General features: G+C 37.9%; 1 protein-coding gene and 1 long non-coding RNA gene across 4 annotated transcripts; one reads left to right on the top strand and one right to left on the bottom strand.

The window, feature by feature from the left end:
- Positions 1-15271: 15271 nt before the first annotated feature.
- Positions 15272-57074, top strand: LOC128625890 (uncharacterized). 3 transcript variants are annotated; one of them, XR_008389756.1, is made up of 5 exons: positions 15272-15353; positions 17229-17311; positions 40056-40225; positions 45173-45443; positions 53408-57073. It is a non-coding gene; the product is annotated as an uncharacterized LOC128625890 (long non-coding RNA). The 3 variants fall into 3 exon arrangements; XR_008389757.1 differs by lacking the exon at positions 15272-15353 and adding an exon at positions 25556-25660 and having other exon boundaries at positions 17156-17311; positions 53408-57074; XR_008389755.1 differs by lacking the exon at positions 15272-15353 and having other exon boundaries at positions 17156-17311.
- Positions 57075-59736: 2662 nt separating this feature from the next.
- LOC119052819 (C-X-C motif chemokine 15-like) lies at positions 59737-70305 on the bottom strand. The gene is made up of 4 exons (XM_037150218.2): positions 70237-70305; positions 69451-69580; positions 61733-61816; positions 59737-60187 (listed from the first exon to the last, which is right to left on the bottom strand). Exons 1-4 carry the CDS (start codon positions 70295-70297, stop codon positions 60175-60177), a joined length of 288 nt encoding a protein of 95 aa, XP_037006113.2. The 5' UTR covers positions 70298-70305; the 3' UTR covers positions 59737-60174.
- Positions 70306-72089: the final 1784 nt, after the last annotated feature.

The following is a 72089-nucleotide window of genomic DNA, read 5'->3' as shown; positions in this document are numbered from 1 at the left end:
CAGTTGGGTCTTTACCATCATGATATTTTTTAGTTTTTTTCATCTGTTCTCTTTCCTTTTTAGGTCTTTTTGTGCTTGCTATCTTTTGCATTGTGTATTATTTTATTAATCTTCTATTGTGCCTTACTGACTATACCTATTTTTATTGTTCTAGGATTTATCAGTGTCTGCCTTAATAGAAGACAACTTCATGTACAGTGTAATAACCTTACAACAGCATAGTGCCATCTTCCCCTCCCAGTCTCTGTGCTGTTGCTGATATATTTTTTACTTCATCTTATGTTGAAAACTCCACAATACATTGCTGCTGTTGTACTACACTCATGTACATATTTTCTATTCTAGATGTCTTTACTCTTTTTACAGATCCAAATTTTCATCTGTTATCATTTTACTTCTTCCTGGAAGACATATTATTTTTTCAACTTTGCTGGTCTGCTGATGACTAATTTATTTTTATTTTCTGTATGTCTGAAAAAAACATTTTTCAGCACGAAATTTTTTTTGAATTTAGAATTCTAGGTTAAGGACCTTTCAGAATTTTATTTATTTATTTATACTATATTTTTAAGGTTTTATTTATTTATTTTCAGAGAGAGGGGAATGGAGGGAAAAAAAGAGAGAGAAACACCTATGTGTGATTGTCTCTCACTCGGCCCCCACTGGAGACCTGGCCTGCCACCTGGACATGTACCCTGACTGGGAATCAAACCAGCGACCCTTTGGTTGATAGCCGGTGCTCAATCCACTGAGCTATGCTAGCCAGGGCTCAGAATTGTAAATATGCTATATTATTGTCTGAAAAGAAACCTGTTGGCATATTAACTTCGTTCTTGTGTTCAAAGCTTGACTTTTCCCCTCTGGCGTCTTTAATTTCATTCTTTTGTCACTGTTTTTTAAAAACTATTGTTTGTTTTGGTTTTTTTGGTGCAATTTCATTACAATATGTCTTGGTTTGATTTTATCCATTGTTTTCTACAAGGGGTTATTGTGCTTTTTGATAATAATTTTCATCTGATTTGGTCAATTCCTGGCTACTATTTCTCAACATATTTTTTTCCTGGCTCCCTCTTGCCCCCACCACTTTCTTGCCCCCACCAATCTATGTATGTTAGGCTAGTTGATGTTGTTTCATAGCTCATGGATGATCTGTTCCTTATTTAAAGTTTTTCTCTTCAAGGATTCATTTTGGACAGTTTCTATTTCTGTGTCTTCCAGTTCATTATTTTTTTCCTGCAATGTCTAATATAATTCATTCAGTGTATTTTTCATTTCAGCTATTGTATTTTAAATCTCCAAATGTTTGTTTTATATATCTTTTAATTCTTCAATTTCTTTCCTCATCATGCTCTTTCCCACTGTTTTCTTGAACACATGGATTATAGTAATAATAACAGCTTTCACATCCTTGTCTAGTATTATCTGTGCTATTCCTGTGTTTGCTTCCCCTCTTAGTTATGGTGATATTTTTCTGCTGTTCTTTATACTTAGCGATTTTTGGTTGGATGGAAAATATTGTAAATTTTATTGGGTAAGGTTTTTAAATTATATGTTTTATATTATTTTTAATATATTTATACTTTATTCTGGGATGTGGTTAGGTTACCTAGGATCAGTTTGACACTTTCAAGGGATCACAATACTCTTTAGGCAAGGATTAATTTGACCTCACCGCTGAGGTAATACTATTCTGACAACTCTACCTTTGAACCTGAAGTGAGCTTTGATTCCTTCAAGACAAATTTTAATGCTATAAGATATCAGAGATGATGTATTCTGTTTCTGACATAGCATTTTATTAATTTTATTAAATTCAATATAAGCATACATAAGATAGGCATAGAAAACAAATTAAAAATCTTTGGATTACAGAGAAATTTCTGTAATGATATGTTTACCTAAGGTTTAATCTTTGTCCCCAGATCTTTCCAATCATTTTTCTCTCTCAAATAAACATTTATCATAAAAGTGGATAAAAAGTAGGCAAAAGTTTATGATACAAGAGTTAGTTTTGTATCAGTTAGTTTTGTTGTAGTCTATGACAATGAAGGCAAAATCAATGGTTATATTTTAAATTCTGAGTTTTCAATTTGCCCTTATTGAAATTGAATCTCTATTGTCCTTCAAGTCACCTTCTTGAGTCTTCAAATTTTGGGTGATGAGTCTGAATTCTGCTGCATCAGAGTACAGAAAAATTTAAATGTCTTTGTTTTATATAAGGAGATTAATCTGACCCTATGCCTTCATTCCATCATAGTGAAAACTATTCAATCTCAGTCATTATTGTGGCTCACTCACCACACCTCTTGGTAATGCAAACGTTCCTAGAGGTTTCTGCTGAACCAAACATAAAGAAGTGTCCCTCTGGATTTTGACTTAAACTTACTTTCTCTGAAAGGACAAACATCATCATGCTCATTTGATGTGTAACATCCTGTAGTTTTTTTCTATTTGGTAACACAGAAATTGTTGCTAAGGTTGGTAATTCCAGTGCTTACTACTACTCTTCTGTAGAGCCATTCTTCCCTGGTCCTGTTATCTCCCTAGAAAGAGAGAGCTGGGAAAATTACAAAATTGTTAACCAGGACAGGGTGTAAAACACTTGACAGCCCATTTTTCCCTTCCTATGTCTCCATCTCTGGTACCCAGGAAGAAACTAGGTATAGATGAAAGGTTTTGATCTCGAGTTCAAAAAGAAGGAGACTCCCTGAGAGTAGTGAGAAAAAGGGAATAAGAGATTAGTTACTTTGAAACAGACAATGAAAGTAGGGGTAGCCAAATGGTAGGATAGAGACTGGGAGCCACTTCTGTGTTCTAATTTCTTTCTTGTTCTATATTTCTCCTCGCCTCTATTGTAGGACATGGACCATACAGTCTCCTATCCTCCACATTAGGGCTGCAGTTCTAATGTTGTATATACATTAACCAATGCACTCATTATTATGCAGTGATCATGTTTACAAGATTGGGTAAGGCACTGCTATCAAGATCAGCATATCTTTACCTTTCTTCATAAGAGCTACAATCTGGTGGAGCAGACATAGATATCAACGGGCAAGAGTAATACAGTGTTTGCCAGACATTATGTACGTGAGGAACTAGAGATAAAAAGAGTAAAATCCTATCACTTACCTAGAGACTTTAAATAAAAAAAAATTAGATTAGATAGAGAAAAAAATTGTGTTATGCCCAATTCTGCATGGGGTCCAGCACTGCCTTTACACTTTAGCCAAAGAAAGAAGGGGCCCCATCTTTAGCTGAAGCTTCAGAAGGCCTCCCTTCACACACACACACACAAACAAATGTCCCAGAGAACATGGGCACCTCTGTCACATGAAGAACCAGAGCCCAGGGTAGACATCAAATCAACTTTAACATTAAAAAAATCCTTAACCCTCAGTTTCCACTCTCTTGACAACTAGAGTTTACTCTTAATGCTGAGTGTCCTGGGGTAACACTGGAGAAGCTAATGAGGGATAAAGGTGGCAGTTGGACTCCCTTCTATTCTCTAGTAGGAGCTGGAGGTATGTTAAAAACAAAAGATAACAAATAAACAAACAAAATATAAAAACAAAACAAAAAAACCCCAGAATTTTTATAGGAGACTTGATCTAAAGAGCTTGGAAAAAATCAAGGGCCATGTGCCCTTGTGACCAACAATTTTCCAGTCTTCTTTTTCAGAAATCAGTTAATAAACACAACTCCAAGGAATCTCCTCATCCTATGTTTTCTTATTTATTTTGAAAGCTCAGTGTCTAGACAATTTATCACAGGCAACTTATTATGATGTATAAGCATAATGTAAAATTCATGGTTCATTTCATGTAAATAATGCTTTAGAAAATTTATTGATAATTCAAACTATTACAGTAGCAGAATGAAACCCCCAAATTAAGTTAATAATAAAACTATCTAAGGATTTATAATTCAAGCAAATTTAATTTGACATGACTGTTTGAAGAACCCAAATTATGTGAAAATTTCAGTTATAGAAACTTAAAAATTGATTTTGCTGAAATGAAGCCAGTAAAAATAAATGTATATCATAAGTATAACATAAATCATGTAATGTATGTTTTATTTTGTTTGCATCTAAAAATGGCCTGTATAATAATAGGAGGTCACCCAGATATGTGGAATAATTAATATTAGTTATCTTTGATATTTTGCTGACTTTATCATGTAAAATCCATTGCTTTATGTATTTTAAATATTTCTAAAATGTCATTAATATTTATTTGTCAAGGTGTATTTGTCAAAGTAGCAGGATAAAACTATTTTTTAAACGTTTTGTTGGCTTTTTTAGAAAGTTTCAAATATTTAGACAGAGAATGTAGCTCTGTTTTTAAACTTTGCCTCAAGACCTCACAACTGCTAGAGAAGGACCTGAGTCTGTAGATATTAACAAATGCATTTGGAAAAGAATTTCTGGGCAGGCATCTTAGAACGGATGACTAAGAGGATGCATCCTGGGAAAAAAGTTGAGTATTGTAATAATGGGTTTAAATTTGTGCTCATTTTGATACCCACTGATAGGACACACTGAATTTTGGGAACAAGAATTATTTAGTTTCTATTTATGCTTTTGCCCTCACACAGGGTTCATTTTATAGAAGTTGAAATCTAGCAATGCCTAATGATTTCAAATAGAAATTTGTGGAAGAAAGAGCAATGGGGTGTAGATACAATTTCCAGTGGTTAATCGGTCAAATGAAAAGCCACATTACATGCTTTTTTCTTTTATGCTTTCAAGCATAATTTCTCAGGCAATTAACAAAGTGCTATTTTAATAATACTCAGTTCTTGATAACATAATGTGATATGGCATTGTTAGGAAAAAAACAAAAACAAAGAATTATTGTCTTGCCTTCAGTAGTTCTTCAAAGTATCCTTGAAAAGCTGCTCAGTGAGAGACAGGCCTAATTTTTGGTGGTTTAAGAATCTGACTCTAGACTTCTGGCCAAGATGAAGGTGTAGGTGGAAATACTGTACCTCCTCACACAACCAAATTTAAGGACAACAAAGCTTTAGAAACAAAAACACCACCAGAACAGACAGAAAATTGAACTGTACTGAAGTCTGAAAACAACAACCATTCATCCAGACTGGTGAGAGGGGCAGAGTCCGCGGCCAGCAGAGAGGGGTCCCAGCAGGAAATGGTAGTGATTGGTGACCCGGGTGCTGGGAGGAAACTAGCAAACCCAGTGAGATGCACAAGGTGGTTGGGTGACTGTGGTCACATATTCCAGCACAGATAAATCAGGCAAAAAACAGTCAGTAAGACAAACCATGCAATCCAGGGCCCTAGTGATGGGAAATAAAGTCTAAAAGCAACAATTGAAAAAACTTTGGGGGGTTGAGGTGCCAGGAGAGGCTCCCAGCCTCACAGGAGAGTTCACTGGGGAGACCCACAGGGTCCTAGAATGTACACAAGCCCACCCACCTGGGAAACCAGCATCAGGGGGGCCTGATTTGTTTGTGGGAAGCTGCAGAGGGGACTTAAATTCGAGAGAGTGAAACAAGCGTCATTGCTCCCTCTCTGACCCAGCCCCCACAAGTAGCCTCACAACCCAAACATTGGGTTGCCCCACCTTGGTGAACACTTAAGGCTCCGCCCATCATACATAACAGGTGGGACCTGACCAAAAATGGCTCAATCAGAAGAACAAATCAAAGCCCCAGAGCCAATACTTTTAAGCAACCAAAATATAGTCAACCTATCAGATGCATGGTTCAAAGCACTGGTGATCAGGATGCTCACAGAACTGGTTGATTTTGGTCACAAATTAGATTTAAAAAAATGAAGGCTACTCTAAGTGAAATGAAGGTAAATGCACAGGGAACCAATAGTGATGGAAAGGAAACTGGGACTCGATCAATGGAGTGGACCAGAAGGAAGAAAGAAACAACCAAACAGAAAAGAATGAAGAAATGAGAATTCAGAAAAATAAGGAGAGGCTTAGGAACCTCCAGGACATCTTTAAATGTTCCAACATCCGAATTTTAGGGGTAACAGAAGGGAAAGAGGAAGAGCAACAAGTGGAAAAGTTATCTGAACAAATAATAAAGGAGAACTTCTCCAATCTGGCAAAGGCAATAGACTTCCAGGAAATCCAGGAAGCTCAGAGAGTCCCAAAGAAGTTGGACCCAAGAGGGAACACATCAAGGCACATCATAATTACATTAGCCAAGATTCAAATGAAGGAGAGAATCCTAGAAGCAGCAAGAGCTAAGGGGACAGTCACCTACAAAGGAGTTCCCATCAGACTGTCAGCTGATTTCTTAAAAGAGACCTTACAGGCAAGAAGGGGCTGGAAAGAAGTACTCCAAGTCATGAAATCCAAAGACCTACATCCAAGATTGCTCAATCCAGCAAAGCTTTCATTTAGAATGGAAGGGCAGATAAAGCACTTCTCAGATAAGGTCGAGTTCCAGGAGTTCATCATCACCAAGCCTTTATTATATGAAATGTTAAAAGGACTTACCTAAGAAAAAGAAGATAAAAAATATGAACAGTGAAAGGACAGCAAACTCAGTTATTAACAACCACACCTAAAACAAAAGCAAGCTAAGCAGACAGCTAGATTAGGAGCAGAACCATAGAAATGGAGATCACAAGGAGGGTTAGTAACAGGGGAGTGGGAGGAGGAGAAGGGGGGAGAAAGTACAGAGAATAAGTAGCATAGATGGTGGGGAGAAAATAAGGGGAAGGCAAGAATAGTGTGGGAAATGTAGAAGCTAAAGAACTTATGACACATGGACATGAACTAAAGTGGGGGAATGTGGGGGAGGGGTGTGTAGGGTGGAGGGGAATGAAGGGAGGAAATGGAACAAGTATGATGGCATAATTAATAAAATATATTTTAAAAAGAATCTGACTCTACTTGTTCAATGACCGTGAATTTGGTCTGGTTTTAAGCAAGTCTCTTTCACTATTAAAGTAAAAACCACTGGTTAGTTACTTCAGTTTATTGAAGTACTTCCAGGTATAGAAATTTCAACAGCAAGAAGTTTATTTCTCAACTTGCACTTTTTACTCAAGAGGCATCAAATTGCTCACAAATTAACAGCAGGACAATTGTCACTTCCTGTCGGGAGACTTTCGTGGCTAGATCAGACCTCTAAACTGATCACCATGTGTCTTGGGATTTGTACACAGACAGCTGAGCCTAGTGTTAAAGTCATAGGAACACTGTTACCATATTCACTACAGAGGAATGCAGACCTTAGAGCAAGAACGTAGAGTCACATGCTCTTGTCAAGGGCATCTTTGGGACTCAACCTTTGGCCGCAGCTTCTCTCTGGCACTTCCACAGGAAATGCTGCTTTGTGGTTTGAACAATTTGTGGGGTTCATGGCTCAACAGATGAAGATATCAGCAAAATGAAATTGTTGCACAATATGCATTACTTACAGTACAAAATATTGGAAAAATATTCAGTGGTACTCAGCCAGCAGCCTCAGATCTGCCAGCTGTGAGTCCACTAAGAAGAGCAGAAATAAAATGAGGTGAAACAGTCTGGCCTTGGCTGCAAAGAGCAACAGGAAGCCTGCAGACTCAGGGTCATGCTGTTTCCCTCATGCTATTGAAATGGCTGGCCTGTGACAAATTTATGCAAATATAACATGAAAAGTAATTTCTCGAAGACAACTTCTTTGTGCCAAATGTTCTCTGGTTTTCTTTGGCCCAGACTATGGATAATATTGGCTTATTTTAGAGTCTAGCTCCTCCAATTTTCCTGCAAGCTAAGGTTTGCAGGAAATGTTTATTTCACAGAAAGGAAGGCCAAAGCCCTACAAGCAGGGCTTGGAGTGAGAGGCCCCAGGGCAGGGTGAGAGCCCAAGGCTGTTTCACCGACATTCTTTCTATTCCTTTCTCTCCCTCGGCTTCCCGTCAGAGTGGCTACGGTTCACTTAAGGAATAGAAATTACATCTAAGCCTGAGAGCAGAGATGCCTGGAATTTATAGTGTATATCCACTTTATTTTATTCAGACCCCAACTCAAAACACTTCTGATGAGCAGGATATGAACACTGACTCCCTAAAGTAAGACAAAGTCATAGTTTCATTCAAAGAAAAACACAGACATAAGTCCTCTGTCATTGGATAGTTACCATCCCAAGGGTCCTATATCCAGTTATGCTACAAATCTGGGTTTGCTTTTTTTTTTGAGACAGAGAGAGGTGTAGGCAAAGCTCTTGAATGCTGGGTGAAGCCATGTGATTACAAGTGAGGGAATAGGGCTCCTCCATGGAAGAAGTCACAGAACGATATGCACCTGCCACTTAGAAAATCACACACCGATCCAGGTTGTGTAGTGCCCAAAACTCGTATAACTATGGAGCTGCTCTAAAAGAAAGAATACGAAGTACAATATGAACTTTGGTGTGAAAATGAACATTTAGATTGAATAAGGAAAGAAATCACAGCAAATTACAAATATATAAAGCCAAAAAATAGCATTTGTTTATTGAATAACTGTCTGTAACACCTGTAAAATATTTCTATTTTATATTTTGGTTACATACTTTTGATCCCTTCTTCATGCCACAATAATTTTAAAGATAATCTCTATACAAAACATGTTTATTTTTTATGTTTGGATGATTGATCCAAATTCGTTTTTATTATAGATAGCTGGATGCAGAGTGTGACTTCACATTTGGATGTACTACTGACAGGCTCCCACAGCTGCGTACTCTATAAACCCAGAAATCCCAATAGAGTGTGTGTAATATGATTCCAGTAAAATAGGGAAAAAAGCATGAAATGTTCTTAATTGTATACAGTATGTTATTCAGTATATTTCTGAAATGGGAGAGTCTCTCTTGTCTAACTTTGATATGCACATAATTCTGTGCTTATAACTTTTTATTTTAATGATTGGAAAAATTTTCCCCAGACTCACTACTCACTATGTGTATTTCAACCTTGTTTCTCCCATACCTGAATCATTTTGGTGCTGTGTACCTTAAGGCCTGTTCTGATTTTCTCATCAGAGAACTAGATGAGTAGGCACAGTGAGCAAAGGGATATTCCTAGAAGTGATTCCTTCACTGGGACGGTTAGTAAAAACGGAACCACTCAAACATGAACCAGTGAAACCTATATTTTTAAACCTGAACTACATTTAAAAATTTCAACTCACTTCCCCTTAGCCAGATTTCAAAAACACAGCTACATCTACAGATAATGTATTATAGAGTTGTATACCTGAAGCCTATACAATTTTATTAGCTAATGTCACCCCAATAAGTTCAATAAAAAAACATAGCTACATCATCCTGTAGAAGAAGAAGTGAAAAAAGGGATGTGAAAGTAAAGAAAATAAGCAATCCTATGAGTCTGGTTAAAAGATATGACTTAAGCAAATTTTATAAAAATATGACTTTTTCTAGTACCCATCCCAAAGCCCTGAAAAAGGCTGAATTATTGAAAGTCCCTGGAGCTTAACCTAATTAACTTCATGATAGATCCATCCATAGCTGTGACGAAGTTCTCATGTATCTGACTGGCTTCATTGCTTAAAGCCTATAAAAGTGTTCATCTTGTTTTTAAGTTAATAACTATGACTCTACTAACTGGCAACAGTGACAAATCAGAGGATTCTGCTTGTACTGTCAAAAGATGAATCAGATCTAGCTCACTACAATGATTTTACAAAACTACCTATTAGGGTGGGCTTCTAGAGATTTTTTTCTTGGTACTAATGTGGTATTTTTCACTAGTCACAGACATTTCTTTCTGCCTTTCCAGCTCTCCATCCACACCATTCTTGAATCTGCTAATTAAAATTTGCACATTAAATTTTAACTCATCAAATTTGTAAACTACTCTAATTTCCTTTCTTATTTGTAGCTCCTAAGCCCAAAGTTAATGAGGCAGGTTTTTAATAGGTGATTTATCCTCAGAGTAACAATGACCTATTATTCTTTTTCTCTTGAGTCATCTTTGATGGAAATGCTGGGAGAAAGGGATTTCAAAGGGAGATTCTGAAATCCTTGGGAAATTCCACTGGCAGACAAGACTCAAGGGCCATGCCGACAAATGACACTGTCCAGATTAGTGAATCATGGACCAGGCATGCAGACATTAGAATGGATCAACAGAAGGAGCTGGCCCATGACACAGCAACTTCTGACTGCTGAGCCCGAATGACTGTGAAAGTCTGCGCTTTTCAGTGAATTTTTTTTGCATGTTCACTCTGAGTGAAGTGCTAGAGATTCAAATTCAGCTCCTGTTGTCAAGGGGAAACAAACCGAGAAGTTACTTAGGAAAGGCACACTGAGCTGTAGGAGGACTCACAGACAGAAGAGGACAGACCTGGAGATCTTAACCCATATGGTGAGGTGGAGGCTGATACAATAAACTTGCGGAAAGTGCCCAAGAGGCCATGCTGCCTGCACTGAATTTTAAAGGATGTATAGGTTTTGCCATTTGAGGAAAGAGGAAAGGCACTTGAGACAGAGGGAAGAGTATGAGTAAAGACTCGGGGGCATAAGAATTTGAGAGATGGAAGCTGAGGGCAGGAGGAGAGAAAGAGCTGGAGGGGAGAGAGGGAGCCAAGCAGAGAAATCTTTTTTCAGGGTAAGAGCTTAGACAGTATCCTAAAGCCCATGGTATGGAGCTAGACATGGAATATTAAAGCCAGGAAAAAAACAGCCAGAACTATATTTTAGGAAGCTCACTTGGCAGAAGTGAGTGAACAGTAGAGGGAGAAAGCTCAAGATTAGACCAGTGAGGGGATTTCAGTGGTGATTTGGGTCAGAGAAAGGGGGACTCAGTCAAGTGCAGTGGGGCTAGGAGGAGAGAAGAAGTTCACTAAGAAGTGTTTAAAGTACTAGGCACAGTTACATGTTGGAATACTTCACAGAAGACAGTAGGAAGAGAAATAGAAATACTGCCAGAACAATCAGGAAGCACAAGTACTGACTGATGTTGAGAAATTCTTACACAATAGAAAGTGAAATAGTGAGGACATAAAATTGTAGCACACACACAACACATAAAATTGAAATGAAATGTATCAAAACCTTGACAGCCATAATTTCTAGAGAGTGACAAGACAGATTATTTTTATTTTATTTTTCATACTTTTCTATACTTTTAAGAATCCTACTTGTAATGCAGAACTATGTCAAGTCTTAAGAAAAGAAGGATGGAAGAAGGAAACAGAGGAAAGGAGGGTGGAAGAAAGAATGTAAAGAGGTTTCAAAGCTGTTGAAAAGAGATACTCAGTGGTATAAGGGCAGTAAGATGCCCAGCGACTGTCCAGCCCTAGGCTCTGCTCCCCTAACTCAGACCATGTGATGTCCTGGTTTTCATATACACTGATAATTTGAATGTTTTGAAAAGAACATTGTTGTGAATATCCAGTTGTTAACTACCTTGGCAACTGCCTATTTTTCTGAGTCCTTAGAAAATAAACAACAATAATAATAATAGTCATGATGATAACAGTAGTAACAATGATGATAAAAATGGGCAATACGATATATTCCCCGATGGACCTAAGCTTCATTGTCAAATTTTGGGATCATATTTTTCCAAGAGGAGTCAGAAAGTAGCCTGAAATTCCGTGCAGTAGCCTCCCTATCAGAGCCATCTCTCCGAGCTGGCCCAGGGCATGTGGAGTAGGAGCAGGTGGGCGCCCGTGCTCTCCCCAGGAGGCCACTTCTCTTCACGCCACCCCTGCCCTAAGGATTCTGTGCCCAAACCTGGAGCTCAGTTCATAAATTAACTTCCCCCGGATGGTGGAACTATACTGTCCGTATGCTCCTGTGGCCTCTGCACTTACTTACAACACTCCACCCACTTCATTTTACTTGCCTTTCTCTACATCAAATTTCAGGATCTATAAAGGAAGCAATTGCATCTTATTCACAGCACCTACCACAATGCCTGGCAGGTAACATGCTGAAAGTATTTACTAAATAGTTAAGAACATGAATTTTATTAAGTAACGGTATTAAATTAGTGAACAAATGATTAAGAAAAAAAGTTAAAAACATGAAGGACCAAATACTTCAATTTGCCTTGCTTCTGATATAGCATTCACTTACCCTCCCCAAACACACACACACACACACACACACACACACACACACACACACACATGCGTGCACGCACCCACACATCTTCCAAGAGCAGCTGCCTACTGTTGCATTGAGCTCTGGAAAAGAGGAAAGGTAAGAGATGAAAATAAAGTGTTTATTGATTGTGACTACTGTGAGGGCTCTTGAACAGATTTGCTGAGGTGTGAGATCCTTTGAACTATTATTTCTACATATGGAATTAGGGGCATATGCTTCTATGATGCAATGAAAAAGACCCAACACCACCCCGAGATATTGCTTCCCCAAATGAATCTAATCATAAAGAAATGTCAGACAATCCAAACTGGAGAAATTCTGTTCCAGAATAAAGAACACAAAAGACATATGACAACTAAATAGAATACATGGTCCTAGATTTGGGTCCTGGAATGGTTTTCTCTCTATATATCTCTCTCTCTCTTTAGTCATCATCTAACTAAGTATCCATGTATGTAAAAATTATTATTGGGACAATTGTCATAAACTGAATAAAACCTGTAGATTACATAGCAATTGTGTATCATCATTAGTTTCCTTGTTTTGATTATTATAAATCTGGTTATATAACAGAATTTCCTGATTCTTCCAAAATACTAGAAATCTGGATGGAGAGTATTCTACAATCGTTTAACTCTTTTTGTGACTTAAAAAAAATAAGTTTAATGAGACTTCCGCCAAGATGGAGGCGTAGGTGGAAGCACTGCACCTTCTCACACAACCAAGTTTAAAAACAACAAAGTTTTAGCAACAAAAACTCAGCCAAACCACAGAAAATTGAACTACACGGAAGTCTGACAACAACGAACCCTTCAGCCAAACCTGTAAGAGGGGCAGAGCCAGCAGCAGTGTGGGGTTGGGCAGGAAAGATCCACCTGACCGACCTGGGCTCGCGACCCAGGTGTGCCAGCAGCCGTGGGTGGATCCCAGGTGTGGAGAAGCAGGCGGACCCACTGAGGGCTGATCGTGGTCACACAGTTGCCCGCAGATAAACAGGTGAAGGAGCGAGCAGTGAGACGGACCGCATGCGCGGGCCCCAGTGGTGGAAAGCGGCAGGGGAACCACCATTGTCCCTCTCTGACCCCACCCCCACAGACAGCATCACAAACCAGCAACCTGAGTGGCCCCGCCCCGGTAAACATCTAAGGCTCTGCTCTGCATACATAATAAGCACGAACATATCAAAACATGGCTCAAGAGCCCTAGAGCCCATAAATCTAAGCAATGAAGAAATAGCCAAACTTTCAGATGCACAGTTCAAAACACTGGTGATCAGGATGCTCACAGAACTGGTTGATTTTAGTCACAAATTAGAGGAACATATGAAGGCTAAACTAATTGAAATGAATGGAAATGCACAGGAAACCAATAGTAATGGAAAGGATACTGGGACTCAAATCAAAGGAGTGAACCAGAAAGAGGAAAAAAAATGACCAAATAGAAAAGGATGAAGAAATAAGAATTCAAAAATATGAGGAGAGGCTTAGGAACCTTCAGGACATCTTTAAATGTTCCAACATCCGAATTATAGGGGTACCAGAAGGAGAAGAGTAACAGCCACAAGTGGAAAACTTATTTGAACAAATAATAAAGGAGAACTTGCCCAATCTGGCAAGGGAAATAGACTTCCAGGAAGTCCAGGAAGCTCAGAGAGTCCCAAAGAAGTTGGACCCAAGAAGGAACACACCAAGGCACATCATCATTATATTAGCCAAGATTAAAATGAAGGAGAGAATCCTAGAAGCAGCAAGAGCTAAGGGGATAGTCACCTACAAAGGAATTCCCATCAAACTGTCAGCTGATTTCTTAAAAGAGACCTTACAGGCAAGAAGGGGCTGGAAAGAAGTATTCCAAGTCATGAAATCCAAAGACCTACATCCAAGATTGCTCAATCCAGCAAAGCTTTCATTTAGAATGGAAGGGCAGATAAAGTGCTTCTCAGATAAGATCAAATTCAAGGAGTTCGTCATCACCAAGCCCTTGTTATATGAAATGTTAAAGGGACTTACCTAAGAAAAAGAAGATAACAAAGATGAACAGTGAAAGGACAGCAAACTCACAGTTGTTAAGAACCACACCTAAAACAGAAGCAAACTAAGAGGACAGTTGGATCAGGAGCAGAACCATAGAAATGAAGATCACATGGAGGGTTAGCAAGAGGGGAGTGGGAGGAGGAGGTGGGGGGGGAAGGTACAGAAAATAAGTAGCATAGATGGTAGGTAGAAAATAGATAGGGGGAGGGCAAGGATAGTAGGGGAAATATAGAATCTAAAGAATTTGAGACACGTGGTCATAAACTAAAGGGGGGAATGAGGGAGGAGGGGGTGTGTAGGGTGGAGGGGAATGAAGGGGGGAATAGAACTGTAATGGCATAATTAATAAAATATATTTAAAAATAAGTTTAAAGTTATTTCAAAATAAAATACTATAAAAATTAGGGATACAAATTTATGTAATCAAACCAAGAGACATACTCTGTTGTGGACCATATGTTTGTGTCCTTCAAAATGCATGTTAAAATCTAATCCCCAATATGATGGTGTTTTGAAGGGGGATGTTGGGGGGTGATTAAGTCAGAAGGGTGGAGCTCTCATGAGTGGAATCAGTTCTCTTATAAAAGAGGCCCCAGAGAGCTCTCTCACTCTTCCTCTGCCACCTGAAAACAGACTGAGGAGAAGGTCAGCTCTAACCAGGAAGCGGGTCCTCACCAGACAATGAGTCTGCTGGCACCTTGGACTTAGACTTCCAGCCACCAGGACTGTGACAAATATATATTGGTGTTTAAGCCACCCAGTCTATGGCATATTTATTACAGCAACCTGAACAGAATGAGACACGTACCTTGAATAAAAACAGTCATTATACTGAATCAGGTTAAATTGTAACCATGCTAAACATTTGTTAAGAGACCTAAGGGTGTTTGTTTCTCTCAGGGTTAGTTTCAAAGTGCAGTGCGGCACACTGGATCGTGTGTAATTGCCAGTAACACAGTGTAAGAATGAGGGCCGACAAACATTTAGTGTTGCAATAATATAAAAGCCTCAGGAGCACTCCAGCCAAAACAAGTCCTCAGAGACGCCTCAGCATCCCAGTGCCAACAGGCTGTAGGGAGCTGAGAAGGATCTAAAGTAGACATGAGTCTCAGGCTGACCATGGACCAGTTGATCTCTTGGCAGTTTTCTGTTTTCTGTAGCACCCAGGAAGGGAGACCCCTTCCAATTAATAGATTTTTCTTTTAACAACGACCCTCAGAAAGCAAGGTTAGTCAAAATGCTTTGTATTTGGACAAAAATATCTCTGAATTCACTTAACGTGGACAGTGCTACACACTGACTTCCATGGGCCCTAGGTCCTTTTGCTTTTGAGGGGCTCTCCATCGTAATGATATTCTTTTCTGTTTGAGGCAAAATGCAGTAAATTTTCATGGGCCCAATTTTATCTTTTTCTGTACACACACACACACACACAACACTTTCCTTCACTCTAAAGCTTTATATTTGTATTATTTAAAAATTAAATTATTTTCATGAGCTTGTAAAATAATTTATTCTAAAATCACTGTGCCTACTATGCCTAAAGCGTGTCAACCCTTATTAGAATCAGAATTTTAATTATTTGAGCTCTATCTCTATACTTGTGAAGGAAGCATATTTTAATTGATGTGGGCACTTGGTTGCTAAAAATCATATCTTGTTCCCTAACATGTACATTTACATGTCTGAATATTAGCTGCATTTCATAAGTCTATGTATCACTATTTATACTTACATCCATTTATGTGATATTACATGGGAAGCCACAGTTGAGAGTTTGTGTGTATTTACAGTTAACTTATGTAGCCCATGTATTTTCTTTCACTCAGCGTCATTTTGTTGAAGTCCCAGACGACTGCCATTTCCTTTCTGGGCCGAGGGACCCTGGGGGGATCCTAGACCCTCCCCACGACCTGCTCTTCAACCAATTGTACTTTTTAGCATCTGCTTTCTGTACTTGCTTTCTTTCTTTTTATTTGCATTAATGGGTTTATTTTTAAAATAAGACATTTCTGTGACATAGTTGTGTGTTTCTATTAATTCTTTCTGAGTGTAATTTTGTTGATGAGATCATAGCTTACCTCCTGTAAGGGGCATTGTGGTGTTGCAGAGGTTTCTGAACAATGAAATGGAAGAAAAAGTGCCACACAGGGGCACATGATTAATTAAAAAATCTACAAATATTAGTCTTCCAACTGGATGTTATGCAAACAATCAGTGAAAATCTTTTTGAAAAGACATCGATGTCCAGAGGGTGCCACACATGATCTTTTATTTGCAACAACCTGCTTCTTAACACGAAGACATTGTCCATGGTCCTCACAATCATCATATTAGAGCTGAAAGGGGATCTAGTAGAGTTGTAGCTTTTGACGAAATTAGTCTGTTTTCCATTCCTGCACCACTGTTTGCATTGTGCCAAGTGTTAGTGCAGTGCCTTAATGCCAGAGCAGGAAGACAGAGTCTACTGCTTTCCATTGCAAACTTACCAGTGAATGAAAAGTGATTCAGAAAGACCACACTGTAAATACTCAGAAATCACATAAGTGCTTTCTAAAGTGATTACTGATTTGGTTTGTGCAAAAATGAAATGTCCAGGTTCTGGATATTCACTGGTGAACAAAATGGCAAGAAACAAATTCCTGTCTTTAGGACACTTAACGTGGTACAGATGTCTGTTTAGTTTCACCCGCTCTGTCCCCTAACTTCTGAATTCCATAGCGATGGTTTCATTTATTTGATAAACTAAATTCCAAAACAATCGGGAGAGCTGGCTAACCTCTATTCTGCAGAGAGAATCGAAGAAGCAAGAGAAAGCTTCAGAAATAAGAACTAAATCTGAACTGGGTATTAGTGTGATTGAGACAACTCCAAGGGCACGTTGGCTAACCCTGGCAATCTGACCCCGGTGATTCCCTTTTTAGTGACAGCTGGGGTCAGTGGCCTTTGGCAGTGTGAGTGAGGTGCCCATAGCTTCCAGGAAACTGTGGGAGAAAAACCTGTGGGGATCATTTCAGTTCACCACTGAATCCAAAATACAATGATTTCAATGACAAAGGAGTATCTAAACCAGATAAATAATCCATCTCTTTCTTTTTTTAGCATGGAGCTCATTCATGAAGAGACCACTGCTTGGACCTGCAGCAAGAATGGGTGCAGGAGTCTGTACAGATAATTTGGTGGAGGTGAGTTGATTTTTCTCAATTAAAATTCTTCATTTATTATCCAACTGGTAAGGAAGACTTAGAAAAATCATCTTATCTGATGAGATGGCACAAACCTTTTTTTGCAGCAATGTAAGAGGTTTCTTTCATACATTTGCCTCTTTAATGATAGGGAAAAAGGACAGCAATAGCAATTTTGCTTTTTTAATAACTGAAAATGTGAAATGAAATGAAACATAAAAGAGTATTAATTTCTCCAAAAAGGCACAACAAAATTTCCTTTATTCTTTCTTAATTTGTTGCTTGTTAGTAATTGCTTTTAGGGATTTTAAAGCCTCTGGGGATTGTGTCCCCAGGAAGACACTGGTCTGCTCAGAGACTCCCAGCGAGACGGATCCAAGAGATCAAGGTGAAGCTGCAAGTCTGTCTATTCGTCTTGAAAGTCCTGCCCCATCATTGGTGCCACATCATTGGCTCCATATCCAATCTGTTAAGCAAGTCCTCAATATCAACTCAGCCTTAAGAAGAGGGGGGTTAGATTCCACCTTTCAATGGAAGGAGTAGCAAAGAATTTTCAGCCATCTTTAAGTTGCCACAAAAGAATTGAAAACCAGGGTAATAGCCTAAACTCCCCATGTTGTGGATGGAGGTGCTGTGATAGGACCTCAATTTTGAGTAAGTGCAATTAACTCTGAAACTCAATACATGATGCTTAGGACTTTGGGAAAGCTTAAAGCAAAAAAACTTTCTTAGAAACTTGCCACATTGCTTTTGGCCTCTCTCTAATAAAGAATACCTTTAGTTGTCTGCTTATAACTTCTCCTGAGAAAGCCTTTTAATTCCAATTTACTTTTTATACGAGCTAGGAAAAAAACCCAAATTTTCAAGTCGAGTGGTAGATATTAACAGATCCTGTAGAACTGAAAAGAAGGGAGAGGAAGCAGGATTGGGTAGAGGAGAACAGTGGAATTGCTTATGAAGGCTCCATGAGAGACTTAGAGAACCTGGCAGGACAAGCCCCAGAGCAAATATGGTTGTCCGGCCCAGTGACCACCTTCATACTCTCACTAAGCCTCGGGATGCAGGCTGCCTCAGGGGTGGTGTAGGCTGCCTCAGGAGGGGTGTGAGCTGCCTTGGTCCAGGCAGCTCCAACAAGTGCTTAGTTGCAGCGGGGTCTGGGCAGTGGAATGCCATTCTACTGCCATTGCTTGAGACAGAAAATACAACAACAACAACAAAATGACTGTACTTTTGCAGACATCATTAGAGATTCCTGAAGCAATGAGTCACATAATTTAATGATAATTTTAGCACACTGAAAATGGAATTGAAGAGTATTTAATATGGATTATAGCTAAAAAATATCTGCTCCCCTGTTTTTATACACACACACGCAAATCCTCATTTGACACGACAGAGTTAAAGGTAAAGAAAGTAAGTCACAGGAGTATGAGTAGGAAGAATGCAATATATTCAAGCTTTTTAAATTTCCCCACTATTAAATTTATTCATAATATCAATTCTTATGGATCCCTTCTGTTTTTTGCATTTATATTCTTTTGTGTACGTGTGTGTGCTTTTGTAAAAACAGAGCCTCTAATTCAATGTATGGTAATAAGATGAAATTTAAAGCTTAAAAATGTTACTAAAGAGAAATCGTGTTGATTCAGTTTTTAATATTTTCATGTTATTTTGCACTTTAAGATAGAACAACTTTTTCACATTTTTAACCAGAATATTTTGAGACTTCAAAGATCTCACTGGCTCTCAGCATGAACTTAAATAAATTCTTATTCTCTCTAAGCCTCGGTTGCTCAGCTATGAAATGGAGATATGATGCCATGCCCTCCATAAGATCACCGGGAACGTTAAATGATGCCCTGCCGTAGATGGCTTGTGACCGTGGCTGGCACAAAGAAACAGTCCTTATGTGTAACTGACTATTCTGTGATACTGGTAACTATCCTTTCATTAGCTAAAATCAGCCATTACCATATGCTACAGTTTTGCAAAAGATAGTTGTTGAAAAGTGATGCTTTAGTACTGGAAATCCAAAGCTCTAACCCCAGAGTTCTGTCTCCAAAAAGTTTCCAAATCTGTCACAAGGTGGCCCCAAATACATATCCTGCCTGACTCTGCACTCATGGAAAATTGATCAAGCAGAGAGAAGACACTGCAGCAAAAAATGCATGGTAATAATAACCCAAAGTATAGGTGGTCCATTTAATAATCGGCTCCATTTGGCCAGAGGAGAGAAAAGCAAGCCCTATATATTTGAAATGGGCAAGAAGGCAGTCAAATGTGTCTAGACATTTGTCTTCAAGGCTAGTTTCAGTAGAAGTTGGTAAATCAACCTATTGGTGCTGAACACTTCAAGTACATGGTCTAGCATGTCTGAGAAAAACCTCTAATCTTTTGCCTTTCCCCTACTTTATAAATTGGTTATTTTGCAACTATTTACCTTTTGGCTTTACCTGAGTACTTCTTTCCTCTTTATCCTTTCCTACTTGTAACACAGAGAAAAACAATGGATTATAAATGATGTAAGACCCTGGCAGGAAAGCCTCAGATTAAAGGTTTTATGAGATTGTGACTAATTCGTTACCTCTTCCTCTTATCTCAGAATCCTGGAAGTCTTAAAATGGAGCCCCCAAAAGTTTTTTCTGACAGTAAAAATTTTTTTCCATGCTAGGTAGTATAATACTAGAGGCAATGCTTAGCAACTGATAGATAATATTGGGGTAAATCTTAAAGAATTAATACAGAGGAACTGAGCATATAAGAACAACTGCATATAGTTAAGGGTCTTGGCACTAGAGTCAGAAATTTGGTATTCCAGTTTAACTTAATTAGAGTGTAGTTCGGATAAGTCTCTTTAAGAAAACCCTACTTAGTTCATAGAGGTCTTGTGAGAATTACCTGAGGTCGCATATAAAATGTGGAGCATTTTGTTTGGAATGTGGTGAGGACATAAAGCACATCTTATTACCATCACGGCTCTCTGTGATGGTAATAAAATTATCCCATGCTATGGTGGGATAATGAAAAGAATTGATTTAATTTCCAATGCAAAGAGCCAAGCCTATCCTTGCTGGTATTGCTCAGCTGATTCTGAACTGAGCCTCAAAACCCACCTCTAAATGATGTGATACCTTCTTTGTTTGCTCTGTGGATGGACAGGTGGTGAGCAGTGTAGGCAGACACACAAACCTCGCCTGCAAAAGCACCTGCAACCTGGAATTGAACAGGATGATCTGAATATGAACTTTAACCAAAAAACATAGAAAATTATTTTTGAGTGAGCTTATAGACTTTTTGAAGTAAATGAGAGAGACCTGATTTGATTGTGCATGCTTTATCACATATTTTATTTTTATCCCAGAAAAGAAGCAGAAATAAGATGGAATTGTTAAATTCAGTGATCAACAGAAGTCTTTCCTTTACCTGTCCTGAAAGTAAAAACATAAAATTAGACAGTCCAATTGTAGAGTAGAAAAACCACAACTCATAATCAAATGTGACTTGCCTCATACTCAGAATTGCTCACTCAATATTTTACTTGAATTGTGAAAGTTCCATTGTGGATGATTTATGGTGAGGGCTTTTGCTGTTCACCACCAGGACCAGAACCTTGAGCAGGGTTTGCAACACCAGTTGTAAGGCATCTGTTTGGTGTTCTCCTAGTGTGTTAGAGAAAGGGTTCAGTGCTTATTTTCCAAAACAAATCTGTTATTAAGGCACAGCTGATTTCATCCAGAATGTAGTTTTATGCCTAATACATTTCAAGATGGGTTCAAATGCAATATTTACATACAACCTTTTGAAGCATATCAAAAGCTAAATTACACTGTTACTGACTAAAAACCAAATTCAAAGATTTTAGCATGTTTATTTATACACATACATACTGTCTACATACATACATAGTTAATGAAATGTGTACACTCACACACCAGGTACTCTGTTGCTTATTTTTATATATTATTCCATTTAATTTTAACAACAATAAGTATTATTATCTCCATTTGACATATTAGGAAAGTAAGAGCTTAATTCATTAGATTAGTGATTTCCAAAATGTTGGCTATGTACTATTTTATGATGTAATAATTAATACACATGAAAGAAACATTTACCAAAAATGTAAAGTTTCAAGTATAATGAAAAGTATAATAAAAGTGAATGTCCCCTGGCTGGTGTAGCTCAGTGGATTGAGCGTGGGCCTGCGAACCAGACAATCGAGGTTCGATTCACAGTCAGGGCACATGCCTGGGTTGCAGACCAGTTCCCTGCAGGCCAGTTCCCAGCAGGGGAAGCACGAAAGGCAACCATACATTGATGTTTCTCTCCCTCTCTCCTTCCCTTCCCCTCTAAAGATAAATAAATAAAATATTTATTAAAAAGTGAATGTGCATGAGTGCATACTGTAAACATCAAAACTGGGACTTTATCCCTATGATCAAATCTATGGGCTCTACCAATCTTCTCTCCCTTTGCTTCCAGGGTTAATTACAACCCTGAACTTTGATTCATTCTTGCAGTTAGACATGTAGGTATTTTTCAAAATTGGCCTAGACATTAATTTATTGATAGCACTTTTTTGTATAGAACTGTATCACTAGTTTGGCAGTCGTGGTTTTAATCTGAACACTGGAAGCACAATTCTAGGATTTTATACTTTCTGCTCAGAAGTCATCAGTTTGTTCTGTGGTTTTAACTCAGTACATGTGATTTTTTGACAATCACTTACTTTGCTCTGACTCAATCAGAAAAACTGAATTTAGCATTACAGTTTAAAATAGTTTTCTTAAAACTTTCCAGCACTTGAGATTAAACAATAAGATAAAATGCATGATCTCATCATTTTTTACCAGTTTTTTATGGTGCCCATGAGCATGTGGAAAATGTAAGAAACCAAAAACTGTTTTCTGCTGCTTATTAGATCTTAGAAGCATCAGACTGCAGAAAACTCTTCAGCTTTTACTTTGGTTACTCTTGCAATATACCTGCTATTTCTTGGGCACTGGCTATAGGCTTTATGTCTATATCATTCAATAATTTCTGTCTGAATTGTTGATAAAATTGATTAGATGACCCTCTCTTCCCCTAATCAAATATTTACTAAGCACCTACTAAGTGCTAGGAACTATCAACTTCAAATCTGGGGCTTCAAATATGAGAGGCTACAATCAAGGGTGTTAGAAGATCATACAATATTAAGATAATATCAGCATACTTATTTTTAATTCATTTAAGGAAATGTTTACAAAGACGAATAAAATCCAGTTGTAGAAGAGTCCTAGAGGAGTTTGCACAGGCACTGGGGGTGTCTGGAACTCTGCGTTATGACCCTTTGTGACAGGCAGCTGTTGCCTTGAACGGGCGTCAGTGGAAGGTTGCATGTCGGGCACCTCATCTCTCCTGTGTCATCCTTTGTAGCCAACAAAATTCACACACTGAAAAATACAAGTGTCCAGCACTTTCATAAAGGTTTGGGAGCAACTAAAGAAGTATGAGATGAGCCTGGTGTAGCTTCCTATGCCAGAAAGTATGAAAGTGCTAAAAAATGGAGGGATCTGTCCAAAGAACATGGGAGCCAGCTTGAGGAGTCCTCATGGAGAAGGGGGGATGTGAGCAAAGATCTCAAGGAAGTGAGGGGTTTAACCAAAGAGATACCTGGTGGAAGAGAATTCCAGGCAGAATAAACATTCCTGAAAAATCTATTCTCAAATGGAAAGCTCTTGGCATGGTTGCTGTATGTTTAAGGAAGAGCGAGGAACCAGTGGGGCTGGAGTGAGCAAGGGGGCAATAGTCAAAACTGCCACAGCATGCAAAGCCTTGTGACTAATTTCTAAGGACTTGGGCATTAGCTCTGAGTGAGAGGCAAGCCAATGGTGGATTTTGAATAGAGTCCTGGTCTGGCTTATATTTTGAAAAGACCCCACAGGAAAGCGTTGTCAAGAATAAACATAGGTGAACATAGGCACAGAGTTACCAGTTACAAAGCTATTGCAGTCATTCCGGTGACTGAAGATGGCAACCCAAGCCAGAGGGTCAGACCAGGAGGGTACTCGTGCAAGTGGTTAAAATTTGGGAGTAGAGCCCACACGATTTCCTGTTGCATCGGACCTGGAGTATGTGAGAGAAGAGAGTTGAGGATGACTTTTAAGCTGGCTTGTAATAATATTCCAGGTGACAGATGCATGGATAGAGATGATGGAACAGGAGCGGTTGGCTTGCACTCAAGTGATATTGTAGAGTAAAACTGGTAATAATTGGTGACAAAACTGCCATTTATTTGAAATGTACATGCTTATCAGTTTAGGGCATATTTTATACTTCCTTCTACCTTTATTTCAAAAGAATTCTCGTAATTTATTCCACCCTACAGATTGCCCCGTACTAGTGGTCTTATTTCTCTTGTTCTGAACCATCAGTGTCTTCTGTGAATACTTGATGTTTTGCATAATAATTATAAAAGATAAATATTTTGGGATATAAATCCTAATGTTTTTAATGTATTGGTAATTAACAATGAGGGGAAGGGGGAAATGTGCCCACTACTTGTGTGTGTGTGTGGACAGTAGTAGTGGTGATGGTAGTGATCTACAGCTTTTTAAAGTTAACTTTTTTCTCTTTCTCTCTTTTTCAAGTTGGGGGACCAGACTTGACTGGGAAAGCTACGATCAATTAATAGGTAGTTTGTCATATATTATTGTAAAAGTTCACTAGGCAAAATTGCAAAGCCAACAATTGTGAAGCAATTTCCCTCTTTGTCACCTTTCTGCCTTTATTCCCGAGCTTTCTTGCCCTCCGCCCACCCTTTGTCCCTGTCTGCACTCCCTACTAGAGCTTTGTTTCTGTGTCCTGCCCTCTGCTAGACCAGAACCTGCCTTCCAGAGCCTCGACTTCTCCTTCCAAATAAAAATGACCTCACCCCCACATGCCCCAACTTCACCTCCACCTCAATGCTGCAGATCAGTAAGGAATTGATCTGGTTATAGTGCTTGATCCCAAGAGTAATGAATGAGCCAAGGCTTTAATCAAAGAACTTGAAAAAGAATTTGCAGAACAAAAGCCATGTATAATGAGATAATATGTGGGGGTAATATTTTATTGCAGACTACCTCTTTTTGAACAACACCCTAACAATGCACAGACACAAGCCCCACACTCCCATGCTTAAAGTACAATTGCTAAAAATGAGTTTTGTGGCCACATGCAATTCTTTGCCCCCAGCTTACATTGTCATATATAGCATTAAGCGTAGGATAGGTTTTTGTGTATGTTATGACAATTTGCTCTTAAATGCAATTCTTAGCTTCCTAGAAGGAACTGTGGGTGTGTGCATTGTTTTATCTGGAGGAATGCATTCTTACAAAAGTTGAAGGCAACAGAGTCTTAACAGGGTCAGGATGAAGGGGGTGTAGAGAACTAAGGGGCCCTTCAGTATTTTAAATGACTTTGGTTCCCTCACTCAGACATAATTTACTTTCCCTGTATCAGAATTAAATTATTACATAAAGAACAGGAAAGGTCATTCTTTCTTCTTTTGTAGTTAGAGAATATTTCCAACTATGTCAAAGTAAAATAACTAATGGAAGTGTTTTAGATTATAAACATAAGGAAGTACGGGTCTATGTATCAAGGAGGCCCTCAGTGCTATTAATTCTGTCTCTGAGAAGGTACAGATAAGCTGTGGGTGGCCCCATGAAAGATGGAGAAACTGCTTGACAGGGTAGGAGGTTTCTCAACATAATAAGTAGAATCATTGAAAGGAATCAAGAGCCTCTGACTCACAGCCTGTGTTTTGTAAAAGAAAACCACATTTAGAAGTTTAAATTCATAGCCAAATAGCTCCAAGCACAACTAATCAGAATGACTATGAGGAAATCAGCCCTCTGGGAAAAATACATAAGAACTGGAACCTCTTGCACCAAGTGTTGAACACATTCCAGAAACTGTGGTGGTGTCTTAACTTTGATTACTGTAATGTAAAGCTAAAGAAAGGAGGGGACACTATCACCATCCTGAGACTAAACAAAGATGGGTGTTGTGGGGCAACTTGATAATTCCTGAAGGCAACATAGGACCAAAAAATACAAGCCAAAGAACTTTAAATTGGGCAACTGGATATTAGAAAGCTAAAGGATTTTTACAGTCTATGGAATACCCAGAGAGAAAAGTATTTCTGTAGACAAAATATTTTTGCCATGTCCCCATTTTTAAAAAGAATTGCCATACTTTTCATTCTTTCAAAATGAGAACCTGAGACAAGGCCTTGCATGCTGGTAGTTCACTTGTGAAGGGGACCAGGACACCGGAGTGAGGAAGCAAAGTGGAACCAGGAGGGGCAGAAAGCCACCACAGGTAGGTGTACCTCGTGGATTTGTGGCAACGGGGTTTCTATTTCCCAGAAATTTCTAGAAAGCACGCAGACTGCCTCCTAGAATTGTCTGTCACAGAAGACCTGGAGTCTGGAACATATAACTGTCAATTCTCCTCATCCAGTGGTTGGTTCCCTGGGAGCATCAACTCCTACCCCTACTTGCAGCTGCTCTTCCCCACTAATCAAGCGGATGCCTATTACCTCTGGGAAAGTTGTGAAGACAGAATGTAGGGAGGCAAAGAGGGCAGCTACCAGTGCAAGGTGAATCTGAGATGGTACAAAAGTCATCTACACAATTGTGATTGAAATTAAGGTTGAGTTTAGAGTATGTGATGTGGAGAACAATAAATGAATGTCAGAGGCTGCCCCTTGTTCCACTCAGAGATTCACCAAAACACCAGAGAAATCCCCTTGGTCACTGGGTCTGAGTGGGACCAGCTACAGTCCCTACGACTGCAAGTGGTCCCAGGCCATCATGGGTATTTGTCATCTCCCTTGTCCACACTTGCTCAGATTTTTGTTACCCTTGCTGAAGAATTGGGCTGATTACATTCACTTACCTGGAGGGATAACATGGAACTCCATCCCTGAGGGAATTTAACTTTTAGTTGTCCTGCCATTATTTGGCCACAGTTTTTTAATTGCCCATTTCCTATTTTCCCATGGCATAGAAACACCACAAGTCCCCACATGCATCAGCAGTGCTCACTCCTCGTGATAATCAGGGTCAGTTATGTCAACCAGAATAGTAACTCTTTCATTTATCTGCTGGTCCATGAGCACGAGGAGTCCAAAGTGACCAGAAGGAAGTTGGAGTTTTAGGTTCAGTGGGACACTTTGGTGGGTGCTGGCACCAATGTTCTCGGAACCAAAGCTTTGATTTGTCAGACCTTAGCACTGTGAGTTTCAGAAGCTCAAAATCTGGAAGCGGGTTGCTGGGCATGGTTGCTAGAAAGCTGAGTGCTGCTTCTCCCTGGTATTTCCCCGATCCCCGTATATATTCTGCACCACACAACGACCGTTGTTTTCATACCTGTACCACACCCTGGAGAACAGCACCCTTCCCTGACGTTGAGTACCATCCCTGAGCTGGTGCATTCTAGCTAGAATTTAATGTCAGTGTTTACCTAAGTCTGTCATCGTTGTCACAGTGGGGAGTCACATGGTTTAGGTCAGAAATCCACTCCATTCTACTATCTTCCTAAAACCCTGACACTCCCTTCCCCTAAATATCTTTTCTCTGCTAATTTCCAAAAATTTATGCAAAAAACTTTAGCCATGGCTCACTTAATATTCTTCTCAATTCTTTTATCCATCTTCCTCTTCAGTCTTTAAGCTTCAGGTGGCTTTCCTTAGATGAGTTTACTGTTCTTTATAGTGAAAATGAATCCAGGTTTTAGTTGTAGCTCCTTCCAAGGCTCCCAGTATTCCCTCCTCCAAGCAAGGTAACAGAGATCCTGAAATGCACTAGCTCCATCCTTAGATAGAGGAGGAAGGGAGGGAAGAAACATGGAGAATACTTACTCTTCTCATGCCTGTTCACACTGAACGAACGTTCAAATACACAGTGTAGTTTCTCTTCCTATCCACTGAAACCATTCACCAGAGTGTCCGGGGAAGGGAGCCTCTGTGCTGGGTCTGGTCCTTTCCCGAATATTCCGTGCTGCTCTGTCCTACACTGCTTTTGCAGGAATGTCCACTTCCAGCTTGCTCTATTTCCTAGTCTATACTATTTACCCCTGATCATTATTATTCTATAGTTACATATTTGTTAATAATCAAACTTCAATTATTGAGTTGTCTTCATTATTTCACTTTTTTAGAATGTTTTGCTTTCTCTCAATATGATTTGCAAGATATTATACAATGCTTTCATCTTGGAAAAGAGTTGCGTGATTTTGCAACTCTCTGTCTCTAACCTAAACTGTGTGTTTGGAGGCGGGAGGGGCAGGAGGAGGGTTTTGCCCAGACAGGAATGTTCAGCAACCTGTGACGATGTAATGCGTGTCAGTTCCTTCACATCTTACTTGGGGTACAAGCTGGAAACACATCCTCATTTCACAGTGTTACACTCTTTCCCTGGGTCACTGTTGAACACCCCCCAAAGCATTAGTTAGAGTTGTTGCCACTTTATCTCTTCATTCCCCAAACAATGTGGGTTACACTATTGCTAAGGCCGTCTATTTTTATTCCTCAGAAATTATATCACTTTACTGAGAGTAGGTAAAAATGTATACCAGGCCTTTGACAGTATTTCCGGCCTTGTTATAACATACAGGGGACTACGTACTAATAAAGAGGGACTTATTCCTGCGATACCACATTTCTCCCAAACAAAAGCTTGGATAAGGCCACAATATGAAGAATTTTTTTGTATTTTGTTATAACAAAAAAATGAATGATACCGTGGGAAAGGGCGAAGGGAAAGGAGAGAAGTAGAGAAAACTGAAGGGCGTGTGAACTACAGCTCCCAGCTTTGGATGTTTCTTCCTCCTTTTGGCAGCTGGAATAATGGGGGAAAGGAAATGTAAACAAGATGAAGAGCATAGGACAGAGAAGGGGAAAAGGAAATGTAAACAAGATGAAGAGGATAGGACAGAGAAGGGGGAAAGGAAATGTAAACAAGATGAAGAGAATAGAGAAACATTTGGCTATTTGAGTGGCTAGCTTGAGTTGTTTTTCTTTTGTATTAGAATGTTGACAGATGTTTCACTTTAACTGAGCCGAGGCTCCTTCTCCCAATTCTCTATGAACATTTTCGATTTTGAAAATTTCTCTTGCCAGTAGCCAGATCCAGAGTGTTGAATATTGGAGTAGCTGTATATGTTACAGCATTGCCCACAGGGAGAGCTTCCACATGACTGAGCATAATTTATCATCCAATTCAAAATAGGGGCTACCCCTGGAGATGCATGTAGGGAGAGTCCACAGCAGCCCCAGCTGCAGTGGTAATATCTTAGTTCCTGAAGGGAATGGTAGACATACTATTTATTAGATTATTTTTATACTGCTTTGAATTTCTAAAATATTTTCCTATAATAATTTTTAAATTAATCAATTGAATAAGAACAAAGGATATATGCTTTATGATTATTTACCTGTCAATACTGAGGATGTCTTGTTAGCTCGACACCCACTAGTAAAAAGGTAATCAATACAATAATATGATAATTCTTGCAAAGGCTTTATGCAAACTCTGTTCTTCAATTACTCAAAAGAAGGCATTATTACATGATCACAAAGGGGTGTCATGAAGGATTTTTTAACATTCCCCTTTTCCCTCCTTTTATACATCGTTCTCCTACTCTACTCCTGATGTGCTAGGAGAAGCCCGCAGGGCATTTTGAGGGTTTAGAGCTTAGACAACCTATTTAAAAGAAGAGAGATTTGAAAAGGGTCTTTCCAGCTGGAGTGGTTCCTTGTCCCCTGCCCCACTTCCTTCTAGGGACTTTGGGCAAAGCCCAGAGACAGCTTTGATTGTCACCACTTGAGAAAGAGGGTATTGTTGGTACCTACTGGGTAGAGGGCAAGGATGCCATGGAACACCACATAATGCACAAGACGGCCAATTATCTGGCTCAAAATGTGAATAACGCTTAGTTCGAGAAACGCTGTTCTGAGATAAGAAAAGTTTTTGCTGGTGTGGGGGTGAAGTGGGTTGAAGGATGGGAGGGGATCATGATAGAGTAGGTACTGGTGGATTCCAGAGGGGAAGAGATCCTGTGCTCTCTCTCTCTCAGAAGAGTGATGGAAAAATGGTGAAACCCCAAAGAGATTTGTGAGATCTGATAAAAAGCTAAAGAAATGTGGGCAAAAAGGGCTTCAGATCACCTCACAGAGCATGGAAGTATGCACTGGCAACGGCATGGAAAAGACATAATGATTCATCTCTTCTTGATCCTTTGCCAGGAGCTGTGGAGACAGCCATGCACCTCAGGGCTGTAGGCAGATAGGAACTGTGGACACAGCGTGGATGCCAAGCAGAAAACTGACAGTGATGTTCAAGGGATTACCCCTGTGATTGCAGTTCTGTGTCTACCTCCTAACTTAGAAATTATCCTTAGAAAAGGAAAGAATCTACTATTAAGTGAGATCATGAGTCCATTACACAGGTGGAATAGGATTAAGAATAGGAAGTGAGGTAGACTACAAAAAATAGATATATTTCTTGTATACTTATATCCTCTGCTTATAGAATAACGTTTTATCTACATCACCATAAATTCTGCCACTTAATTGATTTTTTATTTGAAAATTAAGCCAATGCTAATACAATACACATTTCTTCAAACATTACCCATACTCATTTAGCTGCTCCACAGACTGCAGATCTCACCATCCTTTGCCTGGGTGTACAAGTGTGCACATCTCAGGTAACAGGTGGAGGGATTGAGTTCTCTAGTTAACAGTCATTATGTTTTCTGGTAGAGTTCTTCTTTGGGACTCTAAAAAAGTTGCCTATGTATTTCAATTCAGATGTTTATTAGTAACCATTAGCGCAGGTTGCTGCATCTTTAAATTAGGGTCAGTTTTCATTACCAAAGAATAAAAGTTACGAGCTTTCTACCTACTCTCTGTGCCTGTTGTAATATCAAAACACATTCCTGAGTGACTATAACATTTTAATAGCCAATAAAATGGTGATTCAAAAGGTTAAATACCCATAGCCACAAACCACTAACATATGAATATTTTAAAGTTATGTGGAAGTCCTGTTTTAAATATACTTAAAATTAGAAAACAAACATATTGTAATCTCTCACTCTTCTCTGAAATGTCCTAAGCCATTCACTGTTTTTAAAAATTGATCTTCTGAAGGACATTTTCAGAGTTCGAGCAGATTTATTATAATGACTTTAAACATTCTTTGGTATTTGCTTTCTTTGATGTCATAATGCTGAAGAGTATTTTTGCTAGTATGTATTCTATTGCATTGCTTACAGTTCACCGATGTGCAAATCCCAGTGTGTCTGACATCAGTCACGCTTGTGGCCACTCAACCAGATTCCTTGGGCTGTGGCCTGGTCTCTGGTATGGTTATTTCTATTGTTTAATGGCTGGCTCAAATGTCTACATGTTTTACTTGGTGAATTATATGGATGTAGGCTATGAGCAAAACCAGATTAAAGACATGGACTATGCTGCGGTTGATTTGGTAGGTTCATGGAAACAGCAGAACATGATGAAAGTTCTGAATCAGCAGCAGAGAACCAAAAGCAGCAATATAATCCATAATACCCCACATAAAATCTGCAGTGAGTTGTTACTCAATACAACGTGATGATCTTGATAATTATTATAAAATTCTGATCTCTAACTGTGAACATATGTATTACAGATAAAGAAGATACAATGAATTCAGCTCTTTGTAACCACTGAAATCTTAAATGAGATGAACTTACACCTGAAACTAATACAAATAACACTGAATGTAGACTATAATGGAAAAGAATTAAAAAATAATATAAAATAAACATCTGTACTGAGAGTAATGCTGATTTCTATCCACCAAGACAAATAGGTTCTCTTTAGAATATATTTATTGTCTATTTTTCATAAGTCAGGAAAACTTGGGGATGAAAAGATATGTATTTTGTCACTCAAGAGTTCACAATCTAGAGTGAGAGAAACCTTCCATAATGCAGGCATTATGTTGCAAGGAATGATAAAATTACTCCAAATAGAATTACATAGTTAATAGCCTCATTTATAAAATGGAGAAATTTAATATTGTGTAAACTAATATTGGGTAAATTAATATTATCCAACCCTTAAAGTTATTGTAATGATTGCCTGTATTATCATAAGTAATATGCTCAAAATAGTGTTGGCACTTATTACATATTGGTGAGTGTTAGTGCTTGTTATCATTATGAAGACTCTACTTGTTCCTATGTTCCCTGGTTCTTGTACAGCAGTAATTACCATTAAGTGAATGCCTAGTATATACCACATAGTTTACCCCAATTAATACTTCATTAATTCTTCCAATACCTCTATTGAAGTTTCTATTAGCAATCCTAATTTACAAAAGAGAAATGTAATGTTCAGAATAATTTCACAATAATTTACCCAACTTCAGCTCTAGTAAATCCAGAGTTGAAATTACATCTGTGCTTTTCTACTGATGCACACAGCCCTAGGGATGGATATTACCACGGAGAACATAGGTGAAACTACTTAGTTCTTCAGGAATTCTTTTCTTTTGGAGATTGGCTCTTTCAGTCTATTTTGCCCCCTTTTAAATCAAAGAACAACCTCAAAATAGAGATTTGCTATAACTTGTAGGACCCTGAGAAAATATGCAAGTTTAATTCAATGCATTTATTTTTACTTTTTTGTTTTTGTAATTGTATTTCTTCCATTACCATTTTGTCCCTTTATATTCCCCCACACACACACAATCTCCAAACTGTTGTCCATGTTCAAGAGTCCTTTGTCCTTTGTGCTCAATCCCTCCACCCCCTACTGTCCCCAACACCTTAGCTGTCATCCTGCTCTCTATCTATGAGTCTGTCTCTATTTTGCTTGTTAGTTCAGTTTGTTCATTAGATTCCACATACTGCATCCCACATATGCAGTAATTGTCTTTCTCTGACTGGCTTATTTCACTTAGTGTAATGTTCTCCAGGTCTATCCACACTGTTGTAAAGGGTGGCAAAGTGGAAATAGAGGGAATACACCCAAACATAGCAAAGACCAGTTATGACAAACCTGCTCCCAGAATCACGTCCAATGGGAAAAAACTACAAGGGCTCCCCTTAAGATGGGGAATGAGACCATGCTACCGCGTATTAAACTATACCACAAGGCTATGGTAATCAAAACAGCATGTACTGGCACAAAAACAGACACATAAATCAATGAAACAGAATAGAAAGCCCATAAATAAGCCCACATCTTTATAATCAATGCATTTTTCTACTATTTCTTCCCTTTCTACAGTCAGCTTGTAGAAAAGATTTTATTATTAGCCCCAGGTGAATAGAAAAAAATATTTGAGCATTGTGCTCCCAACATTCAAAGCTTTGTAGAAAAATTTGTATTTCTAGGTGAATCATGTCACATTTAGGAAACATTATTAATGATGTCAATTCATTCCAAAGTGCTGAGCAATCCGGACAGTAGTGGACAAATGTGATCATGAAGATCAGTGATGAGTGAAGCTCGAGGGTCAAGGCTCTGCTTGGGCAGGGAGTACACTCATGGCCCTGCCCTTCGTCAGTTTCCTCCCTGTATATTTCTCGATGTAAACTACATATGATTAAATTAGATTTTTAACAATGCTCAGCTCTCTTACTGAATAGACAGCTGTATTTATTTTTATTGTGTTAAAACCTGAACATGTATGTGCATATGTGTGTGTTCATACATGTGTGCACACATACACATACACATTTAAAGGTAATGAACATCTAAAATTGTTATGTACCAAGATTGTTCTAGGTGTTTTACATTTCATTTAATCTTTAAATCAGCTCTTAAATAGGTATTATTATTATTCTATTTTTACAGATAAGAAAACTGAGACCCCAAAAATTTTAAGTAAGACACCCAAGACCACAAGGCTAGTAAAATAAATGAAATTGGAAAGCTAGTAAAAATGAGAAGCAAGACAGCCAAATGCAGATCTTGAGTTTTTACACATTATGTTAGATGACTTCCCATGTTCTTTAGAAAGTTTGGAAAATAATGGAGAAATAAATGTCAACCATAATTGTACTGCTAAGAAATAATCATTTGTCTATATTTTTAAATTTTTGTGTACATATATAATATTATGCTCATGCAAAGTTTTTATATTTTATTGATATATCATAATGCACAATTCAAAATATTATGAATTGCCTGCATATTATGATGTCGATTTCCCTGGGAAATTATTATTTATTTAACTAATTCCCTGTTTTTAAGAATATACAGTGCTCTCATTTTTTACCAAAGGCATTTGATTATTACAGTGATGTTTGTGTTTAAAATTCTTAGGCACTTATTTAAGATTATCTTTTAGAATATATTTCTGGAAGTTTAATTCTTATGCCAAAGACATAATTTTGTTTTAAAACTTCAGACTTTTTTGAAGGAAAATTTATTTAGAACTTCCCACAAGACTTCTTGTCTGTTCTTTCTGCCTGTGGACCCCTTATTTACTCTTCTGTAGTGGCCTTTAACCCCAAATAATTCTGAATTTCCAGTCATTTAAAGGACAACCTAGTTCCAAATGTAGGTTATTTTACCCTTTAAACACAGGTTTTAGATTCTTCCGCTTTCTGGACCCAGAGTTCTCTCTGTGCTGCCGCTTACCCCAGAAGGTCTGGCTCTCCTTGGGTTTTCCCAGTCTCTATCTCCAGGCTTTCACATTCCTTCTCCCTCACAATATTTTTCAAATGTAGATTCTACCTCCTGGTTGAAGCTAGTTCTATTATTTCCTAGCTTCTCTGGTGGCTGACGGCTTTGTTTGGGAGGGCAGGGTGGAAAGAAGGAGTCTGAACAAACAGTCCTTGCATTTGAGGACAGCTGCATGTCCTCCTCCTAATTCCCTGACTAGCCCAGAGTGCTGGGCTCTGTGGTTAGACTTTTGCTTGGAATTGTTATGTAACATATCATGTTGAGGCAGCAGGGAAAGGGAAATCTCCCAATGCACAGAAATGTCTCACAGACAGGACCTGAGTAGGAGCCACAATCCTAAAGACAAGTAGGACTGGGAATAGTCTCAACACCACAACTCAACACTTCACAAAGCCACTGTGAAAAGATAAGAGCTAATTTTCAGTAGCACACTTGGTGCTTCACTCACATTGCAAGCAAAAGATAGGGTCAAAAAATTAGTTAGCTGGCAAACAAATCTCAATTTTTTAATGAAAGGTATACAAAGAGCTCACTGAGTTGCAAAGATGATCGTGGGAAGCTACAGAAGACCATCAAAGACCAACTGTATGTCCATGACAGCTTCCCATTTAGATGAGATATTGGTTCCAGCCTTATGGAAATAGGGATCAAAGGAAGTAGAATCCTGTGAATCAATTTCAGGACTAGGAAATAGGAATCAGAAAACCTGGGTTCTAATTTCAGCCTTGACGAGTACTTTACATATTTGGACAAGTTACTTTAACTTTTGTTTCTCAATAGCAAGTGTCAATTATGGGAAAATTACATTATAATAGCAAGTGCTGTCTATGAGGAAAATTACAAAGCAACCTATCCAGGTCAAGTTCATCTGGAGAACAGGTGAAAATAAAAATAAGTCACGGCCCTGGCTGGTGTAGCTCAGTGGATTGAGTGCAGGCCCTGCAAACCAAAACATCACCAGTTTGATTCCCAGTCAGGGCACATGCCTGAGTTGCAGGCTGTATCCCCAGCATGGAGTGTGCTAGAGGCAAGCACACATTGATGTTTCACCACCTCTCTTCCCCATCTCTCTAACATAAGTAAATAAAATCTTTAAAAAAATAAGTCACTGTTCAGCTCACAACCCATGCCATCTTTTAGGTGTATGCACATGTATTTTAATATTGTTTCATTTTTTAAGTTTATTTTAAATTACATGTATGTTTTAATATTGTATTTATAAGGTTTTTAAATAATGGAAAAATAATTCTGATGGTGTAGCATAGAACTGTTAAAATCATTCTAAAATGGCCAAATAGAAACATTCTAAAATGTTGGCCAAATAGAAACATTCTAAAATGTTGGCCAACCCTAACAGAGAACAAAGCCTTGTAAAAACATTAATTATGTATTGAGCATGGGCTGCAAATCAAAGGGTCACCAGTTCCATTCCCAGTCAGGGCACATGCTGGACTATAGGCCAGGTCCCCAGTGAGGGCCATGTGAGAGGCAACCACACATTGATGTTTCTCTCCCTCTCTTTCTCCCTCCCTTCCCACTCTGTAAAAATAAATTAATTAATTTAAAAAGCATTAATTAGTGACAGCACATCTCTTAGATTATTCATTTTTGAACAGAAGAAAATTACAGACTCATTCTGCCAACCACATGTTGATAGATTTCCATGGAAAATAAAATTGTCTTTCTCAAAACACATTTTAATGTTTATCCCTACTTATAGGTAAAATTTCTTAGCAAAGCAAGTGTCCTGGTGGGGCACCCATTATTAGGGAACAAGATAGAGTGATGACAAGCTAGTTTAGGAACAGGTAGCCAAGGGCATGGAAGGCTTAAGAATTCACTAAAACAAATATGGATTGATTGTCTATGACCAAAAACTTGACCTCAGATAAGAAAAACTAGAATGTAAAATGGAATCAAGTGTAGAATTTATTTTAATGTAAAACCAAACAGACTAAGTAAAATATATTATAAAGACCATTTTGTAATGAGATTTTAAAGCAGAAAGTTCCTTGGAAACTAATGCATTATACAGCTTATCAAAGAAGCAAGCTATTAGTGATAGAGAGAATCCTTTCATTTCTAGTATTGGAATTATTATTCTAATGTGAAGAAAAAGAGAGACCTATATAATAGATCTCTAAGGACCTAGTTAACCAGTACATGAAAAATATACTGAAAAAGGAAATTCACATATTTTTGCTTGACAGAGAAACCAGATAACATATTGAGCCGCAGGTCCAGGTTTGTACTTTGTGTCATCTGTTTCCAACTTACATAAATAAATAGGTTATATTCTAAAATCTTCCATTCCCTAGAAATAATATTCTAAAAGATGGATCATGTCACTGAATAACCCTTGTTCTGGCAGCCCCAACACACACCCCCTCTTACACTCTTTCTCCTCCTAAATGTGAAGCACCACAGTGTGGTGTAGTACGGGTTTGGGGAACCTGGAAATATCTACCCGCAATGGTTATGGGCCAAATTTGTGGTCTTAGGGAATTCATTTAATTTCTGTTAATGTCATTTTACTCATTTGAAAATGGAAATAATAATGACTCTCTCGTAGAGTGGTTAGTTATGAGAATGAAGTAAGGTGAGCAGATGCTCTTGACACTGCAATATCCTGCAAAATGTCCGTTATCAATGTACTCCTGTACTCCTTGGTTCAGCTACTCTTTGGATTGAATCACCCCGTGTAAACTATGTGGGAAACTGAGTGCTGTTTATAACCTGTCTACAGAGGGAATTACATTCTGTAAGAGGGGCTGTAGTGGAGCAAATGGTATAAAGCCCCCAGCTGTGGTGCTGTTAGCCAGCCATCTAGCTAACAGAAGTATTTCTTCACTGCCTCTCCTCCCCTTTCCAGCTGTAGTGATCACCATTTCCAAGAAAACAGTATATTGTATACCTATTCTCACTTCTCTGGTGGGCTCATAACCAGTGTTTACTATATTATCCTCCATTTCTTCCTAACTGCCTTGACTTTGTTCTTCACTTGTTTCGTGTATATGAGATTTGTGTTTTTTATTGAATTCTAAACTGTGTAAAGGCAAGACCTGTATTTTGCATTTATAGACTCGGAGTACCCAGCAAAACTCTAGGCACAAAATCGATGCTTGAAAAATGCTAGGTGGGAGGCAGAAGGGCACTTTCCGGGTGAAGAGAATGCTCTCACAAAGCTAGAAGGTGCATAGGGATTTGTTGCCTCCAAGGGGTCTTAGCAACATTATAAAGGTTGCATTGAGTAAGAAGGAAAAGCTCTAAGATCCAAACCACAGGAAGGAGTGGTAATGACTAGATACAAGATCTATGAGCAATAGCCTAGCATGAAAGTTCTTGAGAAGCAAGTCACTTTATAAAAGTTTTAAATAAAAGTAGTTTCTCAAGAAATGGAGAAGTGCCATATATTAGAAGATTATAAAAATACAATTTTTTTAATGAGAAAAGAAGATAGAATCTGATAGGAAGTTTGTTTCGGGAGAGTATTGTATACTGAGAAATGAAAGTCATCCGGGCTGCATGGGAGATTACCAATTAATCTTATTTGTCATTGGAACCGCCTACAAATGATAGATGATTGTCTCTGCTTTTTAAATTTTGAGGTGTGTTGGCTCAGCTAAAATCCTAAATCATAATTACAAAATCTAGTATTTTTTAATATGTGCTACGTGCTAAGACTATTGCACCTGCCTTGTATGGATTATAATACATTTAAGTACTACATTAATGTAATGATTCAGGAACTACTAAGGAAACTGCAGCTCAGCAACTTCAAATAACTTGCCCAAGGCTGTACTTCTCACAAGTGGTAGAGCCAGGGTTTGAACTCAACAACCAGTATTCCTAAACCAGTTTCCTTAACCTCTGTCCACAACACCTCCCAAATATTTTTTTAAGTTTATTTATTTAGGTGGTGTAATGTTGTGTGTTTTCACAAGGAGATAAACATATCCCTCTAAATTAATGTACACGCTGTCTCCTCCCCCGATTCATTAAGATCACCCCTCATGCTTTCACCCCTCTGCCTCCTCCACTGCCCTGTCTGTTGGCCTTTCCTTCTTGCCTTACTTTTCATGCTTTTATTGGGCAGAGAGCCTTGCACAATAGCTCACTGACCATCGGTGGTCTGTGGCTAATTTCTAGTAGGGAGTCAGATGGCAAGTGGTCTGGCAAGTGAAGGGATCGTGGTAGTTTGGTTAGACGTTTGCCCTTTTCTGAAACCTGGAACTCATGATGCAAACCAGTGCCTCTTCTCCTGCCTGGCTTCTCACCAAGATTGTCTTTGAGACTAGATGTACCCAGGCTGAAGTCAAGGTGTGTGACTTTCATCTCTCAGAGCAGATCTGAGAGGGAGCCCCAAAATGATGGGGGGTGTGCAAGTGCTACCACATGCTTACTGTGTACCAGCCTGGCTACTTTGTGTAAATTGTTTTATATGATCTTCACAGCAACCCCCAAGTGGGAAGTATTCTAACTATCTCAGGTGAAACAAAGTGGGCCCAGTTTTAGAAAAATGCCCTCATTCTCACTGTTTTAAATGACAACAAGAATTCATCTCTAGTTTGTGTGATTCCAATGTCAATGCTCTTTACACTCTATCGATTGCATCTCAAGGGCTGGGAGTTATCGGGGGCAAAGAATTATGGAACTGCAAGTTCCTTGCATGAATGCATTTTGAAAATAAAATCTATTTTGGGGGAGTTATCTTTAGGCTCTTTGCTGAACACTTTGCATGTTATCTAAATCAATCCCTCTTAACTCTAGGAATCGTTAATAAATATGACTAAATGAATAAGTGTATGAATAAGTAAATGAAAGTATGGAATCCGTGTTTAGTTTTGAAGGGAAAGCAGGATGTTCTAAGTGTTATTGAAGTACATTAAATTTCATAGTAAAATAAAAATTATTTCTGTATTCCTGTATGTTTCAGAAAGAGCACAGCAATATTTTCTGTTTTGATAAAACTGAACAATTGTTCAACAAGGAACTGATGCATAGTTGTTGCTTAGTGGGGAAGATAAATAAAGTTGGCCCTTCGTAAAGATAGAAAGCATGTTTTTCAAGGCTTTTTTGAACACAACTCAAGAAACTGACATTAGATCTAGACTCCATGATCTTCTTGCTATAATTCTTTTCTAACTGAATGACCAACAGTGTACAATTTCTCTCTGAGGTATATTTAAGAGTAGCAGAGGGAAACTCGTTCTGATAATGTGTTAGGTCACTGCTCTTCTCTCTCAGGACACACCGTGTCTACTTCCTTGTTCCTTGCCTGTGCTTTTGCATTTTGCTCTGTCCAAACACTCTTCATCTTCCTCCCATGCCCCATCCATCGCCTCACACCCATGTTCTGAGTCACAGAGGTCCATCTAAACTGTCTCGTTCTCCTCAGAAAACAAATTAATCCTGGCTTTTAGGCCTATATCATAGCACTTTCCCCAGACATCCTAGTCTCCATTAAATTGCTTTAGCATGCCAAGCTCTTTCCCATGTTAGGGCTTTATGTTTTCAGTTTTCTCTGCCTGTGAGTTAGACACGTAGGGGAAACTGTGATCTGTTTTGCTTTTCACTCAGAATATAACTGTCTAGTGAAAAACTACATTTCCTAGGTGCCCTTTCATCAAGGTGTAGCCATATTACAAAACTGAATGGATATGAGTGAAAATGATGATCTCATTTAACCCTCTTAACAACATATAGAGAAGGCACTAATGCTATCATTACTCCACAAAGCAGATAAGGTTTACAAAGTTTTAGAAGCCTATTCTAAAACCATTCAAAGTTTATACTTTCAAGCTGGGATTTTTCTATGCCCATATTTTTTGTGTGTGTGTGATTTTGGTCTGCAGGAAGTAGGCGCACAAAATCCAGACAGTTCTAGGACTTCTCTAATTGAGATCCATGTCCTAGTGAATGACGACCACACCAAGGCAAGCCAGGTCCATGGGAGCCCATCTGAACATCCAGCTGACTTTCCTATATAACAACAACTTCAACTCATCTGTTTGAAATTCTTCCTAGGTGTCCATCCCCTTGCTGGTTAGAAATGGTGACAATAGAACAGCTGAAGAAGTCCGAAGGTGAGGACGACAGACCTGCCCTTTCAGCCTGGCCCCTCCATGACTTGACTGAGCAGAGCCTGATGAATGACCTGGGGCTGCTAAATGGCAAAGAAATAAACTTCTGTACTGGTAAGTCATTGAATTTTAGAGTCCATTTACTAACCATTACCTCCAATTAATACACCGTGAAGCACTTTTCAGCTAATAGTAAATGCTACTGGTATTTCAGATCTCAGCTTAAATATTCCTTCCTCAAAGAGACTTTCCAAACCTCTGGATCTAGGCAATTTTTTCCTTGTACATCCTGATGTATGACCCAGCTTTTTTCTCTTAGAAATCTCAGCACCATCTAGAACTCTTTTTCACTTTTGTGATTATTTGTTTCTCTCCCTCATTGGATTGTAAGCTCCACAAGTTCAGGGACCACGCCTGCTTATTCCTCAGCGTTGACACACTGGCTCTGATGTGACATTCAGTAAAGATTTATCAAGCTTGTAGTAATAATTTGTAAAATCATTGCCATGTATAGAATGTTGAGAATTTGTAAGAGTTGTACTGTTTTAGCTACATCACTTCATTTAAGTTCCTCAACAACATATAGAGAAAGCACTTAGTAATAATATAATTGCCCCATTTTTCTAGTATAAAGCAGGTTTAGCAAGCTTGCGCCACTCATGCAGGGTCATATTCAACAATTCGAAGCTTGTATTTTCAAGTAGGGACTGTGTCCCTGCTCCTGTATCTTTAGACAGTGTGGTTAGCATGAGTCAGGCACACAGCACCAGGCAGCTCTAACTGAGAAATCCAGGATTTCTGCTAATTGAGATTCAAATCCTAGTGAATTATGACCATGTCATAGCAGGTCAGTTTTAATAATAACAGGCCTTAATGCCCAGCTCACCTTCCTACATAACTGCAACACTTACCCTCTTGTTCGTATGTGACTGCAACAGCAATACTGTTTATAAGTGAAAAACTAACCTCTAAAGCAGGGGTGATCAACCTTCTGGCGTCTCTGAAATCTGTTTTCAAATTCTTGTATCAAACTGAAAAGCAAGGCTGCATACTTTTCTATGTTTGCAAGACAGTGTTTAGCCAATGTGTCGAAATGCATAAAATTGCCTTAATTTGAGCTTGCCATAATTCGGTTTCATTTGGAACGCTGCTATGGTTTGAAACATGGTATTGGTAAGTTGGTTTCCACCTTGAGGATGCATGTGTAACTCATTTAAATGAGTGGTTAAATGCACTAAAAAATGCTAAATCTGTAAGCCAGTCTTTATCATCAAGTTCCAGCACAAATTTGTTTTTTGATACCACAAAAGACTTGATAACATGTCACCAATCAAAAATCTTTTCAACATTTAGCTTTGACTTTGCTATTTTACTTCTGAAAAGTAAATGATGTTGCCATAGTCAGCATCCATACTTTTAAGGAATTCCTGAAATTCGCGATGATTCAGTCCCTTGGCTCTTATGAAATTCGCAGAGTTGATGATGATTTGTATGACATTATCCACTTTTAACATTTTTGTGCATACATGTTTTTGATGCAATGATACTTCATCAAATATGAATTTGGGGCTGCAATTGCATCATATCCTTTTAATTTTACAATCACCTCCCTTTTACCTGTCATCACCAGGGCACCATCAGTCACTATACCAGATGTGTTGACAACGAACAAAGAAAATCACTTTAACATATTTTTACTGCTCATATAAATCATCTGTTGCTTTAGTTGTCTTTTAATGTCACTAAAGAAGCCATTTCTTCAGTGACATATTCATCAATACCTCTAATAAAAATGGCAAGTTGAGCCTCATCTGTAGGATCTGTGTTACCATCCATCCCCAAAGCATAAAGTTAAAAATTAGCAGCTTTACTCTCCAAACTTCTTTTGATAGATTTTCCAGTTTCTTCAATTTGCCTGACTATAGTCTGGTGAGACAACCCAATTTTAAAAATAGCTCCCTTTTTTTTTCAGGGCAAATTGTATCTGCCATGCTTTCTATACATTGCATAACAAACTCACCAGCAGTAAATGGTTTTGATTTTTTGCTATGAAATATGCTACTACCTAACTAGCTTTTACAACAGAATCTGCCTGAGTTGTAACTATTTGAATAAACTTTTGTCGAGAAGACACTTTTTTCAGTCCCACCGTTTTGTCTTTACAACACAATACTTCATATGCATTGAATTTGGCAGCATGTTTTTGCATATAACACCTTTTTCAAATTATAGTCTTTGAAAATTTGCAAAATTCCCTACAAATTAATCCAAGTTCTTTAATAGTTCCCTGGGCAGAAAAGTAGTGATCTGTCCACTTTTTATTGAACAATCTTCCTTCATTTGTAATTTTTCTTTTGGGATGTTGTAGAAGCCATGCCAGGATTTAAAAAAAATAATAGAAAAGGGACTTTATTTACTTTTATTATGAAAATTAATTAACAGGGAAACAGAAAGCAAGGTTTGGACCCTTCTACAGCCCTCTTGGCTGCCGATGCAGGGCCAGAAGGAGGGCCTATTGTAAAGCAGGGCAGGCCATGTGTGAGGCACCGCCGAGGCATGGAAGTACCTTTAACCATCAAATAAGAATGCTTACCGGGCTTCTAATAACATTAAACACTTAACGTTGCAATGGTAGGTTGAAATATTGTTGATAATCGCTGCCTCGCTAAGTCACCAGAGCACACATAACCTCTGATAGTGTGAATTCTACCATCTGTGCTTGGAAGACGCACTGGCAGCCGCACACCACCGCAGAACTGAAGCCATGCATGCTTATAAATAGCGAGGGCATACGTACATTTATTTTACGTGACATTCGTAGCCATCCTGAGCAGTGTGTGGCCCATGGGTCACGGGTCAGACACCCCTGTTCTAAAGCCTGTGTAGTTAATTCAAGGTGTAGCATAAATAAACATTGTTCTGAATTCTATATAACTCCCAAAGAGACAACCACAAGATTTTAAAAATTACATTCTTTTTTGTTTTGAATAAAAAATTTGATTTGGAATTTATTCATGCTTCAAGGCTGATAATAATTCTCTTACTGTGTGTTTGTTGTAAACAAACCCCTTACACACCACACAGACCGAGCCAATAGTTCAATAGCGAGCAGGAGGAAAATCTTTCTAACTATAAAATAACTTGTATTAAAAAATCAGGAAAAGCATTAAATCGGGGATCAGGGCACTAGGAGTCGAGGTCTGCACTGCCCAAGGTGCGTCACCTGCGGGGCCTCTTTACATTTTAATTTAAATTCAATAAAAACCAAAGAGATTAATTCCTTAGTCATGTTAGCCACCAGCCACAGTTTTGGTGTTCAGCAGTCACATGTGCCTAATAGCTTCTCTATGAAACAGTGCAGGGTTATAGAACATCTCCATTACTACAAGAAATCCCATAGGACAGTATTGTTCTAGACCAGTAATTTTTTGTTCTTGAGACCATTAAAATACTTAAAATTTACTGAGAATAGCCACAATTTTTCTTAAAAATATGAATTATAACCGATAATGTTTATTTTATCATAATTTTAAACAGAAAATTTAAAATACCAACTTATATTCCATTAGCCATCAGAACAATGAGATTGTCATAATCATGTGGTCTCTGAAAAACTCCATTAGGTACTCTGAGAGAATTAGGAGGGAAAGGCAAATAACATCTTAGTGTTGCAAAATGTTTCAACTTTACAAACACCCTGAAAGGGTCTCAGGATCTCCTCAGGGTCCCCACATCACACTTTGAAAACCACTGGTCTAGATTCTACTCTGTCCTTCCCTAGCTTGCTCGTTCTTTTTTTTTCTAAATGCTATGGTGCTTATTTTGCCCAAACAAAGATAAATGTTATGCCAAGTGTGAAACATTTGCCAAAACAAAATAAAATAACTGAATTCTTTCTCAAACCAGGCTTCTTAGATTGGAAAGACATGCAAACTCTTCTATCCAAAGACTAATTCTAACGTAATTGAAGCCTAACATCCTAACATAATGAATACATTAGCTATGGTTGGAATTAAATGAGGTTTAATGGTTTCACAGCTTTGGCCCCAGTGGATTTTTCTAAAAATACATAAAAATCACAGTGGCTCAGAATGAGCAGTCTCAGAGAGCTACTGGATATTTATACTTTGAATTCTTCCAATAAAATTTGTGGTTACCTTCAAGTCACCATGTTAGACAGGACCTCTTACAAGATCATTATGCAGTACAAATAGTAAGTTCCAAAAATATCAGTCTTAAGTCTGACCTAAGACCATTAGAATTATTTCAGAATGTTTGGTTTTAGACAAAATAGTTATAGGTTCTTTCTGCTTAGTCCTAAATGTGCAAAAATATTACAAAATGCTATAAACATCTTGACTTTCAGAATAAAGACTTTCTCTATCAACCTATTATTTCTAAAAGTAAAATTGAATTGCTGATAAAGCACATTATAATACTTTAACCGTAATAGATTTCAAAAATGCCTTTAGTAAAAACTGGCTTATTTCTGGGATTTCACAAATGCTCATTCTGGTAATATTCTGAATCTGGATGATTTTAATGAGAAAAACTCAACAAGGTTCCACAGATTTTACTGGTATCTGTGGTTCAAGCTACCCCTAGCCATGTTGCCTTTTTTTTTTTTTTAAATTATTTATTTATCTTTAGAGGGGAAGGGGGGAAGGAGAGAGGGAGAGAAACATCAATGTATGGTTGCCTTTTTTGTGCGTCCCCTGCTGGGAACTGGCCTGCAGGGAACTGGCCTGCAACCCAGGCATGTGCCCTGACTGGGAATCGAACCGCGATCGTGTGGTTCGCAGGCCTGCGCTCAATCCACTGAGCTACACCAGCCAGGGCTGCCATGTTGCCTTTTTATGTCAGCGCATGATTCTGAGGGACTGAGAAGAGAGGGAGAGTTCTCACTGCAGAGGTGAAGGGTAGAACCAGTTGGATCACACATTTAACCAAGTGCAGTTGTTACTTCCTCTGAAGATTTCCTGCTAGTCACTGGCAAGAGAATTTATAACTAATCTCTCCACTCTGAAAGTGACCAAGTCTTAATTTCTTCTCTTCTTCTAGATGATATGAGTTTACCTGTCAAACCCTTCAAGAATTTTTGTCTACGTGAGCTGAGTGTATATACCAAATAAGCGTGACCTTTGACACCACCAAAGGAAATTTCCCGAGTGATGCTCTTCATTTGTGCTGCTGGATGAGTCTGTCTTCACTTTCAACTCCCTTCAGGATCTGACATGGGGCTACCGCTGAAGGCTGTGGGATATGGAGGACCTGATTGTAAGAGCAAGAAGTCATCTCTGTAAATTCATACCAGCCTGGCTCCTTCTTGACTGTAAGTCCAACCTCAGAATGAACCAGAAATGGGCACAATTTTTCTATTATTGGTCTGGACCTCATTTATTTACTTCTTCAGCTTTGCTTTGGAAAAAACTCCTTAAGAAAACCACACAAATGTGTACTCTGTTACTGTGCGTGGGCACACACACTGCTTAACATCACATGGTAGTTTGACCATGCAAAACATTAGGAGAATGCAAGCTCTTTTCGTGTATACTTTTTGATAATAAAATCTATCCTTTTGTGAGCTATCACCAGGTGCCAGGCTCTTTGCTTGGCACATAGCATGTTATCTAAATAAATTCCTTGTAGCTCTAGGAAATAGATATTATTATTATTTCTAATTTGCTGAGAAAGAGAAAGTCTCAGAAAGATTAAGAAATAATTTACCTGGAATCGGACACTGGGTTATCTGTTTCTGTGTCCCTTACTCTTTCCCTCAAGTACCTTTTGTAGGCTTAGCACAAACCAGGTATTTTTTGGTCACCTACCTTATGTTTACTTCTCTCCAAAGTGAGTGTGTGTGAACATTTATGTAGTACTTATTAAATGTCGAACTGTTCTAGACCCTTGACATGAATTACTTCATTTAACCCATACAGTGACCCTATGAAGTAATTATCATGATTATTCCATCTTGATTTGAAAAGAGAGGCTCTGTAAAATGTTACCTATATTGTATCACTGCAAATTAATAATATATGTCTAGCACATTGCAATAAATTAAATCCAAGGTCTTCCAAAGAACTCTTAAGTCCTATTTTAAAATCATTGCAAACAGAATCAGTCTTATGCTAAAATTTGTATCTGGTGTGCACCAAGTCTTGCTTTGGATTCTTAATAGAATTTTTCTCTCTTTCTAATTGATGACTATGACATCTCCATGTTAGAGAAATTTAATAAACATCCTTCCTTTACAGCCAGTGCCATTCTCTTGCAAAGACGCCAGATGAAGATGTAGTTCAAACTGGTTAGAACATCTATCTCCTGCACTATTTCAAATTCATGGGCTCCAAATGTCATTCTATCCCTTTAAGGCAGTCCATACTTTTGTCATGCTTATTCACCTAATCTTTATGGATGTAGATTAAGGGTAGTTAAGGCAACAGGAGTTTCTTGTTATATGCAAATGATTTCCTCCCCTTTCCACGTCATTTCACATATTGTCATGCGGTTTGGCATCCAGTCTTGCTTGACCACATCTGAATAGAATTATGCTCCTTGGGAGCCAAAATTCTTCTTTTCCTGTGAACTAAAGCTACTTTATGAGTTGTATGAAGTGGCTTGAGGAATCATGTTTATTATCTCAAGTTGAACTAATGATGTGATTAAATGTTCCAGCCCCGGAGCCCTTTAGCTTTGCACATTCCTTGATGTAAACTAGTTAAGTGGAATGTGAGGGAAAAGGCTTGGGAACTTTTTATATTGCTCAAGAAGATTCCTGTGGCAAGTGAAAAATGTGGGAAAAAACCAAAGTTATCGGTTCAGTTGGTTTCTCAAGCAATACTTTGAAATCTTTTTTAATTAAATAAATCTTAAATACCTGCTTTGTGCAAAGCGTAAACTAGTTGCTTCAGGGGGTAATGCATGCTACCTGCCATTAAGAATCTAATACGATAAAATCCTGAGTGCATTCGTGAGTAATAGGTAGGACAGGGTCAGAGAGGTGAAGTGTGGTTTTAAAGAACGAAGAAGTCACATATGTACTAGATAAACAAGAAGAGCAGAGTGGAAACAAATGGCAGAGCTTTCAAAACACGGGTAAACTTTTCCCAAGTGCAGATGGGATTGAGACCTCTGGTTTCCAGTGATGTCGGGCTAGGTTATTGGGAGTTGCAGTCCCACAGAAAATATATAAAAAGTCTTGATAATATATTTTTAAGTATTTTAAAAGTTGCAAAAGCCAAAAATACAATGAATTATTAGATCAAGATTTGAAGAAAATCAGGAACTCAGAAAATAAGTGAAGCATGGAAGAAGCTTTTTTTCCTAAGGAGATTTGTTAATTCTCCAAAATGTAAACTTTAATTTTGATCTCCCACATATGACCAATCTAAGAGAAAACTGCCTTCAAAAAGTTCATAACTCAGGAGGATGCACAGACAGAATAAAAAAGAACTGAGTGTAAACTAGCCCTCAACCATATTTCACATCGAATGGTTAGGTCCAGGTAATACTAAACTTCAAACTCTAAGATTTAAGGTGTACTTGGCCTGGTAGTGATTTGGAGCACAAGTGAACTTGAAGAAAGAATGAGCAGCTTACAGGAACTCAACATCAAGTTCAATACACTTTATTTATGGCCAGTAAGGATATGACCACATCCATGTAGAAACTGAGTATGTGTGTGTGTGCGCGCGCGTTGGTGGCAGTATAAAATGATACTTTACTTGTAGCTTTTACCTTTAAAAAAAACTGGCACCATTAATGACAATGAATCTGCATGCTTTTATAATTTTCTCAGAATAAGATACTGGGTAAATTTTTAAATCAAGAATACCTTATTTACACATCTTTCTTGCCATGAAATAGTTTCTTTCATAGTATTCAACATTGAGTAGTGAGCCCTTTCAAATAATTTTTATCTTCAAAATATAGTAGCCAAGAATCATTATCCTTTCAGAACTTGTAATAAAAAAGCAATTTTCTTTAGAGGGTATGACAGACATTTTCCCTTAATTATTTGGACTATTGTGAGATGTTACACATCTGGTGCATTCAGCCTGTAACCAGAATTATTAGCCACTTGAAATATATGAGTATGAAATACAGAGTATGTTTTTTCTTTCAGTCTCCATTGCTGGATTATCTTCAGTTTTCTGACTCCTAAATGCTTGCCTGGGCCCAAGTCAATCCTGAGGCTTCTTCTCAATGATGTACAATCAAGACTGAGATTACTTTATCCAGCCCTGCAGCTTTCATTTCCACTCGTATTCTGATGATGCTCCCATGAGCATCTCCACCTCTCACCTTTCCTCTCAGCATCTGAACAAATGTGGCAACTGTTCCGCAGTTCCACATAGATGTCTAACAGGCATCTCAAATCCTGCTTGTCCAAAAAGAACTCTATTTATCTTCCAACACAAACTTACTGATCCCTAGTCTTTATTTAGTTAAAGGCACCACCATTCACTCAGTTGCTAAAACCAGAACTGTGTTGCCTGCCTTGATGCTTCACTTTTTTTCATGCTCTGCATCAAACCCATCAGCAAACTCTTGTTGACTCTGTCTTCAGAATATGTTACTCATTCAATATTTCTCACTTCTCCTGTCAACTGCTTAGTACAAGCCACAATCGCTGTGTGTGTCGCATCTACTGTAACAGCCACCAAACTTGTCTCTTTGCCTCCACTCTTGCCCTTCCATCCTCAGTATTCTTACAACCAGGGGTGTCCAAACTTTTGGTGTCTCTGGGCCACACTGGAAGAAGAGTTGTCTTGGAGCACATATTAAGTACACAAACACTAATGAAAACTGATGAGCAAAGAAAGGTTTTAAGTAAGTTTATGATTTTGTGTTGGAGGACTCACAGCCATCTTGGGTCACATGCGGCCCATGGACCGTGGATTGGTCACCCCTGCTACATTCCAGGCAGACTGATATTTTAAAGTAAAGCAAAGCATCTTAATCTCTTACTCTCAGTCTTTCAATGGCTCCCACTACACTAAGAAGAAAATCTAAAATTTTTTCCATGGCTGCAAAATTCTTTATTAGAGTCCCTGGCTACCTCTCTAGCTTCACTGTGAGACTTCTCCTCTCACTTATTCCACTATTCCAATCTTTATGTTCTCATTCATCCTTATACTTGCCACTCACAGTTTCATTCAGGAACTTTGTTCCTGCTCTTCCATCTGCCAGGAATGTTCTTCCACCAGACAGTCACATGACTTCTTCCCTCATTTTAATATATTTTCTTTTCAAATGACACCCCTTCTCATAAAAATCTTTCTGGAATATCCTAGCAATTTCCTTGCCCATTTTTTCTTTTTGCCTTATCTCACTTTTCTATTTTTTTAAAAAAGATTTTACTTATTTATTTTTTAGAGAGGAGGAGAGAAGGAGAAAGAGAGAAACATCAGTGTGTGGTTGCCTCTCACACGCCCCCTACTGGGGACCTGACCCACAACTGAAGAATGTTTCCTGATTGGGAATCGAACTGGTGACCCTTTGGTTCACAGGCCAGCACTCAGTCTACTGAGCTGCACCACCCAGGACTCATTTTTCTAATATAAATATTAAACTATATCATAATGTAACCTAATATTATGTTATGTATTTGTTTGTTATTATCTTGTCTTTCTTTCTAGCATATCAGCAACACCAAGACAGAGCTCACTATATCCTCAGTTTCTAGACGTTGGCCAGGCGCATGGAGGCACTTCGCACATATCTGTTGAATTATTGAATAAATGAATGAATGCAAGAGTGCCAGGTTCTTAGGTTACATGGAATGAGTTTTTATTTATTGAAAAACTTTGACCTTGGTCCCAGGTACTGAAAAAAATCTATTTTCTCTCCATTTTCTAGAACCTGGCCTTGGAAACTAGTTAAACTTAATAAAAGCAGTTGTTTGTTCATTTTGCATAGCAATGTTACTATCTTCATCCTATTGCATCTCCTGTGGTGATGATAACAGAAACTACCTACTTCATAGGATTGTTGTGGAGATTAAATAATGATATATAAGTGTTTGAGAAGCTGGCATATATAGTAAATGTTCAGTAATTAGTATTTATTGCCATTAATGCTATAATTGTCACTGTAAGTTTAGAGTTTCTTCCTGTATTTATTTTAAACAGGAATGGGTTACTGCCATTCTGTATATCTGGCATATGGGGAAATTCATTAAATGTCACTGTCACATTTACTCCGTTTGATGTAAACTGCTCTGTCCTCACTTTATTTTATATGGAGGCCTGGGGCCACAAACACAACTGCAAGCTGTGAGTAGGCAAAAGTGATCTTAGTGATTTAGGGAAAAATTCAATTTTTCTATTACCCTTCAAATTTGTGTCAGAACATTAACATCTCATTATCAATCAATTATAAATGTATAGGGAAATAAAAATAATGAAACTAAAGCTTATTTGGTACACTGTAATTTTAAATATTATAAACACTGAGTATGATCATATTTTATTCTTTGTAAAAAAGCTTTTTAGGAGTAGCTAAAACAAAGCTTGTCTTCTCATGTACAACTAATTTTTTTCCACACCATGGCTGTTAGGTTCCTATCTAAATTTGAATGTGCATTTAACATTTTATCCTTTATTTATCCTCTGAAGTGACTTTATTTTATTAATTAATTTATTTATTTCTGCCTGCATCAATGCCTTTGAGATATCCTCATCCTTTTCATCACAGCCACTGTCTTCATTGATGTCCATAAGTTCACCTTCACTAAGTTCCTCAGGCTCCATCACTGGAATTTCTGCAAAGGCAGCAGCATCAACATTCCCACAGTTTGCTATTTCTTCTACAAATCCATTTATGTTTGACTTCAATTTCATGTCTAGATTTATCTTTTTTTCACTTAATTCACTGCACTTTGTTCTTTTTTGGCCAATTCCTTTTTTTGATGATCCATTTGGAGAACTATTACATGTGTTTTTACTACAGGGAAGACAGGGAGGCATCCCAGCTCTCCTTGTGGCTGTCCGTGTGTGCACTAATAGCCAACCGTGCAGTGACCAATCACAACGATAGATTTTGTAAGAAGTGCTGTGATTGGTTACTGATCACGATATAGATCTGTTATTTCCGTAGGGATTTTTACAGTTGCTCATAGTTGATTTTAGTAGCTTAAACCAGGGAAATAGTAGTGAAAAGCTGAAGGTGATCAGATTCTACATATTTTTAAAGGTAAATACCACAGGGTTTCCTGACAAAAATAATATGCAACATATGAGTAAAGGGAAGTCGAGAAAACCTACAAAATTTTTAGCCTGAGCAATTGAAAGGATTAAGTTGGTGTTGACCATTTTAGAGAGCAATGTTGGCTGATCAGGGTGTTGTACATGTTAAGTCTGAGACATCTATTAGATATTCAAGCAGAGATGTGGAGTGAGAAGTTAGATATACAAGTGTGGAGTTCAGGAGAGGGTGCAAAGGTGGAGTGGTAAGTTTGGCAGTGATTGAACCATGGATGATATTTAAAGACAGGAGACTGGGTGAAATCAAGATTTATTCTTTTTCTCTTCCTCTGCTTTTAATTTCCTCTTATCCTCTACTCATGCTGCTGTTTCTGTATTTTCTAGAATTAGAACAGGAGTAGAGGTTATAGAGTAAGAAAGCAATTTTTTTCTTTCTACTTAGTTGGTACTGTTTGTGGTTCTTCCTGGGCTGATACTGGCTGGGCACACATTATTTTATAGCAGGCTGAACATTAATTTTTCATGAGCATGCCAGTTACTTCTCCAAATATTCTTACACAAAATACTCTGTACCATTCTGTTCCTTGATGGCGCAAGGCGGAATACAGACTCCACCTAACTTTATGGGACCTTCCCCCAAACTTCTCTCCCCCTGGCACTCTACCTCCGCTTCCTTCTACTGCTGTTTTTCTTGATCTAACAGGAGAGCCCTTTGTAATGTCTCTTAAAGATGACTTATGCCATTATACTTATAAGTAAAATTTTTACACATGGTAAAACAGACTGGAAGGAGATATACTAAAATGATGGCAGTAATTAGTTATGTTAATATACTTCGACTTAAGTAATTATTTTCTCATCTATTATCTAAAATATGTTATAATGTGGTTAAAAGTCTTTTTCAGTGAAAAACTATAGGCATATAGCATTTTGTATACAAATGCATATTGTATATTTGGTATACAAGTATGTATATGGTCTTTGTGTAAAATACAAAATATTGAGGTACATAGATATATTTAATATAAAATATCATATTTGGTATTTACTTAATATATATATACACAAACATAAATGTGTATAATAAATGCACACATATACACCTATGGTTAAAGTTTAAAGTTACATTTATTCTTCCCAAAAGATGACACCACCATAATACAGTAATCCATTTTAAAATATGAACTACTTTAAAACATTCCAGGTTGAAAGATCTTTTAAATGAGGATTCATTGTCCCTAGATATGACATATGCAACCCACTCACTGAGAAGCCTTAATCCCAGCATCCGAAACTAGAAACTAGAGTATGTATGTTCAGGGGAGGTGTGGACAGTGGGAGACAGCTCTATTTTTCCTTATCTCAACACATTCCTAGTTAGCATATTTTTAGGGGGGAAAGGGAATCCAGCAGGATTTTTTATTAAGATAAAAAGATGACTGTAGAAAAATCTTTTGAAAAACTGAGTTAGCAGGCTTAAGGCGGATTCCCTGGGGGAAGGAAAACTGTAGCTTACTTTCCAACACAACCCTGCCAAACAACTATGAGGCATTATTTAATGTACAATGATGAAGACAATAAGAATAATAGGAATTAAGCTTTGCAAATTGCTGAGATGTATAGAAAAATAAATGACATATGCATCTTAACCAAAAGGAGTAAAAGGGTTTTAACAATATTAATGTGAAAAATAATAATAATAACAAATAATCACTAGCATTTACTAAAAGCTTATTATATGCCAGGTGCTTATGTTAGCACTTTATATGTATCTGTTATAACAATATTGTCAGTGGTGGTGTCAGGGAGGCTACTATTTTTCTTCTTATTTTACAGAGGGAGAAACTGAGTCTCAGGGAGGGTTAGTAGTGCCACCAAGGCTTACATGTGTATACATGTGTACACATACTTGAATTAAGGGAAAGATATACTCAGTTCTTAGATTGAAAGAGTCAATATTATATCAGCTTTGTTCAAATTTATCTAGAATATAAATACATTACTATATCAATCTATTAATCTATATTAATTTAATCTATAAGTATAGCTTCAATAATACAAGTTGTTTCATTTTTGTTGGAATTAGACAAATTGGTCCTGAAGTTCACGTGGAACACACACTGGAGAAGATGCCATGGAGCCACTGAAAACAGAGAGTCTCAAGAGGAGGGTGAAGGCCGCCTTCCAAAGACCATAAAGGGATAAAAGTTTTTCACTTCTTTCTGCAGTATTTATGTTGCAATTCTACTTTTTAATGTGACTAAGGCCATAAATATGTTGATGCCATTCCTAAATAGTTGCATAATAATCACCTATATATCTGGTAACATTGCTTTTCTTTTCTTTTAATTTATTTGTATTTAGATAGCATTGGTTTATAACATTATATAGATTTCAGGTGAATGACATAATGAACTAAATTCACAAAGAGATTAAATATGTGCTAAAGAAAACATTTAAAACCATGGGAGCAAAGATGAGCAAATAATGGAGTTGGGAACGAATGGTCAGCCATCTGAGAAAAACATAAAGCTGACTGCCATCTGACTCCTTACACCAAAATGATTTCCAGATGGCTGAAACATCTACATTTTGGAAAAAATTGAGTTTTGGAATGGGGAAGTGCTATGGAAACAAAACACAAAGAGATGCCATTAATAAATAATTTCATGAATTAACGATACTGAAAATATCTTTGGTGGGGAAAAACTGAAACAAAATTAAAATACAAATGCAAAGTACAAAAATAAATATTTTGTGATTTATTTTGCAGAAAAAAATTGTTTTGTGTACAAATACCTATTACAAATAAATGATAAGACCAATAATCAATAGAAAAATTTCCAAGAAAGTAAAATATAAATGGCTGCAAAAAACTGGAAAGAATCTCAACATCTCTCATTAAAGACATCCAAATTCAAACAACAAAATAGTAGTTTTCACCTAGCACTCTGACAAAGATCAAAAAGCTTAATATGCAGCATTATCACTAGGATGCTCAGAAATAGGCATTTTCACAGTCTGATAGAGGAAGTTTAAATTAGTGCAAATTTTTTGGAAAAGTTTTAGCAATGATTATTAAACTGTAAAATGCACATACCCTTTGACTAAGAAATTTGTTCTGCGCATTTATCCTACAGATATACTTGCAAAACAAGTACACGGAAATAAATAAAAAACTTTATTTATTGTATAAAAAATTTGGAAACACCTAAACATCCATCAGAATAAACGGGTAAACTAACAACAGTACATATTTGCAATAAAATATCCTACTCCCACTCTGCATCTTGAATGAGTAAGTAAGGAAAGAAAAGAAGGAAGAGAGGAGGGAGGGAGATGGACTGAAATGAAACCACACTCTCGTTATGTCATAAATACGCTGATGCATACAAAGAACATTTCTGGGAATATATTGAATTATTTGTAAAAATTATTACTCCTAGGGATGTAAGTTAGACAACTCAGGATTTGAGGTGAGAGGAAAATTTATTTCTTCTTTTTCTAAAAAAAATCCTATATAACCTCTTACATTGTTTGAATTTTTATTATGTAAATGTTTTTTTAAATAAATATAACACAGGTACCCATTCGATGTTGTAAGTTTTGGACAATGGGTAAGAAATTGACTTTGGGTGATAAGCACATGCAATATACAGATGATGTATCATAGAATTTTATACTTGAAACCTATATGATTTTATTAACCAATGTCACCACAATAAATTCAATTATAAAAATTCATTGAACTTTATATGTATCACACACAGAATGCTGTGTGCACATTATACCTCAATTAAAAGGGTAAATGTATTAATAAGAATAGTAACAATATCTCTGCAAAAAATTACAAATTAAATTAAATGATGTGATAGATAGTAGGAGTGTGGATCTCTTCTTTGACCAGATTGTCTCAGAAGTATCTTACTTTGAATGACTCCAAGAGAACTGGGTTATAGTTGAGGTTTAACCAATGTGTTTTGAAGCAACTCTTAAGAATAACAAATAATTTTCATAAGGTATCTAATTAATGGCCTTTCTTAATTATTGATTAATCCATCTTGTAGATTAGGGACCCATTTCACCTGGTGAGATTTGCATGAGAACAATCACTTTGCAGTGAGGGATCAAGACTGACCGAAGAAGGGACATACTGGAGTCGTGGAAACTGGTTAGGAGGTCATTTCAAGGATACAGGTAAAAGTCTGAGAAGGCCAGAACTAAGTTGGTGGCAGAAGAAAGAGAGAAGAGGATTATTACATGAGGGTTGAAAGGGGTGTAGAAATGGCAGGACCTCACACCTGGCTGGTTGTGGGGTAGAGGAGAGGGTTAATCTATAATGACCTGGCTTAGGCAGCTGGATGAACTGTCACGTAAAAAAAATTTAAAAACAGTGGAACAGTGGATTCAGTGAAGAGAATGAATGTACTGCCTTCTTCTTGAGCTCCATAGCCCATGGGATCGGGCATAGTCAGGAACAAACATTTGTGCTTCAGGTAGGGTATGGTGGTGAGAGGTTAGGAGACAATCCTTTTCAGCAGTGACAATTATTGAGTCTCAAGGGAAGAGAAAAATCTCCACATGAATAATGAATTCTGGAAGGAGATTTGGCTAAATTAAAAAGATAACATTTTGGTTTGTGCCAGGAAGAAAATAAAGAAGACAGGCATTGGTCCAGACCAAGATTAAAGCACCAGATGACCAGTGAAGGGCGGCTGGTAGAGCTGGCAAAGAGTAGCAGTCAGGATGTCTTAGCCTGATAAATTACCACACCATGGGAAAGAAATGCACCTCACCCAGAAGCACACAAAGGGTCCTTTCTGGAGGTCCTATGCCTCCGCATTCCACAGAGGCTCCATGCAACCAGGTGGAGCTGGCTGGAGCAGCAGCAATGGAAGAAAACGGAGATAATCTTGGCATCACAGCTTGTTTCTGCCACTAGCTGGTGTTATAACCTTGGCAAGTCGTTTAAATTTGTGTTACCTTAATCCTCTGTGAAAAGAAAGGTAAAATGTGAAGCAATTGTAATTTTGACAGCCTCTACCCCCGAGGAGAAAATGCACCAGACTTTGAGGGGTGTGAGAAGGCTCCATGGAGGAGGTGATCTACGAACTAAAATCATTCTTCAGATCTTAGTTCCTTTAAGTGTTAGGTTAGCTGAAGGAAGGGTAAGAAAACAAGGCAAGGGGAACAGATCCAAGTAGCAGAAACAGTATGAATAAAAGCTTTAAGCCAAGAAATAGAATAATACCTTCAGGAAGACTATTAAGTAATAGGATGTAACTGCTAGAGCATACACAGGTGAAAGAAATGTACTTCTTCAGTCCCTGCAATTGTCGTTTAAAGGAGATATTAATGTTTACATATAAAAGAAGAAACTGAAATTCAGAACAGTTACTTGATTGAAATCACATATCTTGTAAGTAGACAAACTAGTAGGGTCTGTGTGCTCCAAATCCTGTTTTAACTATTGTTTCTTATCAATTCCCCACATTAACATATTTAGATGGGTGAGTGGGTGTGGTAACAATGAAAGCATACTTTTCTCAACGTATCTAGCAGGTTACATTTTGAAAACCTCAACCTAAACAAACAAACAAACAAAAATTATAGTGAAAAACAAATGTAATATGTATGGGTTATTAGCTATATAATGTTTGAACTAGGAACATAAGGAAGCAAAATTTGTTTGTCAAAACAGTCAAAGAGATCAGTGAGTCACTAACCCTTGTTACTTCTTAGTAGTTTATGATATCCTTTAGCAATGATTTCATATTAAAGCGTAATTAACACAGACCAGATTTGGTAGCCTTGATTATTTATTACAAATATACAAAAAAAGCAATATGGTTTTCTTCTATAACTAATTCAGCAAGAGCAATTTCATCTTAGCAAAACCATGTACTTGTTCCCGGAGGCCCACTTCACATTAGACCGTTCCTTGAGTTCACTTTTTGGAGCATTGGCCATAGAGTAGGCCATGCTTACTCCTTCCATGGTCTTTTCTTTGTACTTTGGCTCTTGTCAGTTGACTACAATGTGGTTGGGTACGAATCTTATTTTTCTACCCTGCTTAGATTCTACTGGGCTTCCCGAGTATGGGGGTTTCATTGCAACCATTATCATTTCAAATATTATTTACTTCTTGCCCATTCTCTTTCTCTTCACTGTCTGAACTTTTTTGAGAGATAAGTTGGACATTCTTATACTAGTCCTGAAGTCTCTTAACCTCCTTTTTGTATCACCTGTATTTTTATCTCTGCTGCATCCTAGATGCATTTAAAAAATAATTGTCTCTATAGCTGAATCTAATCCACAGTTTAAGTCACCCCAAAAGCTTTTCTTTACATAATCATATTTTTATTTTTAAAAGTTTCTTTGTTTTTAAAAACTTGCTGTTCCTTTCCCTATTGTTTATTTTTCTTACTCCCGCCACTCTTGGTTTCATAGTATCTTATCCTTTCTCTATGATTCAATTCCTTTGATGCCAAATTATTTGAAACATATTTATAGTGGCTTCCTGGTTGATTTTAACACTTTCAGTTGAGGGGTGCTCTTTATTGTGGGTCTTAACACTTGGTTAGGGCGAATGGTTTCTCCATTGTCTTATAGGTTTGGACTGCAGGCTCATCTTCAGAATGGCTTTCTCTCTGAGACTCCAGTGGCATCCAAACTGCTGGAGCACTTTTACTTTCACTCCTGCCAGGCGTGGGTCCGGACCCCTTCCATGCTACCTGTGGGTTCCCAGACCACACAGGTGTTACAATGGAATTCCAAACCAGCTTGAAGGGAGACTCTTAGAAGAAACTTTTCAGGGGCAGAATTGGTTTTTTTTTTGTTGTTTGTGTTGAGGCAGATACGTTTCCTTATCACAAATCTATGATTTTTATTGAAGGTTCTGATTTTATGCAAGGATCTTTGTTACAATTCTATCTTACCAAGATGTGCAGTCATGTCATCCATCCTATTGTAAGATTAAAATGTCAACATCTAGGTTATTGATAACACTACCTCCAGTCCTCACCCTGCACAACCTAATTCACTTATCTATGAAATTTCCTCTCTTACTATCTTCTTTCATTTCCAAGGGGCCTTGGGGAAGATGCTGAGGGATTTTCTTCCCTACTTCCTAGAGAATTGAGCTATTCATCTGAAAAGATTTATATCATATCTTATCTAGTATTTCCAGGTGATTTGTAGTATAAGGGTTTCTAGATTATTTTGTCCAAACAAGCAAAATGTTTTCATAAATAAAAAAGCATCTTCTGGAACCTGAAGCACCGTACTCCTTTAACCTTCACTTAATTTTTAGAAGAGCAGTCTCAAGTTGCAGAGAGGCCCCTGAGTTGTCTTCTAGCTATTCTGGAAATTGCCTGCCTCACGCTGCAGTGGCTCCTGGTAGTGTGTTCCCACTCTCTTGTCCACAGGTGTCTAAACTAGAAGTGGTTGCATGACTCAATTGTGTTTACTGGTTAGTTTCCTCTTGAAATTTGAAAGTTTGTATTTCAAAATACTCTGAAACATGTACTTGTGGTTCCAAGATAGTTCTTTTATTAAGCTCAACCTCAGAGCTAATGGTTAGTGTACAGCTGAATAACATAATTATTATTTTTGCCATGATCCACAGCAGTAAAACTTGCCACATGCTTCAGTGGCTTGGTCTGTATATTGTGGATAAGACAATGTGAACAGGTACCATAAAACTGGCTTTATAACAATGGCAACACTTTACAATATTTTATGCTAACTTTCAAAGCAGCTTCAATTTTATTAACTCCTTTTAGCAATTCTACAAGGGATAGAGACACCTTGTTTAGTATTGTTTTGCCATGTGTTCGTATTTACAACAGTATATAGAGAGGTTTAGATACTTGCTCAGAATCATACAGCCCAAATCTTTTCTTGCCTAGGGCTCTTTGTCGGTATCACCTATGTAAAAGGCAATACTTTCTCCTGAAGAAATGTGTTTTTCTCTTTCAGCTTAGCTGGCTTTGTTTTCCCCCTTGCATATGCAGACACATGCATGCAGTGATAGAATCCTTTGGAGGCACCTGCCCAATTCATTCATTAAAAAGCTCTCACTTCTCTGGAAACTGCTTCCACATTCTACTGCAGTGGGTTCCAGGTAGCTTTGTTAGCACCATGTAACCATGGTCCCTTGGCCACAGTTGATTGGACCTGTGTGGATACCTGAATCATTATGGCCAATAAGGTCTTCTATCCTAAGAGTTGGAAACTGAATCTTAAGGAAAGCAACTTTTTGTAGACAACTTGCCATAGAGACTAGGAGAGCAGAAAGAAAGGGAAAGAAAAAAACCAAAAACCTCAAGCCAGCAGAGAGAGGCAAAGACACAACAGATACCAAGAAAATCTCTGAGGGTTCTACTGCCTATGTACTGACTCCATTTCTGCTGCATAGTGAGTATCTGTGTCCCCCCAAAGTTCATATGTTAAAATCCTAATCTCAATGGGATGGTATGTAAAGGTGGGGCCTTTGGAAAGAAATTAAGTCATAGAGTGGAACTCTCATGAATAATATTAGTGTTCTCAAAAGGAAAAACCAGAGAGCTAGCTCTCTCTTTTCTCACCACAAAAAGACCCCAAGAAGATGGACAGGAAGAAGACCTTCACCAAAAACCTGACCATATTGGCACCTTGATCTTGGATTTCCAGTTTCATCTGATTGAAAACTATCTTTAGGTCTGCAGCATAAATAAAGAAAGTAGTTCATTATAGTCCTAACATTGGCATAAATTGGTGCTACTTTAAAGACAATTCTGAAGGACGTCCAGGTTCACGATGAAAACAAGGGTGCCTGGTAGCCACAGGATGCGATGCTCCTTGTGTTGACCATCAGTTAGAGGCACTATAATATAAGAAGAGTGATGTGTAACTATATAGACATACAGGATAACTCATGTGTAGTCATTTGTAAGAAAAAATAAAGAAAAAAGTCCATGTATTTGGCAGACTGAAAATTAATAAGAGCCATAATTAGGTACTTTATGTGTATTATCTCTGCTTTTCCCATAATAGCTCAAAGTAAGAACAAAAATGAAAGTATGTAAATCCCCAGTGTTAAGTGAATTATCCAGAATGGCATAACTTATGGCTGGTGGATCTGGAACACTGAACCCTAGCTACAGGATTAAGAAGCCCGAGGTCCTTAGCAGTTGAGAATCATTCAACTGCTAAGGGGACCCTCAGGTGAATCATAAACTTCACAAACCCTTAATTTGTTTTCCATTTTATTTTCCAATTAAAAAATGACAAAATTTAGGCTGTTTTTCGTTATGATCAATCACCTCTTTCTTTATACCACTGCTATGACTTAAAAATCTTAAAAAAAAAAAACAGAGAAGGGCAGGGGGCAGGGGATGGGATGGGGATAAAAGTCAGAAAACTGTACTTGAACAACAATTAAAAAATAATAAACTTCAAAAAAGAGTTATTTTCATAATTAATTTAAATATACTCTGATCATTGCCTGCCAGTCCTCATGACACCTTCTCCAACCATCAACTTGCAAATTCCACTTGGAGTTTCATTTCTAGAACTGCTGTCAGAAATACATTTTTTTCAAAGGAGGAGATTTTTTTCTTAAAATTTCTTCCATCAAATGGGTCTATTATCTTCCTAGCTGGGCTGCATAAGACAGCTTCTAATAATTTCAAATCACTTTCATATTCAAGGAAGGTATTTGGATATTATGTTAAACAGAAGGTGTGGACTAGTGGTTCTTAAACTTGAGCATGCATCAGAATCACCTAGAGAGCTTGTTAAAATAGACTGTAGGCTGGAGAATATTATGCTAAGTGAAATAAACCAGGTAATGAAAAACAAATACCATATGATCTCATCTATAAGTGGAACCTAATCAACAAAACAAACAAGCAAGCAAAACAGAACCAGAGACATGGAAATAAGGAACAAACTGACAGTAACCAGAGGGGAGGGGAAAGTGATAACATGGGAAAAAGGGGGAAGGGTCAAGTCAAGGAACATGTATAAAGGACCCAAGGACAAAGACAATGGTGAGGAGGACAGGGAGGAGTGGGAGGGCTTAGGACTGAATTTGGGAAGTGGGGGTGGGTAGGGCAGGGAGAGTAATGGGGGGAAAATGGGGACAACTGTAACTGAACAACAATAAAAAATAGACTGTTTGGCCCAACCTCAGAGTTTCTGATTCTGTTGGTTGGTGATAAGACCTAAGAATCTGCATCTCTAACAACTTGTCAGGTGACACTTATCTTGCTGATCTGGGGACCACACTTTTGGATTTTCTAGTATAGACTTATTCTAATTTTATCATAATTTATAGAAGAGCTTGTATATTTTCTAAATGCATACTTAAGTAAAAGAAAATAGAGAGGACAGATATGAATGAGGGTATCCCTGGCATTAATTGTACCTGTCCAAAATCTTTTTGATAACATTCTTCACCCATTCAGCTTCAGGATCCAGACAAATTAATTTTCCATTTTTCAGTGTGACTCTGAAAAGAAAAGAGTGTTTTAATTAAATAATAACTGTACTCAATAATGCTTTAAATTTATTCATTAGAATTTCTGTAAAAGTTAATGCATATGTTTAAAATATGCACATGATTTTCTCAAAATATATTAATCATATTATTAGAACATGACTTTTACTCACATCAGTATGTACAATTAAATTACTTTTAATCAACAGAAATAGCATCTTTATGTAGAGACTTTTTAGATATGAATTAATCAGCAAACATTTATTGGTTTTAGGATGTACAAGGTACAGAGCTAAACTCTGGAAAATCTGCTTAAGTATAATATCTTCTAGGCTGCCAGTCGTCAAACCCTTATTGTGTATTTTACAATTATATCTATGTTAGTTTTTAGGCTCTTGATAAAATTTCTTCATTACTGGAAGAGACAGGGCATAGTTTGCTTATTTTGCTTATTTAAATTAATTCTATAGTTTTCAACTGCACTTTACAGAACCACAAAGCACAACTCCCTTGAATTTCATTGCATGAAGAACAGATCATCTTACTACACTCAGGGTTTAATTAAATAACACAATTTAATATTTAATTATAAAAACATAATGACAGTAATAAAATAATAGCTCCTTAGCAAATTACCAATACAAAGATAGCCACAAAACATCATGAAGAGTGGTGAAAACTTGAAAGTATTCCCTTTGAGTGCAGAAACAAGATAGGGTGTCTACCACCACCATGGCCATTTCAGCCAAGTTAGAAAGGCAAATAAAAAGTGTAAGCTTTTCCAAAAGAGGAAAATTAAATTGTAATTAATCCCAGAAGATGTGATTACCCAAGTAAACAGTTGATGGTTTTTAATAATAATAATAATAAGGTTTTTATAGAGAAAATCATAAGACTTTGAAGACATTATAAAAGGCCCTCATAAATTTGGAGTTGGCCTATGTTCTTGAAATAGAAAGCTCAGACTCATAAAGATACCAATAATTCACAAATTAATCTATGATTTCAAAGAAATTATACTCACAATTATAATTTAATTAGTGCGAATTTGCAAGCTGCTCTGAGATTGATGAGGAAGAGTGAAAATCCAAGAAAAGAAGAGCCACTCTGAAGAAGATAGGGGAATTTTCCCTTCCTGATGTTAAGAATTATGATAAAGCATTAATAATAAATATGGTGTACAAGTATAGACAAATTGACTAATGAGACAGAATAAAGAGGTCAGAAACATTCTTACACACTGGGAGAACTCAACTTATGCAGAAGCAGCATTGTAGATCAGTGGGAAAATGATGATATTTTAATAAATAGTGTTGGAACTATTGATGAACTATATAGAATATAAAACTTTGATAATTTCATCACATCATTTATAAAAATCTATTCTGGGTTGGTTAAATTTTTAAATACAAAAAAAACCTGTAAAAATTTTAGAAGCATATTTTTATAAACTCTGTGAAAGGAAGTTTTTTGGAGACAAAACACCAACTCTACTAACCAGAAAAGAGTATATTGTTAAACTCACATTTATGTTAAGAAAACACCATATGAAGAATGAACCTATGAACCCCAAATTGAAAAAAGAGTATTTTTAATCCAAATATCTGACAAGGATTAATATCCAGACTATGTAAAGAAAACCTGTGAGTCAATGGGGGAAAGGATAGTATCCAAATAGCAAAAGAAGCAAAGAGGTTGATAGTAATTTCACAGAAAAGGGAACACAAATGCTCAAAACATGAGAAAATTTTCAACCTCATTAATAATATATACATGTTAATTACAAAATAAGAGATACCAATTTCTACCCATCAAATTGACAAAACCAGTTATTGGCCAGGGTGTAAAGCACCAGATGATTAAATGCAGGAAGGCATGTCAGCTGTAATAGTATGGCAATACCTAGTAAGGCTGCAGATGTGAACACCCTAAACTTATCAATAATTTTTAGATATTCTCATATACGTGAACCAGGAGACAAAATGTTGATAATAGTAAAAACTTGGAAAAAACCCCAAACGTGCACCAATTGTGGTTTGGATAAACGAATTTTATATTTATTGATTTAATATTCCTACGATATTAGTTACATTGAATTGACTACATCGAAACACATCAGACTTCCGCCAAGATGGAGGCATAGGTGGAAGCACTGCACCTTCTCACACAACCAAGTTTAAAAACAACAAAGTTTTAGCAACAAAAACGCAGCCAAACCACAGAGAATTGAACTACACGGAAGTCTGACAACAACAAGCTCTTCAGCCAAACCGGTAAGAGGGGCAGAGCCAGCAGCAGAGCAGGGTTGGGCAGGAAAGATCCACAGGACACCCGGGGCAAGCAACCCTGGTGCGCCAGCAGCTGTGGGTTGATCCCAGGTGTGGAGAAGCAGGCGGACCCACTGAGGGCGCCAGGTGGTTGATCCGCTGAGGGCTGATCTCAGTCACACATTCACGTGCAGATAAACCAGTGAAGGAGCTAGCGGTGACACGAACCACGCAAGCCCCAGTGGCAGGAAGCGGCAGAGGGAACTGCCATTGTCCCTCTCTGACCCCGCCCCCACATACAGTGTCACAAATCAGTAACCTGGGTGGCCCCGCCCTGGTAAACAACTAAGGCTCTGCTCCTCATACTTAACAGGCAGGAACAGATCAAAACATGGCTCAAGAACAACTCAGAGCCCCACAGCCAATAAATCTAAGTGATGAAGAAATAGCTAAACTTTCAGAAGCACAGTTCAAAACACTGGTGATCAGGATGCTCACAGAACTGGTTGATTTTAGTCACAAATTAGAGGAACATATGAAGACTAAACTAATTGAAATGAATGGAAATACACAGGAAACTAATAGTAATGGAAAGGAAACTGGGACTCAAATCAAGGGAGTGAACCAAAAGGAGGAAAAAAATGACCAAACAGAAAAGGATAAAGAAACAAGAATTCAAAAAAATGAGGAGAAGCTTAGGAACCTTCAGGACATCTTTAAACATTCTAACATCTGAATTATAGGGGTACCAGAAGGGGAAGAGGAACAGCCACAAGTGGAAAACTTATTTAAACAAATAATAAAGGAGAATTTCCTCATTGTGGCAAAGGAAATAGACTTCTAGGAAATCCAGGAAGCTCAGAGAGTCCCAAAGAAGTTGGACCCAAGAAGAAACACACCAAGGCACATCATCATTATATTAGCCAAGATTAAAATGAAGGAGAGAATCCTAGAAGCAGCAAGAGATAAGGGGACAGTCTCCTACAAAGGAGTTCCCGTCAGACTGTCAGCTGATTCCTCAAAAGAGACCTTACAGGCAAGAAGGGGCTGGAAAGAGGTATTCCAAGTCATGAAATCCAAAGACCTACAACCAAGATTGCTCTATCCAGCAAAACTTTCATTTAGAATGGAAGGACAGATAAAGTGCTTCTCAGATAAGACCAAATTCAAGGACTTCATCATCTCCAAGCCCTTATATGAAATGTTAAAGTGACTTATCTAAGAAGAAGAAGATAAAAAATATGAGCAGTGAATAGACAGCAAACTCAGTTATTAAGAACCACACCTAAAACAAAAGCAAACTAAGAGGACAGCTAGATCAGGAGCAGAACCATAGAAATGAAGATCACATGGAGGATTAGCAACAGGAGAGTGGGAGGAGGAGAAGGGGGGAGAAGGTACAGAAAATAAGTAGCATAGATGGTAGGTAGAAAATAGATAGGGGGAGGGCAAGAATAGTATGGAAAATACAGAATCTAAAGAACTTGAGAAACTTGAGAACTTGAGTGGTCATAAGCTAAAGGGGGGGAATGGTGGGGGAGGGGTGTGCAGGGTGGAGGAAAATGAAAGGGGGAATAGAACAACTGTAATGGCATAATTAATAAAATATAGTTAAAAATAAAATAAACACATCAAAATGCATGTATTGAAGAATATAATGATGAATTTTAGAAGCAAGTCACAAAACAATACATTCGATGTGATTTCTTTGACCTAAAGTTCAAAAACAGCCTAGTTCATTTCAGTTTCTATCATAAAAATATTGACTTAAATGACAAATATTTGTTTTATTTCTCACAATTCTGGAAGCTGGGAAGTTCAAGGTCAAAGTGCAGGCACTTTTAGTGTCTGGTGAAAATCTACTTTCTGGTTTATGAATGACTATCTTCTTGCTTTGCCCTCCCACTGTGGAAGGGTAAAAGAGCTCTATGTATTCTCTTTTATAAGGGTTGTAATCCCACTCATGAGGGTTCCACCTCCATGACCTAACCACTTTCCAAAGGCTCCTAATATCACCACGTTAGGGGTTAGGATTTTAACATAATAATGTGGGGTGTGGGAACACATTCAGTCCATAACACAAACAAAATAAACAGTAATTGTTTTATTTTATAATTTTATTATTATTTATTTATTTAGAAAGGAGGGAGGGAGGGAGAAAAAAAGGGAGAGAAACATCAGTGTGTGGTTTCCTCTCCCACGCCCCGGACCAGGAACCTGACCAGTAACCCAGACATGTGCCCTGACTGGGAATCAAACCAGCAACCCTTTGGTTCACAGACTAGTGATCAATCCACTAAGCCACATCAGCCACGGCTGTTTTAGGTTTTATACATTGGTGTTAAAACGATTTCTAAAAGCAAGAAATATCATAGTTTAAAACAGTAGTTACTTTTTGGCTTGGGGTAAGTATATGATTTGAGAGTTGTATCAGTTTGCTATCATAACAATATAACATAGGCTGGGTGTCTTAAAGCACAGATATTTGTTTTCTCACAGTTAAAGAGGCTATGGATCAAGATGTTGGCAGATTTGGTTTCTTCTGAAACCTCTTGCCTTGACTTGTGGCTGGTTGTCTTCTAACTGTGTCTTCATAAGGCCTTTTCTCTGTGTATACACATTCCTGGTGTCTCTCCATCTTCTTAAAAGGACACCAGTCATATTAAATTAGGCACCACCATTATGACCCCATTTAAACTTAACTTTTTAAAGGCTCTACCTCCAAACAGTCATATTCTGAGGTATCGAAGATTGGGAATTCAACTTAAAAATTTGCGAAGGACAAAATTCAGCCCATAACATGAGTTTCACATGTGGATCTTTTTATGTACTAATTATGTTCTAGATTTTTCCTGGGTAGCAGGCGAGTGGGGTATTATTACTCTTTAAACTGTATAGCTATGTGTTCATACACTCTTTTGCATCTGTGCTTAAGTAGAATCCTAAGAAGGCCCACCGAGTTTCTCTCCCTAATCGCCAAGAAGGTGAACACAATGGGATATCAAACCCATGACTGTGTCACATTACATGTCAAAAAGGATTTTGCAGATGTAGTTAAGGTCTCTAAGCAGTTGACTAAATTAAAACAAAGTGTGTGGCGGTCTGGCCAGCAGAGTCCGCCTATTGTGGCTGACGGCGAGAATCAATGCACAGGCAACAACAATCCTGTGGAGATAAAGGGAACAGGCACGACTACTCTCTCAAGGGGAGAGCGCCTCTGGATGCCTCGGCCACTCCCTCAACAGGGGAGCATGCTGACACTTGCCTAGACAGGCTTTTATTGTTTTCCTGGGGTCTTACATCAAAGAAAGATTTATTATCTATCACATAGAATATTATTATCTACATTCTAGGTACAATCAAGGAAATAAAAATAAACGTGCAAAGGGGGATGGCATGAGCTCATTAGCTCTGTCCTTGGGAGAACTCATACAGGCTTTGGAAATTACTTTGAAGATAGACAATACACATTTGTTGTTTTAGACCAGGGCGATGGAGTTTTAGCAAGAGCAAGCCGTAACAGTCTGTTTGCATTTTCTAGGCCTGATTCCCACGGGAAAACTTGGTGGTCTGGCTCCTGCCCACCACTTTGCTTCTGTAGGTTTTCCCTACAGAGCTGAGTCACATTTGTCAGACCAAAACAAACCGGTCCCCTACAAAGTGTGATTATTCAGGTGGGCCTAATGCATGGTCCCTAAAAGCAGGGAGCTGTTTCTGCTGGTGGCAGAAGTGAGAGAGGTTTGAAGCATGAGACACATTCAAGGGACAGATTTGAAAGCAGCTTCTGGGAGCTGAGAGCAACCCTGGACCAAGAATAGGGACACTTAGTCCTACAACTGCAAAGAGCTGAAATCAGCCAACCACATAAATAATCCTGTAAGTGGATTCCCACCCAGAGCCTCCACATGGGACTTCAGCCCTGCTGACACCTTGACTTTAGCCCCTTATGACACCCTAAGAGTTCTCACAACAACAAAAGAAATAATTGTGTAGTGTGGTAGAGGTGCTAACTAACAGTCAAGCCACCTAGACTGCTGACCTGCAGAACAATGAGGTAATAAATAAATTTATTTTAAGTCACTAAGTCATGGCAAAGTGTTACTAAGCAATGAACAACTAAAACAGTATGCATGGTATAGTTCACAATAAAAAAGTTTTGATAAAAATGCAGAAGGGTTTCCCACAGGCTCTAAGCTCTATAATTGTAGGCTGATGCTTCAGAAAGATTGTCAAGCAGACCTTTAGAGCCATTAGACCATGCCGAACTTACTGTGTGTTTCAATGTATAATGGAGAGATTTTCAGACCATCGAGATGATCCATGTATCCTTACAGAAGACCATGTATCTTTGCTTGTTGTTCATGTTCATGGACTTCAACATCCACTTAGAGGAATTCATACCCTAATCATGTTCCCACTAGAGAGCCTTTTATTTTTGGAGTGGGTACATGATTTTTTTAGAAATGAGAGCATAAACACTGGGCAAGTATCTCCCCACATTGTGCAGGGATAATGCTCAGAGCCTGGTCTCCTTTATTCTCAATTTAGTACATTTGTCAGGAAATGCCCACGTTGAAGATCACAGTACTACAAAATACGCAAATAGACACTCTTTCTAAAAGTATACACATGGTTCAGAGACATGAAAAAGTGTTCAACATCTCTTGTCATTAGAGAAATGCAAATGAAAACCACAGTGAGGTACCCCTTCCCACCTGTTAGAGTGGCTAGCATCAGAGACAAGAGAAAACAAGTACTGGCAAGGATTTGGGGAAGAGGAACCCTTGTGCTCTGTTGGTAAGAATGTAAATTGGTACAGCCACTACGGAAACAGTGTGGAGGATCTTCAAATAATTAAAAGTAAAACTACATACGATCTAGCAATTCCACTTCTGGAAATATATCAAAAGGGGGAAAAACCCACTGTACTCAGAAGGATATCTGCTCTACTATGTTCATAGCAGCATTATTTATAATAGCCAAGACACGAAGACAACCCAAGTGTCCTTTGATAGATGAATATATAAAGAAGCTGTGAGGTTATAGATAGATAGATAAATATATATTTCAGATGCATATGAATTCTTAAGTTTTACTCTCTTAAGTAAGAAACACAAGAAAAAATACACATTTTCTTTTTTTACTTTCTCCTTTATTGCATTTATATGCATCTATACATAGTTGATTGTATCTATATGAATTGATGGACACTAACTAAACTTATTGCAATAATCTTTTCACAACATACCATTTCAAACCATAATGCTGTGTACCTTAAATGTGTGATGTATATCACTTATATCTCAAAACAACTGGGAAAAATTTTTTTAAAAGTCTGGTATTAGAGGCTTCTATTCTCCCCATATCTTCACTACTTACATAATTTCTTTTCTGCTGCAGTAGGCACCTTCAAGGATCAGCTGAACTTTTGAGATGAATTTGAATGGAATAAAGGGAGAATGGGTCTGAATACACTGACATTGCAACTCTTGGCTCTCACAGGGATCAGCTGTGGGAGAAAAGCAAAGCAAAAACACTAAGTGAGAACAAAGACAGCCATGAGGCTTAGTTCTTTGCCCAAAATTTGAAATCAGTACATCAGGGCAGTCAACACATTAAGTATTGATATAAATATCTAGAGAGACAATTATACATCTAATCATCTGCTATGCTGATGACCAATGAACACTTATCAAGCATCTACTATGTTTGAGAAACTGGTAATTACACTAGATCAATAATTCATTGCTTAAAACATGAAAAAGTTATTAATAGTAAAGTCAACTTGATTTCCTTCTATGAAAAGATTTAAACATAAAGATTTTGTGTGAATTCTGTCATTTAGAGGTATTGATTTCTATCTGCCTACCACCATTAAAATGAACACCCTAAACCTATTTACAGTAGTGCTCCTGCTATCATCTCTAATAAGAAAAACACAGACCATTACAGTCATATATTTCTAGGAAGTTAAACAGATTTTTAAAAATTAAGTTAATTGAAGAAAATTTTTGATACTGAAATGTAAATATATGTTCTGCTTAGTTATTGATTTCACAGTTCCTACATGTTGCCTAATGCCAGATACAGTATCATTAGATCTGAAATTGTGTCTGATGTTTTCTACTGCTTAGAAGGAAAGGACAAAAGGCATGGCTGGCTTACCAAAGATACCCAGGACAAGGACCGCCAGAAATAGGAAAGTTCGTGAGCTTTCAGCAGCCATGTCTGTGCTTGACATTGATCCTTGTCTAAATGGTGGAATCAGCACCACAGCCCCCTTTTATGTGCTCTCTGTAGCCCTGGGAATTTTTTGTACTTCTAGCATTGTCTCTCCCCATTGAAGAATGAAAGAAGCAATTTCTAAGTGCCACATTCACAAAGTGACACTTTTTAAGTGTCACTCACAAGCCAAAAAGGAAGCAGGATTTGTTTTTCAAGTTTTGTTTAATTTGGGGGTTGGGGTAGGTTAAAGTGAATTTGTTGAATAGAAAAAAGGAACCTATTGTTTCTGAGGGCAGTGAAACTTTGCAATTGTTAAGGGCTCAGGTCCAGTTGCAGTTAATGGTGGCTTGCAGAATGGAATCATAAGAATATCTATATAGGTTTCCAAGGTTATACTTGTACAATGTAGGAAATTAAGATGCTTTTCCACAGCAAGTACTTGCTTTTGGCTTTTATGCTTATTTGCATAATCCAACTCAATCATAAAATCATCTGCCAGACTCTAACTACACCTGTGGTATAAATAATCTGCAAAGAAACTGAAGTTCAGACTATATTAACCCTTGTCCTTCAAAGGACAGCAAACTATAGTTTACTTTTGGTTTGAAGGCAGTAGTTTCAACAAACATGAAACTGAATGATGTAACAGGGAACTATGAGCTTCGATTTTTGTTCCTTAAGATATGTAAGATACTTCAGTTATACCATATTCAATGCATTTTTTTGCATTAACAAGTCAAACACTAAAGCGTTTCTATTTATTTCCTAGTGCTGCCATAACAAAGTACCACAGACTAAGTGGCTTAAAAACAGAAACTGTCTCACAGTTATAGAGACTAGAAGTCCAAGATCAAGGTATTATCAAAGTTGATTTGTTCTTAGGGCTGTGAGGGTGGGAGAGAGCTGTTTCAAGCTTCTCCTCTCAGTGGTAGAGAGTCATTTTCAGCTTCACATGGTGTTCACCCTGTGTATATATGTCTGCCCCTGAATTTCCCCTTTTTCTAAGAAGATGAGTCATGTTGGATTAGGGCCCACCCATATGACCTCACTTTCATTGGGTTACTTCTGTGAAGACCCTGTTTCCAAATGAGGTACTAAGAGTTAGGACTTTAAGTGATGAATTTGGGAGAGGAACATAATTCAAACCACAACAGCATTTAACTGAAAAATCAGTCATAGTCCAAAGATAAACCCAGCTTGAATAATAAGATACTTTTTCCAAAGCTCATTGAGCATTTCTTACATGGCAGGGTCTTTAAATACATACTGGACACTAGATATTTAAATATAGGAGACCATTCTGCGTGGGGTGGGCCCAGCTCCCTCTCAGAGATGCACCCACAGATAGGTTCTCCCATGGGGAGATTCCCATGGGGAATCAGGCCTGCATTGTACCTGGACTGCTATGAGACTTGCTTTTGCTAAAATTCCTTCACCCTGAATTGAGACAGAAAGTGCTTACTGTAACGTCCTAAAATCCATGCTAAAACTCCCCAGTATGGAGTGTAACCAGTTCAATCACTTTTCCCTTTGCATTTGTAAATTTCCTTCTTCTGTGATGTAATTAGTGGCATCATCTTCTTTGTTTTCTGTAAAAGGACTGTGTTTTCTGTAAAAGGTAGTCTGTGTGAATTTCTCGTGCCTCATCCACAATGTGGCGGACCCCATGAGCTGGGATCCACATCATTTAAAGATTGAGTTTCTCCTCTTGTTCACAGCCTGTTTGGAAAGACAGATGTAAGCAAATTAAACACAAAAGGTGATCTGTGTTATACTAGGTAGGTACCTGAGGC

The sequence above is a fragment of the Artibeus jamaicensis genome, unplaced genomic scaffold (genome assembly GCF_021234435.1).
Source record: "Artibeus jamaicensis isolate MK-2021 breed Jamaican fruit bat unplaced genomic scaffold, CSHL_Jam_final scaffold_1031, whole genome shotgun sequence".
Taxonomy (NCBI): domain Eukaryota; kingdom Metazoa; phylum Chordata; class Mammalia; order Chiroptera; family Phyllostomidae; genus Artibeus; species Artibeus jamaicensis.
This window is presented reverse-complemented; position numbering and strand designations above follow the sequence as displayed.

Bases quoted from the DNA above. Each gene is read 5' to 3' on its own strand.
- LOC119052819 (XM_037150218.2), bottom strand. From the start codon at position 70,297: ATGGCTGCTGAAAGCTCACGAACTTTCCTATTTCTGGCGGTCCTTGTC. The intron at 69,581-70,236 runs GTAAGCCAGCCA...TTTCTCCCACAG, and splicing joins CCTTGTCCTGGGTATCTTTG to CTGATCCCTGTGAGAGCCAA. The intron at 61,817-69,450 runs GTAAGTAGTGAA...TTTTCTTTTCAG, and splicing joins TGCAGCAGAAAAGAAATTAT to AGTCACACTGAAAAATGGAA.